Source organism: Argopecten irradians, chromosome 8 (assembly GCF_041381155.1).
Source record: "Argopecten irradians isolate NY chromosome 8, Ai_NY, whole genome shotgun sequence".
Classification (NCBI taxonomy): Eukaryota; Metazoa; Mollusca; class Bivalvia; order Pectinida; family Pectinidae; genus Argopecten; species Argopecten irradians.
In genome coordinates, this window is record NC_091141.1 from 4627512 (window position 1) to 4688459 (window position 60948).

The 60948-nt window shown below is 35.5% G+C and overlaps 1 protein-coding gene across 2 annotated transcripts; it reads left to right on the forward strand.

Annotated features, from left to right (window-relative positions):
• Positions 1–17381: 17381 nt before the first annotated feature.
• LOC138329152 (uncharacterized) lies at positions 17382–60661 on the forward strand. Of its 2 annotated transcripts, none has more exons than XR_011209417.1 (4): positions 17382–17681; positions 36744–36899; positions 53737–53871; positions 55228–60661. XR_011209417.1 is itself a non-coding variant. In XM_069275916.1 (4 exons), the coding sequence occupies exons 1-4, from the start codon at positions 27069–27071 to the stop codon at positions 55290–55292; spliced, it is 423 nt and encodes a 140-aa protein (XP_069132017.1). In that variant the 5' UTR covers positions 26810–27068; the 3' UTR covers positions 55293–60661. The 2 variants fall into 2 exon arrangements, 1 of the variants encoding a protein (XP_069132017.1); XM_069275916.1 differs by lacking the exon at positions 17382–17681 and adding an exon at positions 26810–27135.
• The last annotated feature ends 287 nt before the right edge of the window (positions 60662–60948 follow it).

The following is a 60948-nucleotide window of genomic DNA, read 5'->3' on the forward strand; positions in this document are numbered from 1 at the left end:
AATTACCTCTTTCTTCTCTCGATAAATACATTAAATTTATTTTTGATTTTTATTGCCTTTTTTCAATAAGTCTCTCATCACGACCTAAGCCTTAAAATACAATATTGAATCTTTATCCTTGAAGATTTAAATTTTATATTAAAATTGATGATTATTTGATTCAATTGTAAAATGAAAGGGGAATTGATAGCATCTGTGATAACTTGATACCTGCCAAGCCCACGACTTCAATTTCTTGAAGAATCAAGAATACTATTTCGAATTCCCAGAACACTGAAGCTAAAATGACAAGCCACTGTTCCACTCTAACGTTAACGATTTTTTTTCGTTATGCAGAGCGCTCCATCTAACATGCGCCTAGTTCATATATATCATGGCATATATTATCATCATAAAACTGATATCAACAAGCCATCGTGTCTTCTTAATAACAAAACTATTGTGGCATTTCCAGACGGCGGATTTGGCTAAATTTAGGTTTTTATTTGGTGTTCCGTTAAAGGTTGTCACTTTTAGATAAGTATTGCGGCTTTATATTGTGGTAAGTCAGCAACAACCAGTCCAGACAACTATCTATATATACTATTTTATATTTATACTTTACCTAATTGACCTTTCATTTCTTCTGTTATTTCTATAGGTCTAATCAATTCTTTTGGTAACGGGGACAAATGCGGAAGGATTACACAGACACGCCTCCACATTTAACAATCGCATAGTTTGCATGAGCAATGGTATGAGGCAATAAAAACGATAATAACTTATATGAATCCGATCATGAAGTATGTCTTAAAAGGGCAAATGTGCCAATAATTACAAGGCGACACAGCACTAATATACCACAGGCACTCACAACATACAGACATACACACACCGCAACACGTTGCACCCATGTGAAACCGACCTTAAATGAACCTGACTGTTAATTGCATAATTTTTTATAAAGCGGAATAAACCTCACAAAGTATGTAAGTTGTGTCATATACAAAATATTCAATAAACGATGATTTAATGGCCCTTGGTGAACATTAGATTTCGCAGGTAGGGCGTTAGAATTGTACCTGATGTGTGATTGGTATCTTCGGCTGCATGCTTCAGTGATATATGACTATAAAAAAGGGCAAGAGTTTATGAGGTTTTCAAGTCTACAATGTATGTAAACAGCTACATTGTGATTTGTAGTATATAAAGGAGTTGCATTATATATTCACAGACATTCGAATATATTGTATTATAATACTTTTGATATTGCAATGTTGCGAATAAATCACACTGGATACGCATTCTTGGTGGAGAAAATGTCAATCATATACTAAGTAATGTTTCTTACGAATATCTACTAGTAAAAGGGGATGACTAACAGAAAGCTTATCAGTTCGTTAAGTAAGCTAATAAATAAACTAGCCCTGCAGGTAGGGCGTTAGAATTGTACCTGCTGCCCCTATTGCATGATCGTAAAAGACGACTAAATTTAGGATCTTATCTTTTCTATTCTTCCTAACTGACTTTATCTTTCCTAATGCCTCCCTTGGCACCGCCTCACTTTTGGCCTTGAGTTGAGCGTTCGCCCTTGTGAGGAAGGCTCTGGGTTCTGTCCCCTGGCCGAGACACACCAAAGTCTGTAAAAGTGGTAGTTTCTGCTCCTGCTTAGCGCTCAGCAAAACGGGAGTGGGACGACTGGTTCGCCCGTTGTCAGTATAATGTGACCGGGTGGGGTGTGTTGCTTGGTGTCTTCGGCGGCATGCTTCAGTGATATAGCACTATAAAAAGGGCAAAAGTTCCACTATACAAGAAGACACAACATGAATATACCGCAGTCTCCCGAAACACGCACCTCGTACAACATACACGCAACACACTGCATACATGGGAGGCCGTCCTTACATGACCATAGCTGTTAATAGGAGTTAATTAATCAAACAAACAAAAAAATGATAAATAAACGTGGCTTTCCATGGTAATCGCCGTTCAAGATACTACGAAAAGATTAACAAATGTGCAGTTATGAAGGTAAGACATGAACAGATTGCATACAACAGTTTTGTATTCAGTAATTTCTCATTGACATTACCTCATAGTCCAATACTTTTGACAAGTTTGATGTATTAAAATAAATAAAAACCCAGATGTACTAGCTGAGAGAGTATGTGTTAGAAAATCAATGGTTAAGATACAGAAAACAATCAGAAAATTTTCTCTACTGAAAACGTTGAACATTACGAGTACATCGAGTGAATAAGTAGTCACTTATCTTTACTCTCGAATGGAATCACTACTTGTGTTTCTTTAATATAATTTTAATATTAAAAAACTCAAGAAGAATCGAAACTAACAATACAAATAAAGAAAGGAAGAATATTTTGTTTTCATTAGTCTAACGTGTAATAGACTCTCTATACAGAAAGAGAATTTTGGGATGACATGAAAGCCTTTAGTGAAAACAATTCTTGGCATTGAATTGCTCCATTGTCTGTTTTGTATGTGTATGTCATAGATACAGGGAAGTCTTATATGACCACTTCTGGTTAGAATATGTATATGACTCGACTGATTTTAAATTCAACATTTTTTTTTACCTTTGATAGAAATTACGCATTATGTATATTGTGTCATATTTGCTATGATCGTTTTATATATTATATAACTGTTTTATTTTTTTTCTTTAGTAATAAGCTATAGATAACTTAAGTACGTAGAAGTTCATAAATCGCTGGTCTGAAATTGATACAAATATTCAAGTATCCACAATCTGATTAAAATACAGATCCTTATTATCACTACGTTAGATGAGATGATCTGACAACATCCTATTAGGGGTCATGTCCAGGTGATCTTTGAAAATGGCCAATCATATTGCTGCCTGCAAAACCTTGAATGTGAATGAATTTTAGCGGACGAAATTCTTTGAAAATTCTGTCAGAATTAGTTTCGTGTACGTAGTCATCTCGTCCAAAGAGCACAACAAAGCTTATTTTATATGTATATTTGGGCGAAATGGCGTTGTCAATTGATGTAGCAATGTGTAGAAAATGAGTTTGATCTAAAGTACACGTGTATAAAGGTCATTCGAACATTGCCCTTATGCTGTATTTTAGAGATTGCCATATCCACATCCAATGTATGCGGTGTGGTGCGAGGTTCCTTGTCTGTTCCGTTCGGCTTAAGTATCGTTGTATTAACTGGATCAGGTGGGGTGTACAGTTTGGTTAGATATCGCTATAAAATGAACAAATGATTTAACTATTTCAAGGCACCATCACTCTTACCTACGGCTATCACATAATCTCAAATCACAATTAGCACATCGTATACAGGACGGGGTAGTCTTGAAAAATGTCATAAATCCGAATAATCAAAATGACAAAACTTGAAAATGAGTCAAAAGACACAAATCGTTAAGAAGTAAGTTATTATTTCAGAATATTCACTTTTGTGTTAATATGTTTTCAGTGATACACCGAAATTCATCATAGAGAGTTTTTATCGTTAATGAGAGCAATAAAATCTATATGTATTTAACGGTTGTTCATATCTGTGTAGTGCATAAACATTGGTCATCATGCTTCACCGGTCAAGGGTGAGAAATGATACTCTTTGTGTTCAGATAAGGAAGATAGTGCATTTGACGTTTTATTGTTCAATATTATAAACTCAATTTACTGTTGCTATTTTGGGTACGATAACGTGTAAAAAGACATAAGATTAATTCATCAAGTGTTAGGTACCGCGACACGTAGTCTGTGCCACACGGAAGACTGATGGAATACAGGACTAGTTCACTATGTCAGTAATAACATGGGATTGAGGTTACCATGTCGATGATCCTATTAATCAGTCTGAACATGCGTCATAAATGCCTATTTCAAATCCATATGCAACGTACATAATTGTGAATAGAAACAGCAACGTTAGTTCCAATAGACCATTTTATCTGTTGGTATACATGTATATATCTGACCTTATATTTGTATATTGTGGCATATTTTTGTAATAGTAATTACCCATGCTGTTAATAAAACAACTACTTAACTACTGTAACAAAAGTAATAGAAACGTATGTAATAGTTTTTCTTACAACTAAAGTGATGTCATTTTGCCATTTCCCATTATAAATTTAATTATATGTATAATATTTAAAACGTATTATAATTGCATATAACAGAATGGTTCAAGGCAGTTAGACACAAATTCCTGTTGCCCATGTAAGCAAGGATTTGGGCTTTGTGACCTTCCTGAGACCTGCCCGATTCTATGAAAATGGCATAGTTAACAAAATAACCCATAGGAATTTTTCGCCTACCTAAGAATGATTTGTCTCACAATGGAAAGAGAGATCTTTACCCTACTTTTCTAACTTTTTTAGATATACTACAAATAAAATGTGAGACAGATCGCTACAGTACTTTCTGAGAAACAGCGGTAATAAACTTCAACAATGAAATCCAAGATGGCGGCCGGTTGGCCATATTGTTGACCAATCAGTTCCAAAATGTACTATGCACAACTAGGGAAAAAGGAGAACAAACGTTTGGAATTGCAGAGAGATCTCTTCAGTCATTTCTGAGAAATAGCGGTAACTATCAAAATTCAATATGGCGGCCGGTCGGCCATCTTGTTGACCGACCATTTACAAATGCAATGTGCACAACTAGGACAATAGGGGAACATGCATGAAATTTGAGAGATTTCCCTTCATAATTTTCTGAGAAATAGCAGTAACAAACTCCAACTATCAAAATCCAAGATTGCTGCAAGATGGCCAATTTGTTGACCGATTTGTCAAAAAATGAAATATGCACAACTAGGGCCCTAGGGGCACCTACATGTGAAATTTAAGAAGAATCCCCTCAGTACTTTCTGAGAAATAGCGGTAACAAATTTTAACTATCAAAATCCAAGACGGACCGATAAGTCCCAAAATGATGCACAACTAAGGGTCGTAGGGTAACCTACATATAAAATCTGAGCAAGATCCCTTCAGTACTTTCTGAGAAACAGCGATAAAAAAATTAACTATCAAAATCCAAGATGGCTGCCGGTCGGCCATCTTGTTGGCCGAACAGTTTCAAAATGCATTGTACACAACAAGTGTCCTAGGGGAACCTACATATTAAATTTGAGAAAGAACTCTTCAGTACTTTCTGAGAAATAGCGGTAATAAATTTCAACTATTAAAATCCAAGATGACGGCCGGTCGGCCATGTTGTTGACCGATCAGTCCCAAAATGCAGTATTCACAACTAGGACCATAGGGGAACATACATATGAAATTTGAAAAAGATCCCTTAAGTACTTCCTGAGAAATAGCGGTAACAAGAATTGTGAACGGGCGAACGGAGGACGGACCATGGGCGAAAGGTGATTTGAATAGCCCACCATCTGATGATAGTGGGCTATCAATTCGGGGGAAAATCAAGCTATGTTTGCAGAATAGTTTTTTTCTGTACCCACATTCAATGCTTTATGGTCGACTTGATTTTAGACTGTATTCGTCATACATTTTCCTTCTTCTACTGGATATACAGTACGTTTGAGACCGAAGCATACATACTACATAAAAGGTGTGTCGGAATATAAATTAAATTAAATACTTAGTGAAGGCCTCACGAAAGTTATTGTCAAATTTTACTCTAGAGACGAGGATTTCCATAACATATAATGCTGGTAACCGTTGTCTTCACCACTTAGCTATAGACTCCCACGCATTTCAACACGGAGACTACACAAATATTACAGAGTAGACAGGAAACAATGCGGAATTGAATAATGCCGCTGAAAACCGCATCGTTCATGCCCTAAAATGTACGAAAATAAATCTTTAAAATGTGATTGGTTCCTTCTAAAACAGAATTATACCGACAACGTTTACGTCATATTTCAGTGTGTCCGTAATCGGTTGCACAAAATAGCAATTGCTTTGTTAGTGGATATAACCATTGTAAACAGAAGAGAATAATGTTGTAGACTATCATATAACTGGTTATTTTGCGAGTCGCGATTTGGACATAAAACATATTAAATAAATTGTAGCCAATCAAATTTTCATAATTTGGCTTTACTGGTAGTATGTACATTGTAGTTCATATAGTTCTGCCTTAGTTTCCTGTTTTTACCCGCCGGCTCTACAGGTAGGGCGTTAGAATTGTACCTGCTGCCCCTATTGCATGATCGTAAAAGGCGATTAAATATAGGATCTTATCTTTTCTTCTTCCCAAATTACTCAATTCTGCCAAACGTCCACCTTGACACCACCTTACCCTTGTGTGGTATAAACTCTGTACGCATTCTGATTGGCTGAAACGGTGAACTTTGACCGAACTACTTATTTCTCAATGCAACGTAGTCATTTGTCAACGTCATCAATAATTGAATGACGTCACGCTACAATATTTCCATTCTACTTTCAGTTTCCTGTTTAATCTATGTTAACCAGATGGGCAATATATGGCTATGAACTCCAATCTGGTCAAGCGTATGAATATTTAACGTTTCCGCTGCGTCACTGACAATGTATTCAATGTATACTTACGCCTATACATAACTAATAATTTAAATCAAATAATTTCAAAAGTGGTTTAAAAGTTGTGCAGTCTATGAAATCTAATAGTATTATCGTGTTGACAAAATCACTTGTATTAAAAAACGTCATGGCATAATTTCATTTGTTCGCTTGTTTCAAACTTGCTTCATATTAACGTTCTATTAACAGCTATGGTCATGTAAAGACGGCCTCCCATGTATGCGGTGTGTTGCGTGTATGTTGTGTGAGGTCCGTGTTTTTGGGAGACTGCGGTATATTCATGTTGTGTCTTCTTGTATAGTGGAACTGTTGCCCTTTTTATAGTGCTATATCACTGAAGCATGCCGCCGAAGACACCAAGCAACAAACCCCACCCGGTCACATTATACTGTCAACGGGCGAACCAGTCGTCCCACTCCCTGTATGCTGAGCGCTAAGCAGGAGCAGAATCTACCACTTTTATGTTGGAAAGCGCACAGTATGCGTCGATGTCGTTGCATGTGTTTTAAAAATCTTAATACTGGTGAGTTTTGTTGAGTAAATTAGTCTGAAACGGACTTGAACTTTATTACAATGGCTTGATGAGTATTTAGCCGGAAGTAAACGGCACGTCTCTCCCGTGCGCATGCTTTTTTATAGTCCAACAAAGGGTGTTATGTTTTAAGTAACATTGATTTGTTCGTTTAATTATTTCAACGTCCTATTTACATCAAGGGTCATGTAAGGCCGACCTCCCATGTATGCAGTGTGTTGCGTGTGTGAAGTACGAGGTGCGTGTCTTCTTGTATAGTGGAACTGTTGCCCTTTTTATAGTGCTATATCACTGAAGCATACCACCGAAGACACCAAGCAACACATCCCGCCCGGTCACATTATACTGACAACGGGCGAAACGCCCTATCTGCAGGGCAAGTTACCTTGAAAAACAACCATTGTATTAATACGTTAAATGAGAAATATTTCATCATAAAGTTGTTTCCAATTCGAAAACTTTTGTATGAATGTATTCTTTATCAAAATATGACTTTTGAATATCAATTAAAGCTTTTTTGCTGATGAAAATATAACTATATTTTTTGTATATCTTTGTAAACACATGTTACCTTAAACTCGTCGTATTTCTATCGGCTAAAAGCAGATATAATTGTGGTAGAAACAGGTCACACGACTCGTGGTTATTGGATATGGAATTTGTTCCACACTCAAAGTTATTTTTAAAAGATACAACTTTTAAAGCGTTGTAACTTTTTAAAAATAACTCACTCGTGTGGAACAATGATTAAAATGCAAATCCTTATACCACTCCGTGAAATAGAGGATCTGACAATATCCCATAAGGGATCACGTGCAGATGACCTTTATACCAAGTGTACCACAAATCAAATCCATTTTCTACCCATTACTGTATCAATTGACAACGCCATTTTCCCCCCGATATACATCTTTGTGCTCTTGTGGCGAGATGACTACTTACTCGGAAATGATTCTGACAAATTTTCAAACTATTTCGTCCCTTGAAATTCAATGTCAAAACTTTACCAGCAGCAAATTGATTAGCCATTTCCAAAGGTCGCGTGGACAAGACCCCTAATGGGATTTTCTCAGATCCCCTTATCCAACGTAGTGATAATAAGAGTATGTATTTTAATCAGATTGTCGTGTGAAAAAAATCACACAATCAAACAGCTCGATGTGTAACGTCTCTGTACATTTACACTCAATATAAACAAGTTTATTTCTATTTTGTTACAGTCTTCATTCCAAATCACTTCCAACCAATCATTACTCCATTTGAAGGACAACATATCAATAGCACAAATGTAATATTTAAAGACTTTAACATCAACACATTCGCCATTGGCTTTGTATGTGTAATATGTTACATATACCACAAGGTGTTTTAGTACACGGAACCATTTGCATTGACTGGACTGAGCAGGAAATCCATTATGATTTCATGACAGAAACATGATGTGACGCCAGGATTCAAGTAGTGTGGGAAAATATGTCCCCTGTCACTGGAAGTTTTCAGTTGAAATGTTTTTGTAGTTATTTAATAAAAACCTTTATAATCAAATACCTAATTCGTATTCATTTCATATGAGATTTCATGAAACTCGTTTCGATCTTTTTAAGACTCCTTAAACAATTCCATTTGTAATGGACGTTCATATATGTATCTTATCCATATAGCTGTACACTTCCCAACGTTTAAATTCAGTTATTAGCTGTTGTTTTACGCAAAGTAAACTACGGGAGCAGGACGGTATATCCATCCGTTGCTAAGGTGACGAATGTTGTGGTGATATCCTTGGTATCGCTCGGTAGTATGTTTCAGTGAAGTATCAATTAACTTTATTATAAGTGTCATATATAAATGTAGTAGATCTCTTTTATAACAAAACCCACAATATGGCAGCTTTTCAAAGTACACTCATCTTACACTTTTCCATTGCTCCTCAATGGCAATGACATGGAAATTAGAAAGAATACATCGACAGTGGTTATCGCCAGTTCCTTTTAAAGAAAGAGAATATATAAAAAGAATAATATCAATAAATTTCACATATTATATAATAATCCACATAATTTTACTCTTTGAAGGTAATATTATATTACATAAACCATACGTTTCAATCGGACGAAAATTAATCGAAATTAAACCTACAAAGTAATATGGATTTTCATATACTTTAATAATATAAAAATGACACCCGTTTGATATTCAGTGGTGCGACAGTCATAGGCAAATACTTAAAAACCTTACGATTGGTATACATAACGGCCTAAGTAATCACTAGATATTATTTTATATCATACATGGAACAAGGCTGTCTGCGGTGAAATGGAGGCGGATTACTAAGTAAGGAATCATGAGTACCATCAAGGATAATTACACCAGGTGACGGTCTGAACATTTCAGCACAATATCACTAAACCATTAAGCATGGTGTATCGGTGGCGGGGTAAGAGAGTGCTGTGATTTGATAACACGTTGTATGATCGGACTGTCAAACAAGTCTATTGAATAAAGAGCTGCATTGACAACATAATTACATGAGATAGAAGACTGGAGTGGCATCCGCATAGCGGCATGATCCTTTAACGTCGCTTCGGGGACTGAGTGAAATTTTAAAACTTCAAACATCGGCATGTTGTGGGTACTAATTCATCATATCAAAACAATATAGGGTGTTACTTAACATATGCGGCGACGGTTTTAACGTCATTGCCGACAAATAAGTCAGCTACAAAAACATGCTAATGATTCATGTTGATGCTTTACGAAGTCTTTCCTTTTACTTGTCTTGTCATACCAATTGCTGCATTGTGCTAAATAATCTTTGTTAAGCCTTTGTCCTGTCTTTAATTAAACTTTCAAATTGTTTGTTATTGTCAACACTGCATGGCATACGTATTCTCCTGACAATAGCGTCAGAGAATTTAAATCTTCAGTATGCTCTTCTGTCGCTTTGTTGTCTGGATCTATTCAAATTACGTGGCCACATGTAACGTTCTTAATGATGATATAATTATTTATATATATATATCAGTAACTAAACGCTGTGTTTAATACTAGAATAACGCAATGTTCAATGTGTGAATGTTTGTATGTGTTTCAGGATGCTGCGGTATATTCGCTATACGTTTCATTACGATAGTTATATTATCTTTTATTAATTTCATTTCAGAAATATTTTATTAAAGATGCACCACCGCTGACAAATGGTATTTTTTCACTATTAAAAACAGGAGCAGACGATTTAGTACTTTTCTTCAGTTACAAAAGTTACTTACTTTACACCATTACCACCTATGAAAAGTTTGAGCCTTCAATTTAACTTCCAAGTTAAAAATATGAAAAATAATTAATTGCATCCCGAAAAAAATCCGTATCACTATATCCTATAAGGAATGAACTACTGAATGCGTATGCACCAAAGGCAAAATAAATTATTTTATATTATTTTTTGTGTTTATTAGACTATTATATACACGATTAAAGACCAATTATTATTCAAATGATGAATATCTTTTTTGCTCTGTCAGCGGTGGAGCATCTTTAACAATGCCAACATAAAAAATACTAAATAGTGTAAAAGAATAAGACAACAGGCACAATGCATATATCAGTCTTCTTTAACTTTCGGTTTATTTTCTTCCTAACTGACTGCTCTTCCTAACGTCTCCCTTGACACCGCATCAGTTTTGGCCTTCTGTTGAGCGCTCGCACCTGCGCGGTAGGCTCTGGAATCTGTCCCCAGGCCGAGACACAATTGAGTCTATTAAAGTAGTAGTTTCTGCTTCTGCTTCGTGCTCAACATACCGGGAATAGGACGACGCCTGGTTTGCCTGTTGTCAGTATAATATGACCGGGTGACGTGTGTTGCTTGGTGTCTTCGGCGGAATGCTTCGTTGATATAGCACAATGAAAAGGGCAAGAAGACGCACCTGCATACATCGGAGGCCGTCTTTGCATGACCCTGGCTGTTTATAGAACGTTAATTAATCAAACAAACAAACAAAAGCGACAATGGACCTATACAGCACACAACACCCAGTCATATTTCTTCTATAATGCAATATACGCAAATATATTTATGAACTAATTCTTGTACAGAATCGTGATACCAATATTAAATTCCCAGTAAAATAAACTTTATTTATTTTACATCGATTGCGAGACAAGTTGTACAACTTATGGAAATGCCCGGAGAAAACCCACGTGATCAGGCAAGTGACCCCTAACATTTTCACGTCCGTGCCGGGACCGAACCCAAGTCAGGTAGGTGAAAGGCGAGCGGTTTAACCACTACACCACCAAATTCTTATTGAGTTTTATTGTTAATTAAAGACTGACCGTACTTCAAAACTTGCGAACGAAGATTGTAACAATGACAATTTTTAAAAGTGAATACTTTCCTGGCGTACCTTAAATATTGTAATTTTCATAGTGAATTTAAATCTTATTATTTCATATAACGTGAAATTGTCATAATCACATAATCGTATAGGTCTTTCAAAATTAGCATTCTACCATTTTACTACTTTCATGTACATTAAATGTCTCCTATTACATCATTATCTCTTTGTCTCTTGAGTGTTTTGTGGATTATTCTTGGTATTTGGTGTTAATTTGTTGTTTCAGTCTCCATGTCAGCATATTTATTGGGGTGGAACGACTGTTTTTTTTTTTCATTGGGGGTTTAGCGCGACTGTATGATTGGGTTTCTAAACAGGTGGATGCTGTTTATCAAGTCAGAAACACGAGTGAGGGATGTATTCCTGAGGTTGCAGTCCTCATGAAGTCTCGTTTCGACATAGATCAAAGAAGGGATTTTAAAATACAATTAAACAAAATATGTAGCAAGGTGCCAGTTACAAATTTTGTCAAAAATACACTTTTTTTATTCTAAATCATTTTTTATACAAGGATTTTAAAAAATAGCCCAGTTGGCGGCCATTTTGAAAATGTGGCTTTTTCGCTTTGAGTAGAGCCTGTTTTTCCTCTCTTTCCTTTACCTGTTTTTCCTTAAAGATGCTCCACCGCCGACAGAGCATAAATGATATTCATCACTTGAACAATAATTGGTGTTTTATCGTGTATATGCATGTCTGATTAACACAAAAAAATATAATTTATTTTGCCTTTGGTGCATGCGCAATCAGTACTTCATTCCATATAGGATATAGTGATACGGATTTTTTTCGGGATGCAATTAATTATTTTTCGTTATTTTAACTTGAAGTAAAATTAGAAGCTCAAACTTTCCAATGGTGGTAATGGTGTTAATTAAGTAACTTTTGTAACTAAATAAAAATACTTAATCATCTGCTCCTGTTTTTGATAGTGAAAATATACTATTTGTCAGCGGTGGAGCATCTTTAAATCATCGCTGTGCCAGAATTTTTAGCTGTATAAAGCTAATTTTTGCTGTAAATCTTTACTAGGTTCGAGGTCATTAAAATATTGAGCAATAATGCGTGAAATGATATACTTTTGTCACTTATTTTTGCATTTAATAGTAATTTGATTACTTTTTATCCCCCGCCAACTTCGTTGGGCGGGGGATATACAAATGGGTTCCGTCCATCCGTCTGTCCGTCCGTACGAATGGTTTTCGGAGCATAACTCTAAAACCAGCAGAGATATTTCCATAAAACTTCATAGACACATTTTTCTTATTGTCTAGTAGTGCCTTTTGCTATTTTTAGGTTTTCATTGTTTGCACTTTTTCCGTAAGCATGGAAACATTGCTGAAAATATCATATTTTTGTACCAGGTTCATTTCCGCAGCATAACTGGAAAACCGGTTGAGATATATGCACGGAACTCCATAGGCACATTAGTCTTATGGTCTAGTAGTGCCTTTTGCTATTTTAAGGTTTTCACTTTTAGTACTTTTTTCTGTAATCATGGAAACATTGCTGAAAATGGCAGATTTTTGTGTAAGAATCGTTTCCGGAGCACAATTCTAAAACCAGCAGAGATATTTCCACGAAACTTCATAGACACATTCTTTTTAGGCCCTTTATGACACTGTCATTGTACTAGTTATAAACAGGTAATAGTTTTTCATCTATATGCTTCAAATTCATAAAACTATTCACCTTGCTGTATCTGCCCTTACCAGAAAAGAAAGAAAAAACATTTGGATTATATTCGTGGCAGTGTTATTTGGTGGATGAAAGAAAATACGAATTTAAAACTGCGGTCAAATTTGAATATATGTATCTTAAGACATTAAACAACACAGACCTTGAATTTAATACTGCGTGGAGTAAAATATTTAAAAAAAAAACAAACGGGAAAATTATCGCCAACAAATGTCAAGGCTGTATACCTGATTCAACAATTGCAGCTCTGCTCTACTTGAATTATACTCCATCTTTCTTTAGCTCAACTTCCTTTTTCCTGTTTTTTCTTCATACACATAAGTCTCCACAATCAAACTTACTTCAGCTTTGATATCTCCATTGGCGGGGGATCTGAATGACTATGTCCTTGTATTATTTAAATTGGGCAAAACAGTAAGCAAACAGACCCCTATTTTTCTGCCTAATTTAGAATGAACAACCTGTTTCCTATTGATATGCAAAATATTTACAAACGTTTAATACCAGAACGTTTTCTATAAAGGGTCAAAGTTTGAAAAATTACGGGAAATGGTGCATTTTTGTAGCTTAAATTACGTGGTAGAGGTAGCCTATGTCGTTATTCTGAGAAAAAAAAGATGAGTCTTATGAATCATATCTGATAAATTTTTAAAGAAGACCACTGAAAAACACATTCTGCAAACATCCATACATATCAAACACCTCATTAGGAAATTATGGCTTTAATATCTCGTATAACTAGTCAAAACGTCAAAATTCCAGTAAAATTCTGTATTTTGTCAACTAGGTATCTCTGAGTGGCAATAGCTCAAAAACGAACACTCGAATATATGTTTTTTCTTCAATTTTATTCTATGGTATGAACTTTTTTCCATATATGAGAAAAATATTTAATACAAGAAAATTTTGACTTCATCCTTAAGACGGACATGATAAATTACGGTAACTTGTGTATTCCATATTTTTATCTTTATACTTTGATGATCAGTTGATTTTGTCAACATTGCATACATATCTTTCTGTCACAAAATATAGTGTTTAATATAGAGAAAAAATATGTGTTGAAATAAGTAGTGTTTTACCACAAGACAAAGGAATCAACACTCCTAATCTATTACTATATATCAATATCCGGTTGCCAGTGTGTCCATAGCTTATTATCACCGTGCCAATATAGACTGTTGTGAAGCATATGTTGCCAATACTTAACAATTTCCCACTAATCGACATTATTCATTTCCCCATGTACTCCGCAATTTCTGTTTCGTGACCAGCCAACTTCGAATCACAATGTCCAAAACTCGCTTTATGTTACAGAAGCACGGATTTTTAGTAAAAAAGAGATCACGTCTGCGTCTATTTCAGTGATACTATCAGTGTAAAATGTTAGGTCTCCAAAAAAATGATTGATCCTTCGGTGACATTATGATGTCTTGTAATATTATATGGAGAGACTAGAACAAATAGTGTTAAATCCTAGTCCAGGCTCTCGGTAGAGCCGTGTTAGTCAGTTCCGGCGGATAATTAATTACGTCTAATCTCCGTATGACTTTACAGGCTGAGGTGAGCAGTCATCACCCACTCGCTGTCCATGTCTCTTAAGTGCTGTTTTGGGGTATTCGCCCTTTATAGTAACACATAAAGAACGATCATGCAATAGGTTTCTATGCTCAGCAGATGTTACCTGCGGCATGGGAGTGTGCAGTCGTGATAGCAGGTTTTGTAACGTAGAAACGAGCGGCAAAATTTAAAAAAGACAAAGGTCTCTGTCTTCGGAATCAATAACATAAATGATCAAATACCAGCTGTGTTGTCCTTCTCTCACGAATTACTCATCAACATAAAAATAAAGTTGTTCTGTGCACATCATCAAAATACAATGTGGATTCAATAAGAAAGTTGGTATCAGAATTGAGCTTTGAACCTGCGGTCAGTTATGTAATGTGTTTTGTTAACAGTTTTAATACATGTTGCCATGATCGTAAACACACTAAGCATAAGATAACCTAAGTAGTGGGCTAATCAAAAATAGCGCGTAGTATTTAAATGAACAGAAAAGACTGGTTAGCACACTGTCTGATTTTCAGTGTTCCAACAGCTGTTCACGGGGGAGTGCTGTAGTGAGAGTACCAACAGTTGTTCACGGGGAAGTGCTGTAGTGAGAGTACCAACAGTTGTTCACGGGGAGTGCTGTAGTGAGAGTACCAACAGTTGTTCACGAGGGAATGCTGTAGTGAGAGTACCAACAGTTGTTCACGGGGAAGTGCTGTAGTGAGAGTACCAACAGTTGTTCACGGGGGAGTGCTGTAGTGAGAGTACCAACAGTTGTTCACGGGGGAGTGCTGTAGTGAGAGTACCAACAGTTGTTCACGGGGGAGTGCTGTAGTGAGAGTACCAACAGTTGTTCACGGGGGAGTGCTGTAGTGAGAGTACGCTGACGCTTGACTCCACTTTAACCTAATGCCATTACTCAAATGTACTACTCACACACAGTAACACATTGCACCCATCGTCATGTGTGTGTTTAATGGCACTAACATTGAAAACTGATAATGTCACACAATCTTTCCATTAAAGAGAACACTACGTTTATCTGTAACAAAAAGGTGCATGTTAAACCAATAGACTCTTTACACGATACACCTTCAGAATAATTTAATATAAAGTGAGAGGTACATGGAGTATAAGCTTATAGAAGGAGCAACGATAAAGCAAGAAAGGGAACAAGGATACTTTATTTACAAAATCAATATGTCACCGTAATATGGGAACAGACGACCACCCGTCCGGAGAAAAAAATGAATGATTTTTATAGTGTCTGATTGATAGCAGTGATTTGACTCCTTTTATGCTAAGCATGAGCAGAAACTACTTATGATTTGTCTCGGCAAGGGACAGAACCCAAAGCTTTAATGTGAGGAAGGCTCTGGGTTCTGTCCCATGATCGAGACACACCAAAGTCTATAAAAGTGGTAGTTTCTACTCCTGCTTAGCGCTCAGCATACAGGGAGTAGGACGACTGGTTCGCCCATTCTCAGTATAAAGTGACCGGTGGGGTGTGTTGCGTTGCCTGAGGTCTTCTTCAGCATGCTTCAGTGATATAGCACTCAATATTTGCACTATACAAGAAGACACAACACGAACATACCGCATTTTCCCAAAAATTCATCAACCGTCATAAATATGATATGAATATAGAGGCAAACTATGCCAGTGTTCATTACCTTAGTAAATGTCTCGTTTGAGGGTTCCAAGTTGAAATTAACAAATTTCAGAATGCAAATGGTTTTGTAGGGTTTGAGACAGGCATCATACATTGTGTAATATTCGGACAAACGCAATACGACTCTGACGTTATAATGTCGATTTTCGCCATGTTGAATAATGTACGCTTAGAACGTGGTTGGGCTGTCATGTTTTGATCCATTTAGAGAACCCGTTTTAACTTCCCAATAAAGTTATGCTGTACGTCTAGTGTATCTATGTTCTGAGTGAAGAACGGGTAAGGACTAAATTATAAAGTCATTGTGATGTATAAACTTTTGGTAAAAGGTTCATGATAGATACAGTGTGAGAGCTCATGGTTTGTGAAAACTGAATATTCAGGTTGTGACAGTGATAAACTTGTCGAAAATGTCCTTTTGTCGCCGATGTATGTTTGAGTATGACGTACGGTTTGTAAAACTTAACATTCAGGTTGCGATAGTGATGTACTTGTCAAAAATGTCCTTTTGTCACCGAAGTATGTTTGATTTTAATTTTAAGTTAAGTATCCTACCGTCTGATAAGTTTTTGATAGGAATCTAGAAGAGGGCGATATGGCTGATACGCTCGTTACCTTTGATACTTTGTAATGTTATGTATCACTTTTTGCCTTTTATTTACCTACATGGCGAACAAAGAAAAAAACTAATCAGTAATGTGTTTATTTTTTTACTTTACTATCTACATCATATTATATCAATGTAACCAGAGGCTATGCATAAACCAGCCCGTTTCTGTGTATATCCATATCATTCCCGATCATAAAGTGCCAATCGATCGGAGCAGTATATCGATGCTTTGTCCGCACGGCGGTCACACACGAGCGAAGCGCGAGCTTAGCCTAGCGTCGCACGTGTGTTATGTATAGGCAGTCACTGTAGCCACCCCCGCTTACACCGACACCGCCACAACGTTGTCACGCATGCCCAATCCGGCTCACAAACTCCGATATGGCACCGTTACAATATCCAAGTTCTGAAATCATTTTACGGTTCTGCGATATAGCTGACAGGTACGCTTACATATTGTAGAAACATTCCACGCACAGTTTTACTAACACAATTATATCAGTGCACTTAATCAATTACTTTATGAATGAGCAGAACATCGGAAACCTTGCTTTCATTATGTTGAATCCAGTTGTGATGCCAGAGTGAGATTTTGTACTGATCAGCGCCTTTCAGATCTATATTGTTCTTTTGCCATTGTCCACTTGGCCTCGACTGAGCAGGTTTATAACTAAGCTAGTCCGAAGAGATGATACATCACAGTAATTGAGGTGAGTTATATTTCTAGCATAAAAAATCTCCATCTGATTATATTGTTAATATTGCAACATGTTTTCCTCTAATCTCTATACAAATTTCTATTGTCGTTTCCAGTGAATTTGAAACGTTGGGTAATTTATTTTCTTTGTTATTATTGATTTCTAGTGTATTCTTATTAACTAAATGAAATTAGATTGTCTACAAGGAATACAATTTGCGTATCCCTGGTTCTCACCTGTCGTCTGATCTCGCCGTTAACCATGTTCAGGGTATATGATGTAACAGCATTGGCTTTTGTGCTTCTTTTCTAATTTTGTTTCAGCCGAGGCAAATCGTTCATCAAAAGCTAAACTTTTAGTGTTTTATTTGTTTTAGCATATAATCTCTCTCTCTGATACTATTTCGAGTTTCCGATAAAACCAGCTTTCGAAGACACATGTGTTTGAACATCTCAAGCAATTCAGTTGCAGCGCAATTTGATCTCTATCTGGTGTACAGGCTTAGTCAGATTGAGTAACATGGATAATATTTTATTATCTGGCAGTCGAGCTAAATTTATTTACATTCCCACATATTGAAGTCCGTGAAATGAATTGCTTGTAAATAGGATTCACGACTGATTCACACACAGAATGTCCAGTAGCAATATTTACAGACGATATTGCTACATTAGATATATATCTTCTAACAGCCCCCTTTTGCATTACGCCCACGCATTCGATATATAAATCAATGTTTATGGTATCCAAGCGTCCCATGTAAAGCATCAAGAGTTTCAAGTTTTAGAAACCCAACAATACTTTACCTGGGACGCGCTACTGTCAAATCTCTCCCGTCGTTGTCGTATTTCGCCACAATTGGTTAGCGATAACGAGTATTATACATATAGCTCCCGAGGGCTTCATACGGTCTACGTCAGAAATAAATACGGTTGATAATAGTGTGTAATCAGCAAACATGTCCGCACCAGCTACTATAAATAATGCTTTTCAGGTTTACTCTGTCAAAATCATCCAACTACATATTACATTAAATATGAATGCAATATAATTCAATATTAATTTCTTTCTGCTTAAATGATTTGGAACTGTGTTGGGATGTTTATTGAAATTGGAGTGAGTGCCCAATGCTGAAATATGTAACCGGTTTATGGTTGCCATAGAGTATTATTGGAACTGAAATACTGGATACTAAGCTTCTACTTACCAAATGTCGGTATTAAATAAATGAGTTGTTTGAGGATGATCGTAATGAAGCTTCCTGGTTAAATTTTAATTGTTAATAAGTCAATGTATATTTTTGTAGATTAGGGAAATAAAAAAAACATATATAAGTAATTTAACGTGGACCTTTTAGACTAATACAGTCTTATATAATGATACCAATGCTCACACTTTTGGCAGTAAAATGGATCTAGGACATACAAAAAAAAATTACTATTTATTAATAAATTTCACGTAATGGAAATATGTACTTAAACCATTATGAATAAGATGTCTTAAAACCATTCTAAAGGAGTTTCTTTTTCTTTTAGCATATTCGAGCATATGCTTATAGGCTCTAGATAAAATGGCCCTCATAAAAGGCAACTAAATTTAGCATCTTATCTTTTCTCATCTTCCTAACTGACTTTATGTTTCGCCTCACTTTCGGCCTTGAGTTGAGCGTTCGCCCCTGTGAGGAAGGCTCTGGGTTCTGTCCCAGTTCCGAGACACACCAAAGTCTATAATGATGGTAGCTTCTGCTCATGCTTAGCGCTCAGCATACAGGGAGTGTGACGACTGGTTCGCCCGTTGTCAGTATAATGTGACCGGGCGAGGTGTGTTTCTTGGTGTCATTTGCGGCATACATCAGTGATATAGCACTATAAAAAGGGCAATAGTTCCAATATACAAGAAGACAAAACACGAACATACCGCAGTCTCACAAAACACGCACCTCGCACTTCATACACGCTATACTCTGCATACATGGGAGGCCGTCTTAGCATGACTCTGGCTGTTAATAGAACATTGAAATTATCTAACAAACTCTATATAAAAATGTAGTCAGTTTCTTAAAATATAAGCTGCATTTTGGCTAGGATAAAGACAGACAAAGGTGGCGAGCTATGGGCTATCTCAGATGCCAACAGTGTTACAAATATGTCCAACTTAGTAGGTCGGTTGAATCGGCGCATGTGCTGCAATTCTAAAATACAACTGTTTTCCGTCTGAGCCGAATACAGCGATATATATGATAGGTGTATTCCAACACTACCGATGCTACTTGCAGGATAATATACCATAACACGAGACACTGCAGTTGAATTTCTTCGAATTGCAGCCACAATCGCCTTTCACAGTAAAAACGGAAACGTCAGATGACTATAATTGAATTGTTAAATAACCTTGCGGCAGACAGTCTGTCGTTGACCTAGTTGAAGTCTATTAATTACATCAAAGTCTATAAAAACGAATCCGTGCAACAATAGGCATAATAGCGTTCCCATTTAGTTAGGCTTACAGAAAAAAAGATGGTGCAAACAGACTTGGTAATCTACAAGTCGTAGGCTACATCAGCAAGCAGTTGTATTTTAATATGGCCTCCTTTGCCGTTAGCAGTACATCCATTTTATAAACAAAATTAACCTAGCGAACTTAATTTGAACGGACCTAGGTTTTAGGACATAAACTGCTTTTATTAGTATTACTATTGATCCAAATCGTTAGAAGATATATTTGCACGTACCATTTCCTGTGTTATACTGATGAATTTTGTGTATAGAAGTTAAATTACTATATGCCATTTTTATAAAGGGGTTAGGGTTAGGGCTTTGTTTTTGTTTACTTTATATAAGTATTTTATTACACTAGCAAAGTACTCGATATCGATTGGATCACATTTTCCATTTTTTACCAAACGTATTGAATATGAAATGACGTCATCATCTCCGATTAAAACATTGTGTGATATATACCGTATATACATATATATACGTTGACGTCACTCTAGAAAAATTGATACATATACACTCTTTACTTACAGATTTTCAATAACACACATTACTAGTGTCATTTCACTAAATATACATGTATATTTAGTGAGGTTAACTTTTCCTTCTCTTGGGATGTGGCTTCTGATTACTTGTGTCGATCAATTTCAATATCTCCATAAAAAGTCTAACTGAGAGAGTTCATGAGAGTGCACATTGTTCCTTTAATACAAAAGTGTTGTCGTCTATTTGTAATATTGCAGATGATGCAAGATAAGCAGACATCACTAAAGACGTAAGACAAGTTTATGTAGATTGCCACTGTTCATTTTTTAAGCTGTAAAAAGATAACAATATTTTTTGATGTTGTGAGTTATGAAGTTCTACATAATTACGCAATCATACTTACAATAATAGCATATACATGTGACATGTAAAAATCGCAGATCAGAACCACAAATATCACGAGCGTCCATCTTTGTCCAATTTCGCTGCTATTGGATATTACGCTGCGACAGGGTAATACCTACTCTATCACTATATAGATGGCAAAAGACATCTCAATGTACGCAAATTAAGATAAAGGTTTGAAATTATTAAAATGGTCTGGATTAATGGACACTTTTTATGAGATTATATACAACAAATGATGCAATAGTTTTAAATATTGAAAAGCAATTGAATTATGAAATAAAGAAAACGAAAAACAAAAAGAAAATACATCAAGCTAATGAAAAATATAATAATCACTAAACTACTTGAACATACTACAACAACTCAATAAGAAAAGCGATATTAGGTTTCATGGGCATTGTACAAACCCCCTGTTTATAGAGAATAACATGCTATATTCTCTTTTCTTACATCAATTGCGCAAGTAGGTCATGTACGGGTAATCAGTGAGTAAATCTATAACTGCTAACAACACAAACACAGCGAGTCTGATTCCAACCATGATTAACCTTTTCAACAGACGATGTTAGTTTTTGATGACGCGTGGTACTGACTGTAACCGGCCAACAGTTGTATCGGACGGCCCGTATTGTAACTCTCTAACGCTTGAACGGGATTAATGATATTTAGTTACCAATTAATCCATCATACACATTTACAAAAAAAAACTATGCGAATCGATCATAAATTCACATTAAAGACTGGCGACTGGAAAAGTTGATTAATATTCTAAAAATATCATAATCCTTTTAGTAATGAGTAACATCGACCAAGTGTCTGAACATGGAGTTCATGAAGCGAAACATCTTTTGAGTAGCGAATAATACTATAAATCGGTGTTCGGTATTCAGTGTAACGGTCTGTTGTCTAATACGTTGCCCGAGTTGACCGTCCGTAAAGAGCGTTTGATGAGATCGATAACTAGATTTTATATATAGTGTATTCGATCTCGTCATAGCGATTGGTGAGGGATGGTGTGCACCTTATATTTATTTGGTCTATATTGAAGTAAAATGCATCAAACCAATGTAATGGCTAGGATGTAACCGCTCTGTTTACTTTTTACTCTTAAAATAGAGAATGAAGCCTTACCTCAACCAGATATATATATATGGAACTGCATCAATGGTTTTTATAGCATATAATTGCATGTTTTGGTGCATATTAGGATCTGCATTATTATCAGTGGAGATCTGATTAAAACGTAAGACACGTAATTTCTTATGCAACCAATTGGACTAAAGCGTAACGTCAGAAAGTAGACTGTTATTCGTTGGAATAAAGCGTAACGTCAGAAAGTAGACTGTAATTTATTGATCTAAAGCGTAACGTCAAAATGGAGACTTATTCATTGGTCTAAAGCGTAACGTCAGAAAGTAGACTGTAATTTATTGATCTAAAGCGTAACGTCAAAATGGAGACTTATTCATTGGTCTAAAGCGTAACGTCAGAAAGTAGACTGTAATTTATTGATCTAAAGCGTAACGTCAAAATGGAGACTTATTCATTGGTCTAAAGCGTAACGTCAGAAAGTAGACTGTAATTTATTGATCTAAAGCGTAACGTCAAAATGGAGACTTATTCATTGGTCTAAAGCGTAACGTCAGAAAGTAGACTGTAATTTATTGATCTAAAGCGTAACGTCAAAATGGAGACTTATTCATTGGACTAAAGTGTAACGTCAGAAAGGAGACTGTTATTCATTGGACTAAAGTGTAACGTCAGAAAGGAGACTATTATTTATTGGTCTAAAGCGTAACGTCAGAAATGGGATTGTTATTCATTGGACTAAAGCGTAACGTCAGAAATGGGATTGTTATTCATTGGACTAAAGCGTAACGTCAGAAATGGGATTGTTATTCATTGGTCTAAAGCGTAACGTCAGAAAGTAGATTGTAATTCATTGGACTAAAGCGTAACGTCAGAAAGTAGACTGTATTCATTGGTCTAAAGCGTAACGTCAGAAAGGAGACTTATTCATTGGACTAAAGCGTAACGTCAGAAAGGAGACTTATTCATTGGTCTAAAGCGTAACGTCAGAAAGGAGACTTATTCATTGGACTAAAGCGTAACGTCAGAAAGGAGACTTATTCATTGGACTAAAGCGTAACGTCAGAAAGTAGACTCTTATTTATTGGTCTAAAGCGTAACGTCAGAAAGGAGACTATTCATTGAAAATGGTTCTTCAGAGAAGTGTCCAAACGCGCACAACACCAATTAGAAAGTTTATTTCAAGACGTTTGGTTGATTATAATTCACTTCATTTTATAATTCACTTCATTTAAACCCTTTAACTACCAACTACTGTACGCCATACTAACGTGATGAATGAAGTGCCATAACTCTATATTCGACACTGACACTTTATCAACTAACTCCCTTACGTTATGAGAGATTGAAATACTGATTATACATTTAAGGATGGTCTTCTCTACATGAAGTGCGTTGTTTGTCTGAATTTCTGGTTTTGGAAACTGACTTATATTAATGTCATTTACTTTGAAATATTGTGAACTCCATTGCCCAGGTTATACTGTTAGATTACTGAAGCATACCTTATCTCATTATACTAACAACGACCGAACCAGTCGACATTTAACAACATCCCATACGCTTCTAAGATAAAAGGACTGCTACAGTTAAATTCAACTGATTGAGGATGAGGAGCCGAGAGGTCCCCTGGGTCCTCAGTGTAATCCGAGGAAAACCATTAAAATGTGAATAAAATTTGATTTATTCATTAAAATGTGAAAACAAAACACAACATCGACAGGATTGTACACACGAGTTCTAACGACTGCAGAAGTTTATGATTTGATAGAATCTATATTTTTATGAAGCTTCTCCTCTGATTAATATACCGATACAGGTTGTTTTGTCAAATCAATTTTTCTGACTGTTTCGTTGTTGTTGCTATTTTGTTGTTTCTGTGTTGACTGTTATGTGAGCTACATTTTGTTGTCGATTATGTTCTGTGTTGTTTATGACGTGTATGTATTTTGTTGTTGTCGTTTATGTTCTATGTTGTTGTTGTCGTTTATGTTCTGTGTTGTTGTCGTTTATGTTCTATGTTGTTGATAACGTTTATGTTGTGTGTCGTTTCGATTATGGTCTGTGTTGTTGATAACGTGTATGTATTGTGTTGTTGTTGTTCTTGTTGTTCTGTTGTTTCGTTTTGTTCTGTGTTTCTGTTGTTGTGCTGTTGTTCTGTGTTGTTGTCGTTATTATGTTCTGTGTTGTTGTGTTTATGTTCTGTGTGTTGTCCGTTTTATGTTCTATGTTGTTGTTTCGTTTGTTTTGTGTCGTTTTTGTGTTGTCGTTTTCTTGTTGTGTGTCTATGTTCGTGTTTTGTCGTTTATGTTCTTGTTTGTCGTTTAGTTTTTGTTGTCGTTTATGTTTGTTTTTTGTGTTGTTTTTTGTTTGTGTTGTCGTTTATGTTTTTGTGTTGTCGTTTGTTGTTGTTGTCGTTTGTTTTTGTTCTTTTGTTGTTGTCGTTTATGTTCTTGTTGTTGTTGTCGTTTATGTTCTTTGTTGTTGTTGTTGTTTATGTTTGTGTATGTTGTTGTCGTTTATGTTCTGTTGTTTTGTTGTTGTTGTGTTTATGTTGTTGTGTATGTTGTTGTCGTTTATGTGTTTATGTTCTTGTTGTTGTCGTTTATGTTCTGTGTGTTGTTGTGTGTTTATGTTTGTGTTTGTGTTGTTGTTTATGTTCTTGTGTTGTCGTTTATGTTCTATGTTGTTGTTTATGTTTGTTGTTGTGTTTTTGTTTTATGTTGTGTTGTCGTTTATGTTCTGTGTTGTCGTTTATGTTTTCGTATGTTCTTGTTGTTGTGTCGTTTTCTATGTTCTATGTGTTCGTTATGTCGTTTATGTTCTATGTTGTTGTGTTCTATGTTGTTTATGTTCTATGTTGTTGTTGTGTTTATGTTCTGTTGTTGTTGTTGTTTGTGTTTGTCGTTATGTTCTATGTGTGTTGTCGTTTGTTTGTGTTTGTGTTGTTGTTTGTGTCTTTATGTTCTATGTTTGTTGTTGTGTCGTTTATGTTCTATGTTTTTGTTGTCGTTTATGTTCTATGTTGTTTGTTGTTCGTTTATGTTCTGTGTTGTTGTGTTGTCGTTTATGTTCTGTGTTGTTTTGTTTGTTCGTTATGCTTTGTGTTTATGTTTGTTGTTGTTGTCGTTTATGTTCTTGTTGTTGTCGTCGTTTATGTTCTGTGTTGTTGTTGTCGTTTATATGTTGTACGTGTATGTTGTAGTGTTTGTTAGAAAGGCGCTAGCCTTCCCTTTGAATAGTTTATAACAAGCCTGATAAAGGAGGATAACTCTTATATAGAGATATCAAAAATATTTTTTTATAAATACATAAAACGTATGAAACAAATTATCATTCAGTAAATAAATACTTAATATAGTATTTAATTGATTGACTTATTAACCCAGTGATTCATTTATCATACCAATACATTGGTTGGTTTGACATTAACGGGCCCATCAAAACCCGTCCTGATTTGTTTTGGTTAGATGAACATCTTACTTATAGCCAGGGTCATACATTAGGGACGTGCCATGTTAAGATGGTGATGCAAAGCCAAATTACCCTACAAGGATCACACACGTGTTACATATTGCTTATCGTCCTATCGATAATTGATTTCTCTAAGACAGCTTTCGTTCTAGTATTTTGTTGGGACATGACTCTAACTTCTGTGCGAAGTCATTAAATCATACTTGCCGAAGACACTAAACAGACTGGTCAGTCACCTTGCCGTCGTTTTATATTTCAGAGATATCTTCTGGATCTTATGGATGCAAAATTCTTAAAACAGGCACCCTAGTTAAACAGTGTGATAAAAACTGTCATTGTTATCGACGTATGGTATGAGACCTAACCCCAGGTGGAGTCGAACATGCCCATGCCTTTTGAAAGGAGACCGTGCTACAAGCAATTCATTATTTGAAGTATATAATCCATCGCTTTAAGAGTATCTAAATGTTTTCGGGTCTTTTACATTGATGTTAACGTACTACGTCTCGTTTGGCGTTGTAACAGAAAAACCGTTCAGTTATTGACAGATCACTCAGATATTCTCACGCCTGGATGGACAAAGTATGGTGTCTATGTAACCGCTTCATCAGTGAATCGTTTGGCTGAAGAGAGTATCAGCCTAATCAAGGGTTAGCCTTCATACAACTACTAAGTACAGTAACGATGGCTACATTAGGCCTTCGCAACAGAGCATTCCAGTCGAATGGAGTTCATGGAGTGATTTCAATGTATTAGGGGAAGGTGTCTCTCACTACTATTCCGTTGTAATGTAGCGGAATTAGACTAGGTCGATCATCGGTGACCAGGTAGTTCAATCCAGCTGATGTTTGGAGGTTTCGGGTTCGAACCCCGGTTTGACCGCTACATTTCCTCCTTACCTGTCACAGTTAGAACAAAACTCGAATGTAGGTTTGCATCGAATTCCTCTGAAAATGAACGTTTTAAATGTAAATTATGTTACATTGTTGTTATTGCTTGATACATGAAATATGATAGCAAATTCAACGCCACCATGACTGTCAAAATGTACGTTTCAAACAGCATTGTGGTGTAATATGATTTGTTAGTATGCTAAGAATTCTGTCGTTACATTCTTTTGATATTGTTTATTATATTGAAGTAAACAAGTACATTTTCCCTCCTGTTCACATACCCGGATGATTTATGAGATGGTGTCTTTGCAACCTGTTGTTCTTGGATATAGACAGATACAAATGTAGTACAATTTAAAGATGGTGTCGTCCTGCGAATCGGGCGGACATATCTTACGTTTTGTAAAAGGTGTTGGCGTTATAACAAAATAGAACAATGCCGGAAATAGCAAACTCGGGCAATTCAATTCAGTCTGTACAGGAAACGTGTTTCGTCGTACCCGTGAGAGTTCACAATCCTATTTAATGAACCTATGACTTCAACTTACAACTGAATGTTCGTAGCTAGGAGATGCACGTGCGATAGGAACGCAAGACAAGCAGCCGAATTTCCAAATTTCAGTGAGTTTGTTCATCTAAAGTATTGTTTATTCTTTGAACTTATTTTAATCTAAATAATTCATGATTTAGAAACGACCTTAACTACGTAATTCGCCTATTAAATTACTTTAAATTTAAATACGCCTGTTTCATAATATATGTACAAAACAGTCGTTGATAAAGTACAAATTAACGTCGATTAGTCCCTCATACAAACGATTGTGACGTCATCTATAGACGTGATTCATGACGTCACAATCGCCAGTCGATAGTTTGGTTATCGGAAAACTTATCGACTCACTTCAAAACTTATCGTTGCTACAATATTGAAACTTGAATTGCTTCCTTTTCCTACTTTCTGCTGTATTTTGGATTTTCTGAAAACTTCTCTATGCATTTCTTTGGTTGTTGCTTTCTTCTTACATTGTAATGTTGTTGTTTTTGTCTTATCTGCGTACCATTTTCTTTTGTTTTCGCATGGGTTCTGAATCGTGTTTTTTTAAGTCATACAATTTTTGTTCTGTGATGCTCTTAAATATTCTAAAGAAAGTAAGGTGCGTCATACTAACATGTTGCCTGAAATTTAGTAGGAAGTCGATAGGATATTTTATGTGACATTAAAACATTGAATTACACAATTTCATGTCAACATTAGAAAAATAAGTTGACAAAAGATGCATAATTAGTCTTTGTACAAGATATCACATCATTTACTTCAATGAACGAGGTAGCCATTAATAGCTTACGCAATAGTAGATATCATAGCTATATAACGTTACAGCAATCATAAGAAGGAAAATACAGGTTATTGTATTTCAAATACCGTAAAGTGGTTTATTTTCGCGGGCCAAAATTTACGCGGTTATCTGACTTCCATGTGTCAAGGTTGTTTTCTTTGATTACATCTTTAAGCATGGTACCCATACGTAATAATTGGTTTGCCTATCATGTAGTGGAACATGTGTGATCGTTTGCAAACAAGCACAAATACAAAATCAGAATAATGATTGCTAAAAAGTGAATAGTCCATTTAAGTTGTTCCGCCACAGCGTCCAATAGCTCGTGCTAGTTTTTTTATTGTTGATTGGTGAGAATAACACTTTCCATACTTGGTTAATATGCTTGCATGATAACACATGACACAGACTCCCGTAGTTGTTGTCTAGAACGGAATGTGTCAATAATACCTAGATAGCATTTAACGACATTGAGTCCGACGTCACATGGTCACACGTATCATAGGAATGTCAAGGTGACACCATGAGCTTATGATGGATCACACTTGTCAACTTCGATAGTATCTGTCTTTAAAGTTAAAATAATATACCCGCTGGATTATCACGTGTCGACGACCTTGATACACATGGGCATTCTCCCAACAGTGGGTTTACACAATAAATCATTATAGAGGTATACTCATACAAGTAGTCGTGGGACTTTACACTGAATCGGATATGTAGTCCAAATTATTCATGTCACGCAGCTACAAGTGTAATTGGAATTCGCGATAGAATCAAACATTATGGAAGTAAGAGGTCTCTGTTGTCTTATATATCGTCTGTCTATTCTTTCAATGTCTTTTCTCCGAATTTTGTATATCGGATACTTTTTCATTGTTAAACTAACAGTCTGTCTTCGCGCTGTGGTGTATCCGTAGAAGAGTTTCGGTAGCTCTCTCTTATTAAGCTGAAAGTTTATAAACGTTGTAGTTTTTTATACTACTCATATTTTTTGAAATAGGATATTAATTTTCGCGCTGCTTTTATAATTAATGCGACCGGAGTGCAAACAAATAAATAACAAGCAAATTCGTGGAATTTATATCCCCCGCTTTCAGGACATATTGTAGGTAAACATTATTGAGGTTAGGTTTAACTTTGGTTAAAACATGAAAAAATAAACTGAAGTCTTATTCGGAAGTAAGACATTTAACTTTGTTACCATGTTTGAAGAAAATCGGTTGATATTTATTACAGTAATTGCACGGAAGTGGCAGAAAATGACTTTTTTATTAAATCAAGGTGCCATAACTCTGCTAATTAAGATCTGTCAAGAGTGGCGATCGAACTTGGCTAAGCCCTTAAGTCATTTAACTTTGTTTCCAAGTTTTAACAATGTTAGTTTTAACATTTGATAGTTATTAAACAGAAACTGCAGAAAAAATGATATTTGTAGTAAATTAAAGGGCCATAACTCTGATAAAAAAACATCTGCTGAAAAAGTTGATCGAACCTGGCCAGGCACTTTAGGCATTCAACCTTGTTACCTTTTGTTTGTTTGATTTATTAACGTCCTATTAACAGCTATGGTCATGTAAGGACGGCCTCCCATGTATGCGGTGTGTTGCGTGTATGTTGTGCGAGATGAGTGTACTCGGAGACTGCGGTATGTTCGTGTTGTGTCTTCTTGTATAGTGGAACTGTTGCCCTTTTTATAGTGCTATATCACTGAAGCATGCCGCCGAAGACACCAAGCAACACACCCCACCCGGTCACATTATACTGACAACGGGCGAACCAGTCGTCCCACTCCCTGTATGCTGAACGCTAAGCAGGAGCGGAAACTACCACTTTTATAGACTTTGGTGTGTCTCGGCCAGGGGACAGAACCCAGAGCCTTCCTCACAGGGGCGAACGCTCAACTCAAGGCCAAAAGTGAGGCGGTACCAAGGGAGGCATTAGGGAAGATAAAGTCAGTTAGGAAGAAGAGAAAAGATAAGATCCTAAATTTAGTCGCCTTTTACGATCATGCAATAGGGGCAGCAGGTACAATTCTAACGCCCTACCTGCAGGGCCAACCTTGTTACCGAGTTTGAAGAAAATCGGTTAATATTTATTAGAGTTATTGTGCGGAAGTGGCAGAAACTGACTTTTCTATTTAAGCAAAGGACCATAACTCCTCTAAATAAGGTCCATCGATAGTGGCGATCAAACTTGGTCGAGCTCTTAAGGCATTTAACCTTGTCACCAAGTTTGAAGAAAATCAGTTTACATTTGTTACAGTTATTGCACGGAAATGGCAGAAAATGACGTTTTTAGTAATTCAAAGGGCCATAACTCCGCTAAATAAGGTCCATCGACAGTCGCGATCGAACTTGGCCGACCACTCAAGGCATTTAACCTTGTCACTAAGTTTGAAGAAATGAATCGGTTTACATTTGCTACAGTTATTGCACGGAAACGAAGTGTTACAGACAGACGGACAGACCCAAATTAATATCCCCCGTTTCGGAGAAAGCGGGGGATACAAATAAACACAATTACTACACCTTTTGTTTACTTATGTGATCACAGCTTGATTGGCTGTATCCACCGATGTATATCACACATGAGGAAAATAGCCTCAACATCAATCAATAAGAAAACATAGCTTCGTCTAGTACATTAAAATTGATAACTGTTCTAGATATAACACATCGTATTTTCAATTGCACATTAATATAGCTATATCTATCAGACCACGTAAATATGCCCATCCTGGTATAATCGGGTATGATAAGATCGGCAGCCTTATATATCGTCCACTCACAGCTAAATTACGGACGGGATTGACCGGTTGTATGGTGAGAATGCATACGTATAATGTGTTAGGCAAGATTCTGTGTTAGCTTTACATACAATAAAACATCGGTTGGTGCTTCGTTCGGTGTCGTTTCCGTACCACATGCCATTAAGTATACATCAATCAAACTCTTGAAGGACTGGTCAATGATACGTTGTTGGTTTGATATACCGCCATATCGTGAGAATGGTTGGTGAAATAACGTGTTGATATGTGATGTTGAAAAGCTTTATAAAAGTTCACTTGGTAATTATCTTCAGCATTGACTTTACAATGTTGTTAAAGCTACAATATGGAAAATAGCAATAATTGCCCCTTTGCACCCGATATTTGATTGTCCGATACGTTTTTGTTTTCATATATGGCATTCACTTAATGTTTAATACATAACTTTCCCGTCGGATCTTTGCCTTTTTTTACCGACCAATATTGCAATGATCTTGAAATCTAATTCGCAAACGATTGATATTTTTTTTTAATACAAACAGCTTATTTTCGTTGAAATCGCGATAGTTCGACCGTGTAAAGAACGGGCCATACGGTTATATTCTTTTCGAGAAAAGGGCTTAATATACGCATATAATTGTATCTATTTTTATGTATGGCCAAAGCATGTTAAGCAGATTTCAACACTGGTTAAAGCTGATAAATGCTTTTATTACGACGTGTTTGCTGTATTGAATATAAATATGATTTAATACAAAAGAATGACAAGACAATTAGTGATGTATTTTACAGCATTTGCCAAAAACATGTTTATAATGTACATGTATTAATTTAATTAGAAATTGCGCAACTTTGTCTCTGTCGTCGACAAAGATATCGACCGAATATCATCACTGACATTTGGTTCGACATCGATGTAGGCCTACAGTATATGTATAGTATAGCATTTGCACTTGTATAACAGTTTCTACTAGTACTTAGTCTTGAGTAATTAGCAATAAGTATAAATACATTTTGATCATGTTAAACAATTTTCACTCATTATATATCTATATAATGATATGAGAAGGAAATTGATTTTCTTATGCCGGTGTCCTTTCTCTCCCTCTCTACCATTGTTTCCCCACTTTAATATAAACGAATAATTGCAGATTCCTTTCGACAGAGGACATTCAGAACATGCAGATGTAGAAATATTCTTAAAATAGAATTCCAATACCGTTCAATCCATATGAACCATTGACACTATCGTTACGTTTTTATAAGTGCAGTTTTGTTGTTAATGTTTAAATCGATATATTTTGTAAGAAAAAAACCATTCAGTCCCTGGATGATTTGATACAATGGGAAATGGGTTTTGCTCTTGTGAATTGTTACGGAAATGGCTTTTGTTCGTGATGACAGTATTTTCCTGGGCAATAATAAGTTAACTTGTTTATATTAAGGATTCCTGATTTAGAATTGTCATGTCAATATTTAATTTGTAGTTAAAGCACAATTCTGTATACGTTGCGGAGAAGGCTCCCACACAATTTAAGAGAGGTAGGGTTTGTTATTATGACGTAGAAAGTTAACGGGATAAAAAAACTATAGTGTTGTTTTTCTCACTACACGTATTAGATTCACGTATGTATTAAATATTTTCATATTAATAGCAAACATAAACAGTGTAAATCAAATTGTTCTATAACTGGACCTGAGTTAAAGTCGTATATGGCGGTCTAGTTAACACTTTTCTATCGTTATTGAAATGAATAATTAAGTTATATAAATTGCGTTCCTAAATGTTTTTATCCCCCTTTCTTCTCCTCCACCCCTAGCCACCACACATAACATGACTACTCCTCCATAGAGAAGACGGTATAATTTGATTTAATTCATTACAATGTACGTATTATTGAACAACACAGACCGACCAGGCTTCTGATAAACCAAATGATTGTTTCGCGTGTTACAGGAGAAATGGTAGTATCAACGCCGACATTCATTTATTTTTCAGTTAGACAAAGAATGTACTTGTGCAGCGCTAGCGCTCTTCAAATGACACAGCCATATCAAATTAACGGACCAATCAGAAACTCCAAGTGTTGTCAGTGGTCATAGATCTATATACTCTATTGTTACCAATACTTCACAGAGAAAGTGTAGGCGATTTTGGGTGGCGAGGGGATACATTTTTGTACACGGTTAGGGCACAGGACATGTCATTGTGACGTTGGCATGTGATAGCGGTGTCGGCGGGACAACAGTAATGGAGTTTATGGTTTTGACATCGTAAAGTTGATTACCATAGGCGCAATCTTATTTTTCAATAATAATTTTTTGTGATTTTTTCAATGAATGCGTGTAGTTTGATTGGATTTTATTACTTAAATGTGATTGGGATAAATGGTAAAACATTGACCCTTTTGTGATCAGGTATATCTCCAAATGTTTAACCTAATGCATTTTACGCATCTCATGTATTCGTATGCATTGCATATTTGTTTTACAGGTAATATTCTATTCGCTGTCTAATCAGACAATGACATGCCATAGACATGTTCGTGAATATTTACCTAGAAAATTAAGTATTATATCACAAATTATTAATGTATTTGTTTTGTGATGAGTCACCGAATTGAGAACAAAATTTCAGAAAGATATAGTTTTTGATTCATGTTTATAAAAGAATATAATGTCCGTTTAAAGTGTTTATGAGGGCTTTAAAATAAGTGTTCATCGAGGTAAAAAGCGACTAAATGGGATATTTCTCCTCTATTCATGCTAAACCACCTTTTTTCTTAACAGATATGACTATACAACTGACTAACCCCCGGAGGAGATAAGGGAGATGAAGTTTTATTAACACTTAGCATACTTGAATGGAGGACGACTGATTTGAATGTTGTCAGTATAATTTGACCGAATATTAGTTTTAATACATTTGTTAGTTTTCGCTATAAACGGACAGGTCTATTACAGGGTGGCTTATGTTACTCTTTTTATTCTAATATTCAGTTGAATTCAGAACATGTTTTGCATGCAAAATGTTTGCAGCCTGCATTTGCAATTTCTATATCTATAACTTTGTAAGAATACTTGATCAAGGCAACGTTAGCAACGATAGCGTCGACGTTTAAGTACTTAAAAGTGTCTTTTTTTTCCAAATCACACACGAACCTTAAACATACCACACATGGCACACCAGACGAATAACGTGAAATGACCTTAACAGTTTACTCATATTTTTGAAAATAAGATACAATAATAGGAGGATAATGTTGACCTTTTGTTTAATAATCAACGAAATGTAACTAAATGTCAATCTATCATCAGATACCATCGGCACCGAATGTCATTTTCAAACTTTAGTTTGGTTAGCATCCTTTCAAACTCCGAGAAAGTTTACATATCGTGTACCCTTTGTGGGATATTAGCAGAATATGCGTATTGCGATTTCAATCTAAAACTTTAGTATTGACTTTTTTATCTATTTCAGATATTAAAAACTATGGTTTAAACTCAACTGCTTTCAAAAGCAATTCATTTCGCACAAGTTTGAAACTAAACATTCCCATATCTATATAAAGTGATGATAGCGTCAAACTCATAACTATAAGCCTTTATGTGTTGTAAACTCCGTTCCTCGCCAGTTTACGTTGCTATCTAAGACTGAATCATGTTCAAATTCCGTTCGCCTTATAACTTGTTGTGACAAAGAGTAAGCGCCATACGGTATCCAGACAATCGATGGGACCAGACATGTTCTAATCACATCACACGGTATTTGCAACATTTTGAAAACATATTTCCATCTCCTGTCATCATTTGCTTTTGTCTATTAGCTACCGTAACGGGACTGATGACTCACAGCTGTTCCAACAAAAACATCACTTATTTAATAACTGGGAGGTTACGAGAACACGTCCGTATCGGGCCTGCCTTTGGTCTTCCTATTACTATATTGAGATCTTCTCTCGTGTCTATCACTACGCTTTTGGCAAGGCGTTCTTCCATTTTTAGGGACTCCGTTGCTACGAGGAACAAAATTACGCTACTATTGACACCAAAAGGAAATAGCCGTAGTGTCAAATACCTTAACATAGAGTATTATCGCCTCGGTGGACGAATATAGACATGACGTAGGAAGGTGCCGCTGGCAGAGCCCCAGCTGTATTCCTAAAATATAAATCTCTAACACTTGGGACCGTACACGTTATCTTAAATATATCCTTATTTTCTCACCATTTCTCTTTTGTAACTGAAACACAAATTCAATTTTAATTATTCACATGTAAAGCAATATGTTGTTTTTCTCATATAAATTTCAACATAAATCTAATTTGAAAGTTTCTCGCGCGTACCGTGGTCTCCGGAGAGTAGTAAGTTACAAAACGCTGCACTACTATCAATATACCACACCGTACTACACCCACGCAAAATCCCCACTCTTACCCGTTATGTTAAAGTTACCTTTGGAATGAGTTTTGATCATTTGAGAAGAATAGTACGCACAAATGCTTTTAATGTAAAAAGGGGGCCTTATAACTAATTTCAACATTAAAACGCGAAAACAAAAGTAACTGGCTTGTATGTGAAAGTTCTTACACGCTTGGTCAACCAATTAACACATTGTACTGTTTGTGAGATCACGGTTGCGGCTTGCTCTTTGTCTAAGTCGCTGTGGTAAAATGATGTTAGTTAAATCGACCGAGAGCGCATGCCGCGTCCCGCTTATGAACCAATTACTGTTCCAATACCATCGCGTGGCGTTTCTGCCTGTTCAACAATCGGTATCAGCTAGGTGCTTTGCTCATGGTTGATTCCATTAACCGGACCGGAAGATCATCCTGTTCCGGACTGTTCATTTTACTCGGTTTTCGTATTATCATTTCGAAAGCCTGGGAACAATGTGCTTAAATAGCAACATCCTGTGGTAATAATATAAACCGGAAAGTGAGGGCGGATTGGGAAGACCTGTTCCAATGTACGAAACACTCAAAGTGATCGAGGATGCTGTGTGTTGAGCAAGCCAACTGAAAGGGGTTGGTATCACCCCCAGGGGAACTGCACAATGGCTGGAAGTGTCCGCCAGTATTTATATTGCAGACGCTCTAAATGTAATTAACACACAGAGGCACAGAAAATGAATAAACTGCAAATTGGAAATCCTCGGGTTATATATTGGATTGAAATAGATGTTTCACATGTATCGGTTTATTGACTGATATCGTCCTGACCATCGCTCGTTAACCATCCCATGTGAAATCCTTTATATTTGTGTAGGAAATCCTCAACATAAATGTCAAAGAACATCAGCCTAATTGAATTACTCATTGTTTTACAGGCGAGAGTTGTTAATAAGATTTGTCTCATATTTCCATTCAATTACTATTCTCTCCGCATTTAGAGGATAATTCAATTCTATCCCATATCTCTATAAATAACTCAACGTGACCCGTCGACACCTTAAAGTTGTGGTCATATGAAGTGACGTCACGGGTACCTTGTTCTTCACTGAGGGGGTAGTAGTTACAATTGCACGTGATACGTTAATGACGTATCCCGTTAGCCAACCTACTAGTGTAGGCTAATTACGGACCTAGCACCAAAGTATGCCGTGTCTACAAGGGTGCCGCAATGTACACTACGTATGGACGAGTTAGGTGTGCTGCTTTACATTCCCTTTTACAGTTTAGGTTTGTGAAAGTTAGTACGCGGGTGTTGGTGATTGATAGGAACCCGGGTGGATGACACACTCTAATAGCGAAATGAGACCACGAAATTAACATTAACGTGTGAACATCTACAAGGTATAAATGCTATGTTATATCTGCAGATACAATTAAAACCTTTCAACGCTGAGTGTGAATACCACGCGCGTTCACTCCATATCGTTTATGATTTTGACTTACGTTACACATTCAACTATAACATTAGGTGTGATCAGGATGAAACGAATATTCTAAATCGCTTGCATTGCGTTTGCTGCAGTGCCAAAGAGTTTGGCGGTCTTCTATCTCATCCCGTTGGAGAACAAAAAGGGATGCTCAGCGATATAAAGGACGTGATTCCCGTAGATTATTGGACGTTTAAGGTATTGGATTGTATGTGATATTTCTACTTTCATTTTCTTGTAGATATGCAACAGTGTGGACTACTTTATTGGTGTTGTCTGCTTTTAACACTAATTGTCGGCCAATTCGGAATTACCTCGGGGTTTTACATTCCTCGGTTGAAAACATCTGGACCTCGAAGGGAACTTGACATAGCGTCACTTCGCTCTCGGTTACATGGTGAGTACTTTTTCTACAACAACTTCTATATATTCACTATTCAGATATAATTGGTAAGAGCAATAAACACCGTCAGTCTTTTTTTGTGTAAATGCACATATACGACAGTGATAGGATTATTAACGAAACAATTCTTGAGTAATAGGGTTACAATATTCAATTATCATAACAATTCAGTTAATAGATTTATATACGTTTGAAATCCTACCGAAATGAAATCCCATTTAAACGTGAACATTCCATACAATTCCGAAATGTCTGTTTCAGTAATTTGCTAGATAGACGTTAAGACGTCTACTCTGCCTGCCGATAGAAATACCCATATGGAAACACTTAAATTGATATCATATAATATACAATAATTGTGCAACCTCGCGAATTCGTTTGGGTACCGGTGATAAAATGTCTGTACAAGCCACACAGTACTCCGTTCAATAGAAGGTAGAATAGTAGTTAGAATGTCCTGTTGGATAAAACAATCAATGCCTGTGCCATAGGAGCAGATTTCTTACCACTAAAGTAAATATTTAGACTTAAAATCATTTATGGGCACATTTTCATCAATGTAGACTACCAGGCTAAATCTTCATTCACGGCATTTTTCTTGAAGTATTTTCATAACGTCACACAAAAAGCTAAGTGTTATCTTATTTTGTATTTTGATGTATCATTCGTCATCAAACGATTTCATATTTTCTTAATTTCAACAAAACGAATGTAAACAAAATGTGGAAATTATAGGAAGCAAAAATCAGCTTGTCAGGATACTATTCATATCGGTGTGTATATGTTCTTTTTGACATCGAACAAGTTGAAAAGTTTATTTCTTTACAAACCTTCTCTAAATTCTCTTTTATTTCATTTTTACATACTTACAAATGATGAACAGAATACAAGCAATGTTGAGAATATATTTCTAAACGACACATGCTTTTAAAACGTCGGTCGTTTGTAAACTAACAGCTTAGTTACATCATACAATACCATGCAATGATCAAATCATGAAATTATTACATAAATGCATAGCTCGTTCGCATTCCGTACGTTAATGCCTACAATACCAAAGTTCATTTCGAGGGTTCGTAAACAATTTCCCCGGCTTTATTATGCATCAAAGGAATCACAATTACATACGGCTATATATCAATTTACGTTTCCTTCATTAGTGTGTGGTTAAACTTCCTGCCACGATCCTGCCATATTTCCTCCCACAACTGATTGTAATTCAAAATGATAATTTCATATTACATTCTAAGTATAAATCAATAATTGGGTGATGTTACTGCGACAGTTTGTGATTTTCAAAGCATCACTCGCGAAAAAAATACGTTTGATCGCGACAGAAAATGTTTATCTTTTTAGATTTTTTGCTGTTTTTTTTTTTTTTTTTTACACAACCGATTGTCTCAAGTCCTTAATATAAATCATAAAAGTCTCATATATATATACATGGTAAGTGCCAATGAACCAATTATGACATTTAATATGTCATTCATCATCAAAAGTCTCCAAAATGTGGAGAATTACAATACTTACAACGCATAGGTATTATTTTGTCACGGTCTAATGAGTTGAAAATTAATTTTGACGGTATTGTCAAATTCATGATATGAACATCTACATTGAAGTGAATTGAATACACACAGTCAACCAAATACACTTAAGTGATGTTTCCAATTTCAGTTCACATTTTAACAGTGATATTGTTTTCAGCTAAACACATCTAAAGCATAACCATTACACTGGATATATTCTGTCTTGTTTCATATACTTCATTATAACACCATACAATGCTATGTTGTTCCATGCCTTTGAATAATGATCACAGCTTAATTCTTCAAAACACGTTGTCCTAAATATATTAGTGAGGAAAAATATAACGTTGAAATTTTCGCCCAGTAACGGAATATTTTACTTTAAGGGGTGTTTAGGTCCACAATTATAACTGCGATCCAAGCTATGGCGATATCCTTGTCAATTTGAAACTTAACATGACCATTTGTCACTCTTAATGATACATATACAAACACGCTTTTGTCGAATATTTTATATTCACTTCTTAACGTAAGTATTTAAGAGGATCAGGTTAACGTTGTTTACGAGCATTTTACAGAAATAATGACAAAAATCATTGTAAATGTTTATTTGGCATCCACATATTTCACTTATCAAATTCATTCATATATATGAAAACAGAATGTGTTACCGATTACTGCACATGCCACATTTTATGTCCAATTTTCTGGTACTACAAAAGGAAATATGTTGATCAGACGCCAAAAACACGCCCCTTCCCATCGGTCAAACGGTTTAAACGCTTAGGCACTTAGTGACGTCATTGAGTAGCTATGTTCTTTACTACATACGAAGAGAAATAATCACTGATTACATACCACACAAATTGCACTTATGTGTGGAATTAATTGTTAACAAATACCTTGTGTATGTATATACCATGTACAACTGAGGTGAATAATCTTTCCGGAAAATGGTTCACAATGATTTATTCTGCAAACATAGTTTGTTAATTTTATTTTCATGTAAAAGTTGTAAGAACGGGAACAAGTCGAATATTTACGTGGTCTATTCAGAGTTGTTGGTGATCTTCCTTTCTACAAAGTGTTTTATTTGTGTCTTATTTTATTTTTTATTTACACCCATCTCCATTGTCTGAATAAGTTCTATTGTACGTGAGAATATCAACAATATGTTAATTTGGTGTTGCATGGGGTAAGTGATATACATCAATATGTTATGTGGTTGAAAGTTGTGATGGAAGGTTGTTTATAAGAAAACTTCAACGCATGTTATAGTACAATAGTGAAATATACACGGACCATTATTACATTAAACCAAGGAACGTTTACACCCACGAATCAACAAAATCTAAGTTGTTTTCATATACATTAATTTAGAAATTCCTAATGAAACAATTACATTGTATTACCGCGCACTTAAGTCTATCTTGATTGTGTTTAATGCTTGATGTTATGTAAACATGTCTAAAAAGGTTACGTGCCAAAGGTTTGTAAATTATTAACTTTACATAGGCTAGTGAATGTCATATGTTCAACCTTTGTACACGTCTGTATAGTTAAAGGTATTCGTTTTACCACGGGGGTAAGTTAGGTATCGATAATTACCATCCAGGGGGCTTCTATAATGTTAGTTTTATTATATTAAATATATAACTCCATTCCGCTGATACCAGTGAGCGACTAATTGTGTTTTTTTTAAATAAGCTTTACACTTAGTCATAAACATTAGCGACCACGATTCATGTTGTACGTTTTCCATTTGACTATGCATTGAGTGGGACGACTGGTTTCTGGTTGAGATGCGTTAATGTAGTGATTTGGTGACATAGAATAATTGACAATAGTGTCTCAAACACCATTTTTATGCATAAATGTTAGCAAAACCGCCGTTACATTATATACCTGTGCATGTCGTCATATGGTAGCAAGTAGGCTGCTTTTCATAGAAGTGGATGGCTGCTTTGATATTAACAATATTCCAAGCGTCTAAAGGAGAGGGACAAAGACCTCCCAAGTGTTTTTGTAGGTGCGAATTGCTGTGCCTCATGTATTATCCATAGAGCCACGGCGTTGAAGTGTCTGAGAAAGTGGTTACATGACTCCACTGGGCCATGCCGCCGCCTCCCACGCCAGAGATAGAATTGTAATTGACATGAAGATATGTTTGTATAACCGTGTTATCTCCCACGCAATACTGAGATGTATGGAAATGTTAGTTTTTACCATGTTAAGGTTTCGTGACTTGACTACACTGGCCGAAACGAATGCTGCCCGTTCACATTGTCATTTGGATTTCTCCTATTTATGCACTTGAAAGACAAAAGTATCAAATAAAATAAAAACTTTCATTAAGGCTTCAAATTACCACATCAGTCAGGCGATACAGTAAACCTTTTTATCAAATATTGATAATATTTTAAACACTAACGGATTAACATTAGAAAAGTTCTACCGTCTGAAAAGCCATTAAAAATTGATATTGTATTAAAGCTTTACAAATATGATGGTTTGGTGTGATTGACGTACAATTCATATGTTTTACCACGATAGATGGGTTATATACAACTCTCAAATCATCAATGTATCATTACAGCTGTTGATTACATTTGAAAACTGTGCGCATTCTCGTGGTGGCCATTGACCGATCTACGTTCCTTAGTGTCGCCATCAATGCGTGTTACCATGAGTAGTATATCGTTCAAGCAATGACTGAAATTGAAATAAAAAGAACTAAAAAAGTAATATTAATCCTACAAATATTTCTTGTTAGAATGATATCAATTGATTCTTTCATGAAATGATTTTGATTATTAATCAGTGCCATTTTACGGATGAATAAATCGCAACGTATATATATTGTCGGCATATACTTGGCAAACTATTGGCCTTGTTCTGAATGTTTTTTATTTCGCTATAGTTGCGGTCATGTTCCGAACATTAATACCCACAAATGAAATGGATGAATGACGATTAAAAATAACATGTATAGCTTATCACTATTCGTTAATAAATCCACAAATGTTTCCCCGCGAATAAGTATAGAGGATAGAGCAAACTTAAACTTAAACTATACATTATCGATCACTAAAAGCAGATATTATTTTGGTAAAAACAGGTCACACGACAAAAGACCCTCTTTAAAGCTCAAACGTTTGAAATAGATTTCACATCCATCAAACATTCGTTGTAAAACCTCTATTTTACCAGTTGCCAATTACAGTTGCATTATAAATATTTAGCATGTCAAAACGCAGAATTCAATTTAGATTTTTTCATGTTTAATTTGATATCAAATCGAAATTTCACAGTAGCATTAAACTAGTACAGGGTTGTCGTGATTTCATAAATGAAAGTATAAAACTTAATTTTCTCTTATGAAATGTTTATTTTCGATTCCGATTGCGGTAGGTGTCCTATAAGCGTAAAGTATAACTATTTTCAGATCATTTGATTAAGTGCAGGTGTCACAATGCCTCAAAATAATGCGAAATCATTCTTAGAAGTTTAAAAGGGAATAAGAAATGATTCATCGTGCAGAAATGCAGAGTTTAATCCATTCTATTATACATTTACAATTCTAATCATAGTGACATCAAGATAACTATTCAAATAAGAACAACGGACTTTTTAATCTTAATTTATGATTCGCAGTTGCTTATGGTATTGACAACAAAAACAATGAATCTGGAAAAAAAATTCGTCGGTTCTCGTAAACGAGATGGAACAAAGGGAAGTAACTCTGATAGATCCGAATGCTCGCCTTCATCTTGCCTAGGAGTATTCATTAAATACTTAGACTTAACTTTTTTTTTGTTGTTATCATCTATGTCCACATTTATATTAAAGCCTTTTTGACAATCTGTTTAACTACTGCCTGAAATCGTTAGTAACCATTTCTGTTTTGATCATCCAACTTTTTTTGTTGATATCTTCTATGTCCACATTTATATTATAGCATTATAATTAATTTTCTCTTTGTTTCTGGCTTTCTGATTGGCCTATTCATTTTGTTCATTCCACGAGGGAAAAAAACCCGACAATGGCGCGGAAACCCGACGTTATCGTGACGTCACAATAGAAACATTGACGTTGCGTATTGATTTGGAAAAAATAATCCCTTGAAAAAAAATCAATGGAATCGTACGTGTAAACGTATTTCATTTGATAAAGAAGCATGGAAAATTAATTATAAGCATTGAAGTCACTAATTTTTGATTTCATCGGGTTATGAAATAAATTTTGTTAGTACACTTTTGTGAGAATCCGCTACGCGGATTCACACAGTTTGCAAACGAAATTTCTTTCATACCCCGATGAAATTAAAAAATAGTGACTTCAATGCTTAATTTGACAATCTGTTTAACTACTGCCGGAAATCGTTAGTAACCATTTCTGTTTTGATCATTCATTGGTTACGGTCACATTTAACCGATAATCAATTTGGTCGTTATTCCGGAAGAAGGCATTTCCTGCTATGGGTATCCCCGGTTCAGTGCTACATCCGGATCGAGATATTGCTGTGTCAACTAACCAATGCAAGATCGACATGGGAAATCATTGTCTTGTATCGGAAACTGACTTTAAAACATCATGAAAAGGTTTTTTTCAAACTAATTCATTCAGAATGCACTTCTGATTGGATAACCTGACTCTATGGGGATTTGGATGATACCGAATGATGTAAGAGACAGGTGTTCAGGGGTTTGTGTAGGCCTTCGGCGAATGGTTCTTTTTATGTTCAAATATCATTTTGCATTTAGTAATGAAAAAATAACACCAGCACCGTTTTTTACTCAATAACATGAAATAAAAACATGACATACCAGTTGCGCACATCATACCATGCATATGGAATTACATTTTCCCTTACCTTCCATCCATAATAAATATTAACTACATCTATAATCGTCTAAGTTATTGAGCTGATAAAGAGTATGAACAAACTCATTTGATGGTGCATTTCTATTTGTTAGTCAAAATTGTGCAGTAGCGCTGATATTGTTTATGTGATTTTATACATGTATATCCCCAGTGACAGGGGGAGGTAAAATTGTAATAAATCCCGACGTGTCCACAAGAAATATATTACATCGAAATTCACGAATGTACATTGCACGCGAAGTTAGTTCATGGTCATCCGTGTCATTAAATATATCAAAACAAAGATTACATTATTTTAAATATAACTCACACTTGTAAAGAATATAATCAATCTGCAATTTGAGATAAGATGTATCTCTAAAAGCATAGTTTTATTGAATCGATGGAGGAAAATTTAACTTCATCATTCCTTCGTTCTTGAATTCAGTGATCGAGTGATTCAGGTGATTCAGGCGTTATGACATATTATCAACTTCGGATCTCAATACTGAAGTTCGGTTGGTTTTTTTCTGACTAACATCCTCAACCTTACTGGTCGTTAAATCGCCTGGCGGTAAATATCAAACCCAAACATATATTTAAAAACAATCTCGCGAACACCATTGTAACGGGGAATGGTTGCATACAAACATAACAGTAGTTTTGCCGCCGTCCGACTTAATGGATAAAGTAGATCCTTGTGTATGAGTATGAATCTGGCAAAAACAAATTCAGAAAATACCATAATATAGTGGAAAAGATAAAAAAAATATGCGAAATATCTAATTGCTGTGGTTGATTTTAGCATAGTTTAAGCAACATCCGATGATTTCATTAACCTGTTTACTTCGAAGTGCCCCGAATTCCTACGCCGGTAAATCAGACAGGTAACTAGAAAATACTTTTCCTATCCCAATAGCAATTTCAGCTTATATGAAGACGGTATTCGTAAAATGTATAAACTGAGGATGATGCCAAATATTTGAATTTGATAGATGTGAATTAGGTCTTGAATCGTAAATAATTCTGCATGACTTAAAAGCGTAGAAAATGTCAAGGTTTCTTATTAGCATCCCCGACTATTACTGGGTAGGCCAATGGTAATTGTTCTATGATGGCGAACACACGGTTATATCGCCGTACCAACCGTGGGGATGTATTTCCCATCTAACGCCTCACATGTGGTCGATTATGCATTTCTACATATGATATATGAATACAATTAATTGCGGGTTACCCTTCCGTTTGTAGTTATTCTAATCGTCCCAAGCATTCGTTACAAGTGCGCGTTTTTGATGTCTTTTAACCGGTTCTGTACGCAATGCATTTATGAAAAATTAATAACCTGCTTTGCAGTGGGTTTCACCATCTTATACTAAAGCTTCGAGATTCCCAGCAAGCTTAATGAAGTTACATGAACTAGCCGTGTAATACAATTTCGCTTCATAACGGCTCCGACCATAAACACACAAGATCTTTGGTGTAATGTATTTTCGTTTAACTTTCAATATTCAAGAGAAATACATTTCTATTAAATACTTAAATACCAGGCTGTGTCAAGTTGTTATGACATAACAGTGTGTTTAATTCGCGCGCCGATCTGCTATTTGTGCTAACAGCTATTCGTGAGGTAAATGTTCAATTAAGGGTAATCGCATCATTATCGCTAAAATACACAATAGTCTCCGACTATTGTCCGGGCAGGTATCAGCTAAAGGATTAGCTTGTGACAACATAACAACGCATTGGGTCTTCTCCTATTTGCACTGGGATCGATAACGATTATTTTTCTGCTTATATACAATGCATAAATATGTCGTAAAGTCTTAAAGCAACAAATGTACTTACACATGCTTAACCACACAGAACACTGTTTATAAAGGCAGCTGAAGAAAAAAAGTCAGAAACGAGGAAGTTATCCAACGTAATATAATTTCCATAACCTTTTATTTTGTAAAAATCCATACAATTATATGAAAATTGGAATCTTTATTATTTGAGTGCAATCTGAATATTCCCCATTTTCATAAACTAAGATATTTTACAAAATAATTACTTTCTTTATTCAATTATTCAATTTTGCGGATTAAAGATGAAAATAGACATCAGATGCTAAAGGTAGAAAATAGAGAAGACAATATATAAATCGTCCTCTTGAATGTCTCTTACGTGGAATAATAAAAGAAATATAACTACAACCGTGAAAAAGATAGGAAAATTACAACTAATGATTAAGTACTATTACACAGAACAGGATTTTGTCTTCTGTTAGAACTGTGGAAGTATTGGTCATATAGCTGGTATTTAGAAGATGGCTTTATAATTGTATATCTGTTGAGATTCATCCAGCACTTGTATTTTACGACAGAAGATACGTTCGACTTTAGCATTCTTGAAACTTTAAACGGTAATATGCGAAACATTAAGTACAATTTGTGATGGGTTAGATAAACGTTTCTTTTGTGCACTAAACAATCCACAGTAATGTGGAGCAAGTACTATGATCACACGCACCTTCGTAAAATATAAAACATTTATCGCACTAAAGCATACAATAAATTCTAAGAAATTAAGACTTAAGGCGGTTTTAAATATGCAGTTAGAACAATAAGCGCATGTGCTTGACAGACGAAGCTATAAAGCATATCGGTTAAGTTCCGACAATGGTGATGATATAAGTCGTTACCTGCAGCCTCAGTAGCTGTCTGATGCTACAAATATTCAATGTCATTGCTATTGCAGGGAGCAGCAATGAACAATACGATATATTTTATAGTAGCCATACGTCGGCACGCATAACAACGATGCTCTTAATGAGAAGAGGCGTCTTAATCACCCCAGCAAATTAGCCACCAGGACATTTCTTAAGAGCCGGGCATATCTTTTGTATTCTCTGTAAAGGATCTGGCAATGTTTACAATGTATCCAATGACATCTTTGATTAACAGCAAAACAAGCGTCATTCTTTGATATTATCACAAATTAAATAATGAATATATTTGGATTGATGGCGTCTGTAATGATATCACAAGTCCATTAACCTTGAAATGAGTTCATTAGAACCGTTAAGCTGTCTGGGCATTGTGATGTTACCATCACCTATTTATTGTTTGATGTCAGGTTCACTGCTCTTTACAAACCGTTATAAAGATAGTAGATATTGTTTTATTAAAAAAAACTTTTAAAATTTATATTCACCTTTAGAAATTGCAAGATTCATTATTTCTCTAATATATCACCAACCATGACTTGCAAGCATGATAATTGTTCGCTGCGGAAATTAATTAAAATTATTTCTTTTTAATATTCATATCAAAAGTTTATGTAATAAAGGATCTAAACGTAAACCACGTAGGCGTCACATTAAGGAATCGAGCCTAGAACACAGAAACTACAACCTTTCCATCTTTTCGTTTTTTTACTGATCATCGTCATTTCCTTATCACTGCTTCTGTGATCACGACATGTTACCTGAATGGTGGACGTTACATTGTGATGCCTACAGCGATGGCTTTCGGACGACGCGGCCATGTTTCTGTAACTCTGTTGTCGTTGATTCCAGCGGTAATTGAGATACATAGTGAACCTTTATGGTACGATTACGCTCCCCTCAGCGTTATCAAGGAACTATAGCTACGACAAACTAACAACAAGCAGAAAGCTTAAGAAACATTAGTGTAACAAAGTTAAATGTGTATATTTAGATCTCCAGAACAAATCTTGCAATGCATTTCGGACATGATGTCGCTGTAGCCACGAGCGTCTTATTGGCTCTAATATCGAAAGTCAGCAAGATGAATGACTGGAAGAAACGGTTACTTACACACACAAGCACCAGAAAACAACTTCGACCTTTTCACAGCGTATGTCATGAATACATTTTACCGTACATAAAAGTTGAGTGTTGAACGTTCCGATCTATATGTATTGCAGTATTATAACATTGGCTTTGATTGAATTGTGTAAGTTGGCGTTAGAATTGTACCTGCTGCCCCTATTGCATGATCGTAAAAGGCGACTAAATTTAGGATCTTATCTTTTCTCTTCTTCCTAACTGACTTTATCTTTCCTAATGCCTCCCTTGCCACCGCCTCACTTTTGGCCTTGAGTTGAGCGTTCGCCCCTGTGAGGAAGGCTCTGGGTTCTGTCCCCTGGCCGAGACACACCAAAGTCTATAAAAGTGGTAGTTTCTGCTCCTGCTTAGCGTTCAGCATACAGGGAGTGGGACGACTGGTTCGCCCGTTGTCAGTATAATGTGACCGGGTGGGGTGTGTTGCTTGGTGTCTTCGGCGGCATGCTTCAGTGATATAGCACTATAAAAAGGGCAACAGTTCCACTATACAAGAAGACACAACACGAACATACCGCAGTCTCCCAGTACACTCACCTCGCACAACATACACGCAACACACCGCATACATAGGAGGCCGTCCTTACATGACCATAGCTGTTAATAGGACGTTAATAAATCAAACAAACAAACAAACAAAGTGTAAGTTCAAACCGAAATATACGCAGTCATGTCAGTTATATTAATTAACTACTTTCAATGAAAAAGAAATCTTACATTTCTGAAAAATATAAATTTCAGTTTTTAGATTTGCAGCAGGGCTTGAACTATTTCATTATGCTGATTTTTTATATACTATGTATTATAATACGTACTGGGATGTCTTGGCAAATACATATCTGTGTCTGAAAAAATTGTGTAGTTTTCTCTGTTGATCGAGCCTTCGGAAAGTTACCAGTAAAATAATGGATGTACTACTGGGTTGGTCAGGTGTAACGTAACATCAACAGCCAGGGTCACTTAAGGACGCCTTCATCAATGTTTTTACATCTTATTCCCTCCATCTCCTGGAGCATGGTCCAGCTGGGTGTTTGATTGCTTATGGTGCCAATGTCTTTGGTTTGGGCTGTTGTGGTATATTATTTTGTATCTTAGTAAATGGAAAACAAAGTACTATCACCCCCACCTGTAAATTGTTTGCATGCTACCGCAAATATGTTTCTTTGTTTCATTGATTAACGGCATATTAACAGCTAAGGTCATGCAAGGACGACATCCTACGTATGCGGTGTGTAGCTTGTATGCATTGCACATCGGGTATTTTGGGAGACTGTGGTACATGTATATTCGTGCTTTCGTGTATAGTGGAAATATTGCCTTTTTTATAGAGCTATATCACTGAAGCATGTTGCCAAAGACACCAAGAAGCTCATCCTACCCGGTCACAGTATACTGACCGCGGGCGAACCAGTCGCACTACTCCCTGTATGCTGAACATGCAGCAGGATAAGAAACTACCACTTTTATAGACTTTGTTGTGCCTCTGCCAGGGGACAGAACCCACCTCACAGGGGCGATCACTTAACGACACTAACAAAGCTGACACATACTGACAACGGCAAACAGCAAACTAATTTTTCCCACATTCCTTTTCTTTATGTGGAGCGCTAATCAGGAGTAAAAAAAAACTTTTAAAAATTTAAAGACTATGTGTGTCATAGCCTCACAAGCGCTAGTGCTCATTGACTCTTGTTAATGTAGGCAGTATTCTACTGTGAGGAATCATTATAAAATACCAACCTTTAGTAAAAAAAAAAAAATGAAAAGAATGATTAATGTCTGCATAGAAAATTAGGTAATTTTATTATGTCATTTATTTTTCCCTGCATGCCAATTATGTGATGACGTATTTCTAGACCCGATAGGTGTTTTGTCATAGTCAGTATTGTGTGTTTAATGTCAGAAAGTTCTTAGGACTCTAATGTCATAATCTGGCCAGAAATCGCTAATTTCCTGTAGATATACATAAAGAGAACAGAGAGCAAAATGATCATAAAGCTTGATTTTGAGACCGTCTGACATTTTAAAGACCCTAATGTTCTCATTACATTGGTATAGGAAAGTGTGGGGGTGTCCTTTGTATATTCCTGATGGTATTCCTTATCAAACTAAATGTGCTATGTAGAAACCACTGGACACAATTCGCCAGAAAATGTTATTACTGAGCTCCGTGATCAGAGATCCATTAGTCATAAATTAAATGAAGGCCAGTGTCTACCTCCTCATACCGGGAGAGGTTCCGATATCAGGCAGGATTATTCCTGCTCCGAATGGGACACGGTACACAACAATAGACGATAATGCTACTACACCTGGTGCCGTCTCATTCTACAGAGAATGATGAATTAATGACCACTTTTCATACAACATGACCAAAATCATCTTATTACTTCGTTAATTGAGAAGCGCTAACCAAAACGGTTTAAATTAGTATTTTGCAGCAGCTTATCTAATTAATCGGGATAATGCTTCACAATAGTTGCTAAATGATTCGTTTAAAATAAAAATATATATATATTTATTATATTTCATTATGGCCCCCTTTATCTTCACACATCACGGACAATTACCTTTAATTGTCAATTTCGTAAAATGTAATACATCCATGGACGCCATAACGCATATATAGATTCGTTCAGTACTTCAGTACTCAAATCGTTTAAAAGCAAGTGAAATTCCACGGAATAAGTCATATATAAATTTCAAACAGTTTCACATCAATGGAAGTTGTATTACCGTTCTACATGAAAATATTCGCCATAACATATATTTAATATGAGCTCCAGATATTGATATGATAAGTCCTTAGTTTAATGATAATCCATTATAATACAACTTGTGACGGTCGTTAAGAATTTGGTTTGTAATTAAAAATATCATACCTCAGAGACTTTCATTCATGTCTATATAACTTTATTTTAAAATCGAAATGTTGTAAACAGATAGTTTTCATTAACATTTTTTGATATAAGTCCTAACGACAGCCTGGGCCACTTAAGGACGTTTCATATTTATGAGGTGGAGAAAAATACCAATAGTCATGAAAACTATCTTCCCCACGAACGATAGGTGGGCAACTTGTGGTAAAATGTGGCGACACCTTTACTGTTTGGCCACCGCAGCCCCAAAATCAACATCAACCTTTATTGGCTTGTTTTGAAAACACTAGTGATCGGTTAGAGCGTTTTGCTGGTACATGCCCTATACAAAAGCATTAGTAATACCATTGTCAGTATAATACCTGTTTAGATAAAATGGTCATTGAATCTGGTGATTTATATTTCCCTCTGTATCAGGCACACGGTTATCTGGGAACCATCTAGAATTTACATCCCGGAGGCGGAAGAGACACATATCACACAGTGTTTTAGTTATATGTGTCTCTACTTTGCGCCTTATCACAGACACTCAGTTATCTGTTTGGATTCTTTATATAGCTTTACAGGGTTTACATCGCCCAATATCGGAATATCACCCTGTGTCAGAAACATAACCTACAGGTCTATGACTTTCCTAGAATATTCTATTTACAGACAACACAGTCTAGTATTTCACAGCGATGATCATTCTAATCTGATTGAGTCGGGTAGCGGGATCACCATCCTCAATAAATTAGATGCTTTAATGTCGTTTATTAATGAAATGACAAACAATGTAACACTCCCGCGGTCCCGTTTACTTAAATGTATCGTGGTAACTTGCAATGCGCGTGTGTCTACGTGACACTGGTGTTGCAATAACGTCACAATAGGTGTGAAGTCACGATACCGCAATGAACAATTTCTAGCATAAATATAGACTTATAAATCATAAAAAAATTGTTTTAAAGTGTTTTGCTGTCAATACATTAAAATCAATTCGATTTGTTTGTAACTTTACCAGATACCGACCGCATTGAGGTACTTTTAGGAGCTAAATGAATGAACCTCAACACGAAATATTGTATTCATTTCATTCCTATCATATTTTATTATATTCACAATATGTTTCAAAATAATAAAAGATTTGAAGAAAAATTATTTATGATATATTCTGTGCTGTTTTGGTATAAGTATAACTTAACATGGCCCTGCAGGTAGAGCGTTAGAATTGTACATACTGCCCCTATTGCATGATCGGAAAAGGCGACTAAATTAAGGATATTTTTTTTTTCTTTTTCCTAACCGACATAATTCTTTCTAATGCTCCCTTGACGCCGCCTCACTTTTGGTCTTCAGTTGAGCGCTTGCCCCTGTGAGGTAGGCTCTGGGTTCTGTCCCCTGGCCGAGACGCACCTAAGTCTATAAAAGTGGTAGTTTCTGCTCCTGCCTAGCGCTCAGCAGACATAGAGTAGGACGACTGGTTCGCCCGTAGTCAGTATAATGTGACCGGGTTGGGTGTGTTGCTTGGTGTCTTCGATAGCATGCTTTAGCGATATAGCACTATAAAATGGGTTAGAGTCCCATAATACAAGAAGACAAAACAAGAACATACCGCAGTCTCCCAAAAACACGCCGCTTGCACCTCATACACACTACATACCGCATACAAGGGAGGTCGTCCTTACATGACCCGAACTGTTCATAGGACGTTAATTACACAAACAAAAAGCAACAGAAAACGAGAAAAACTAAAACACTTTTTGCAGTTAACTTCGATCAATACTTTAATATTTATCTGCCCAAGATACGTAATTGAGTTTCGACCATGTACTCGGTAACTAAGTTCGTTAGTTAATATACAAAGGTTCCGTAATGATATTGACTTTACCAATATTCAGTAGTGGATAAACAGAATCAGCAGAAATATTTAACCTCAATAAAACTAAGTTCGTTGTTGAAAAGTTTACATAAAACATTAGCTGGTGACCTTTGATATTTTTATTTGGAGCTTCAGGGTTGTGACATTTAGCTTGTAGTATTCAAGGCGTCGACATTTAATTGTCCTGTATTTGATTTATTGAAGTTGCCTAATAATGGTCAATATTAAAGGGCGGAAATTAACTGCGAAAATCACCAAGTTATCCACGCATATGTAACATTTCGTAGGAGGAATTAACGTTATAGATCGCTTGTGGAAAGTAAAGTTCATATCATAATACCATTAGCATGGTTACGGAAAGGCGGTTTTAGTTAGGGAACATGTCACGGTTGTTTTATAATTATATGAGCCATGTTTTAGTTAATTCTTGAGGTCACAGAGGAATATTTATAAACATATGGGCAACGAATGACAGGCGATTACCAATGCGTAGTACTCACTGGAACCGAAGGCTCATATGACCTGTTGCTGATGTGGTCGAGATTGCATCGGTCATCCGCGATGTGTTGTCCAACATTCAAACAGCAGAGATGAATGAAGGCTCTTTCAAAATACATGTACTTATACCTACATTTTGAGACCCCTTTATTTATCAATAATTTTGCCTATAGCATCACATACAAGTCTACGGAAAAACAGCTAAACACCAATGGTATACTTTAAAAGTATCGATACCTTGCGTATCTTTCGTTTCCTGGCTGACATGCATTTGTTTCTTCTTCAGAATCAAGTTTTGACCATTGTTTTTTACATGGACGTTTGTATGTCTACCTTTTCAAAACGTGAATAACAAGTACATGTAGTACTGGCATCGTTAGAAATAGCTACTATTCATGGAGACTATATTCATCACACATCCCCCGCGGTGATTTGTTACAAAACCAAACCAGCCTTTCATCTTGATATCAAAGAGTAACCAAGTTAACCTTTGGAACCCTGTTAGTGTATTCGATGAAACGTTGAATGAGATTGCTTACGTCGTTGCAAAACACAAACTAATTTGATCCTTATTAACAAATTATCATAGAAAGAAATACCACCATATCGCTATTTGATACGAGTTGTATTCTGTTCTATATTTACATTTTACATTGGGAATTGTATTCGTAGTAGCGGGGCCATTTCAAAGCTGTTGTGATCATTTGTTTTATTTATTATTATGACAATTACGATCTCAATGAAGAATAAAGAGTGTTTGAATAGCTCTAAATCATTACAAGCATTGTTAGTTTTTATACTCTAAAGTTGGTTGAATAACAGTTATTAAAAGTACAGCATGATTGGAAGTTAATAAGACATGGTTTCTTTGGTATTGTCGTCAGTCCGTTAGAAAATGTAACTAGTACTACGAGCACTCCACCTTTGTTATTTTGAATTCGAATCCTACGCATGTCACTGCTATATCGGTAATTCTCTGGTTTCCTGACATCTATCCACCTTCTAGACTTGCCACGTCCTTTAATGTTAATAGGATACTGACTTTCTTACTAAACATAGCCTACCCACCTTTATCGTATCTCCCTGAAACAAGTTCATTTTATAATGTTTGGTATCAGAACGTTCTGATGGTGTATTATCTCCGCTGGTAGACTCTCCTCGGTACTTTGTATACCGTTGATACCATCTGATGTCTTCACATAATGATAAGTTGTATCTATTGACAAGGTCCGACGGTACCGTGATTATCAGGTGGTCGGCTCTATTGATACAATATGTTTTCTTTTCTAATCGACATCTAATAATTTGCATTCATATTGACATATCCTCTAATACCGCTTTCTGTTGACAGGCTCCCCTGATATGCGGTGGAATAAGCGAAATGGATTTTACGGAACATTTATGGATTCTGTTAGCAGACACGCGTCGTCTTATGAAAGTAAAGAAGCATTTTTTGAACGACTGTTTGATTTGTTTGACATTAATGGTAAGTAACATTGCGTCGTAAGAAATGTATGTTAATGTATCTATTAACCCTGTTGCAGTGTGAGATGAAGATTTATTTACCCGAAAGAGTAAATAGTTTTTTTAACTATAACTTTTTCCCGAGAAAATTAATATATCTCATCTTGAAAATGGTAGATACAGAAGGAAAAGTTTCCGATTGCCGTTAAGTACAGCAACGCCGACTCTGTTAGTCTTACATAGTTGTTAAACACATTTCTTTCTATAATGAGGTATATTTAGAACAATGTAATTAGGTAAAAGTCGGGACTACACATCACGTCCAACTCCCAACTATTATATCTTATATTTGTTAAACGAACAAACAAGTTTCCGTTCATTAATTAGCGAAACATGTACCCAGCGACTTAGGCCATTGTACAGACTGGCGTACGGCACACTTATTTGTTTTCCAGATCAAGGTTTTATGTACAATTGTTAGGTTGTTATACCTCATGCATACGATGTGTAGTAACGTATCTACCTACAAACATGATGAAACAGCGACACACATGAAAACAGATTTTACAGACCTAGGCTGGTAGTTGCTGCTGGTTGTTATTATTCCCGTGAAAATTATTATCAATTAAGTTGAATCAAATTATATTGTCAGTAATGTAAATATTGGAGCTGCGGTTAAAACCTAATTTAGTAGAAAGGTATAACGATTCTATTTTATATAACGGGGACATTATGATCTAATATATCATTTCGTATTCGAAATTTAACTTGTCCTTACTGTTAGTTACAATATCAATTCTAAAGATCGGATTTTATAACCTGCTTTTATAATTGATAACAGAGCTTATTAATCATTCGCCAATTGTATTAATAAAATATCAAAATATAAAAAAAATAGGAAAGAAATCATGACAAAAGTGTTCAAATCAGTTTCTCCTAGCCAAATAGGATTTTTAACAAAATAAAGGCTAAATAATATTTTAAAAATCGATTTTTCAATTTTAAAATCAATGTTTTAGTATAATATGTAGCTAAAGTGCAAAATACCATATCTATCCTTATAAAATTTATATCTTTAGTAGAAATTTCCTATAAAAATAATGATGAAAAGGACGCATTACCTATATTACCACTGGTTGTAATATAGCAAGACAAATACAATTTATATGGTATTGTAGGTATCTCACTACGAAGGATCACAAGACCGGAATGGGTATAACAGAAATCGTTCTTGTAAGATATTGATTATGCTTATTGCATTAGATGTTTGTGAGACTCGGGTCACGTGGTTATTTATTATCTCCGTATGAAATGCAGCAAAAGATCAAAGTCGTTATCTCATTAAAATTAATGCATATTTGCAATTTCATTTTTTCAGAAAATGGATGCATCGACAGATTGGAATTTGAAGTAATTTTGGATATTTTAGTTATATTTCAATAACACATGGTTACAAGAAGGAAAACAATCTTAATTTAAAAATGTTCACCTCCCAGGAAACAGAAACCTTTGACCTCCAAGCTTGCATCCGTTTACTGTACTTAAGGAGATGCACGTACCGAGATCAGTGACGTCCCTGCAAAATTGTACTACTTCCCGATAGGCTGTACGCACGGGGAAGGCACTGGCGATGCTATTCCTGATTCTGCGTACCTGGAATGGATACCGACACCATACAGTGTTCCATCGGGAAATAATTTTGACACATACATGGTAACCAAAACCCAAACTAGAAAGGCTGAAAAAGATCTGGCTACTTGAGAGTCATAATGGATATTCGGTTCCTATGTGTTTAGATGTGTTACCTATATCTAAATCGAACAGTACACGGTCTGAATGTTCAGAAGAAAACAAATGATTGTGATAAAACGGGATGGGTAATCGACGATTCCTTGGGAAAACGCATCGTTATAGGTGCATAAGAAAGCAGTATCAGTGCTAAAGGAAGCACATACTGTAGAGTACGTGGCTGAATGAGACATGTCGTCGGGTGTGTTCAGATGAGTGATGTGTATGTGCTCTGAATTTACACATTTATCATCTCTAGTAATCTTTATCAAACAATTGTTTACGTCTTTCTTCTCTTTATTATATGTTTAGCTGAAGACAACTACATCATTAGAAACATGTTTCATTGCTAAAAAAATTACCTCATACGTTAACCTCTTACTCTAATTCGATTAAACAATATTTTATTTATTTTATCGGTATGTATTTTTATTTTTCTTGATTCAATTTTACCTCATAATTCCCGCGTGATGATACATTCTGACCATAAGAATAAAAATCAAAGTATTTTTACCCACCCCAATCAGGATGTTGTCCCCTAAAATCAAGTATTCTACCATTTTGTCATCTCTTTCCTAGTAGCTTATTGATCAGAAATGCACGTCTCAATTATAAGTTTCACTTTTGACTAGTTGATACAATATTATTAGTTAAACAGTTGGTAGGGACCTTATACGGAAATAATATTTGGCCTAAAAGACACTTGTATCGGAAGAGGCGAAATCCTTATAAAAAATTCTTTTAAACCATTTACTTGACCATACAAGGTCACTAACAAAATGCGCAACGTAAATATCCCGTCGTAGGCACTTTTAAAATAAAAATAAAAAATATATTGCAAAATTATCATCCAAATGTACTAAGATATTTTACCGTATCAAATAACTCGAATATGCTGCCACTGTCCATTTCTGTTACATAATTTTAAATAATCCTTGAATACGTTGTTACTGCTTTTGAAAGTGTCATAAGCATAAATACCTAGGAGTTGTTTTCTCAAAGTGCATCTTCGCGAAACGTTTCTAGGCGCCATCTTGTTGTGAATGATGTAAACAGCAAAGAACGATAACTCTACAATATACGAGATTCTGCTAACCTCTTCCGGGATCGTTTTTAGTCAAAAAGTATACAGGAAGACAAGATACAAGAATACAATTTGCCTTAAGCGGAATAAAATAACATAATACTATCTTACAATTTGTATCACTTCCTTTGAATTTCCAAGTTATTCAACAGGGTTTTATAGCTCTCGTATTTCAGTTAAAGCCAAAATTTACAAATCTACGGTATAATATATTGCCATTGAGTGTAATGTTTTTACTCTCGCTAGAATTAAAGTACACAGTTTGTCTTAGGTTAACATCTTTCAGTGGATAACGATTTACCGGAAGTTCTGTCAGCGTGCTCTGTACATACTTTAAGCATATCTTAATCGAACTGATAAGGTTGATTCACACTGTCGATAAATCCATATAATTTCATTATCAGTCTAGTTTTTGTTTCCAAATATCGAGTCCTTTTCACTTTTCTCTTTTTTTCAATCTTTATCAGTGTGTGTTTGAAGTCCTAGGTATGCTTGGTATATCACAATGTTGCGAGCCTTCGACATTTGCTCAATCTCTGCGAGGTATTTGTTTTACCATGTGTGCTTTTACTATCTGGGGTGAAGAGGGGACATTTATTTTTATTGTTTATCTATCCTTTCTGGCATGCTATTCCTATATGATGTCACGTCCATTTTTGAAGAATGATTTACGTCACATTAAGGGATAGGAGTTAAAGTTTAAGGTAATAGAAAACGTACAGAGACAATATCTTGATACTTGAAACATATAATTAAGTATGGTTTGACAGCCTTTCTTACCAAGCACGTCGTGGTAAGTTCTTATCATTGTTGTTTCCTGTTTAGAAGATAAAACATAATATTGGTAAAAGAATCTTCAAAACAACAGAAACTTGTATTAAAGATGAAACATATTATTTCATTTGAAGTTAATGTTGCGGCGATGAAAATAAAATATTCGTTTCCCCGGTCTGCTCTTTTGATCTATCTATCTTCAATGCCAATAGGGATATAAGGCTGCTATTTCATTTGACAGTTACACATATGAAATATATATATTGATATACCGTTGATGAGAGTGTAAATATATACGAGGAATATATAACTAAATGTCTATGTAGTGGACACTATAACAAGGTCACTGTCCGAAAGTTCGTGGCTATACCAGCAAGGTGGCGCTTCCGCAGCTGTATTGGTAGACAATGAACATATTCGTATTCTTAATGTGATGGTGCGAATGACACATGCATTTCTCTTATAAGAAATTACTTTTTATCTGATAATATTACTAATATTTTAAACCAATCTTATTGATGCTAAAAATTGCAAAGAGATAAATAAGTTAATTTTTGCGCAATTCATTTTAATAGTGCAATATTTTATATTTGGAGTTTCGCCAATGTACGATACATCATCAATTGCATTTACTGAGAATTGACAAAATGGCATTGTACATATCGTCATTCGATGGCATTTTTGCAGTTAAATAACACGGCAGTCTTTCTGAAACAGTTATCATTGTTCTTGCTTTTGTTATGTTTTTCGCTGAATTTATTGTTGATAGAGACGACTTTGTTATCCTTTCCTTGCTCTTGCGACTAAACATTTACAGAAATAGGGTTCGTCATTGCCAAAATGTCTTGCTACTTGCATCAATGATATTGTTACCTTGTTGTTATGGAGAAGGCAATGATAATGTTAAGGTAATATTTTGTTAATTTTATTATTAAATTATTCGGTATATGGCGTAAGTCGATACACTTATATCTTTCTTCCTTCAATGTTACACTTGACAATTGTCATGTTAATTATTCAAAATCTGTCAAACATTTAAATTTCGATACTTTTTACATCACGATACACGTAGGAATCACTTTTGACGATAAATAGTCTATATAAATCTATCTGTTTACCACGTATCACATGCTCCATTATTTTGTTTACAAAGGAACAACTAATTTTCAGATATTATCTTATCTAGTAAAGAATATCATAGCGGAAGTAAGTAAGTACATGCCATCACCACCACATGCATTAGCAGTAATGAATGTATTATGTCGACCTGCAGAGTATTTTCAAGAAAAGGCATATATAAAAATTGTCTAATGTCCTCGCCCTTTAAAAAGAGTCAACGCCCTCTACCGGCACTAGAAATAACCATTTATGTCATTGCAAAATATTCATCTGTGGCCAATCTTCACGCATACCTGTGGCGTCCGTTTGTAAGTAGTTATAGAACTTTCTCGCTTTGTCTGACGAAAGGGTGATACGAATGTCATAGCCGATTAATATTTAACCGACACTGACAAATACATGATCGTGTATGCATAGTACATTTCATCCTTCGACATGTTTCTGTCAACCACTATAAATTAAACATTTTCGTGGTTAAGATTGGCTAGGTATCAACTTTCTGAAGAAAGGTATTCCTATCAATTAAGGTAAAAATATTATTTTAATTCTAAATATTCAAAAGATTAAAAATCTCAACGAGATTAAAACTTATAGATCTTGTAATGCTTGAGAAGGATAAAAGCGAGATTAAAAAGTGTTTTCTTAATGGTACAGTGTAAAGTGGGATACCTTGCTTTGAAAGTGAGATTTCAACAATGTTAACGCGAACGATGCGATTATTTGTTATATAAAAAAGTTGACAGTAATCATAGATTAAAAAGAACATTCCAGGTAGTCACATGTATATTTGTAATCTTAGTATGTTTATATTTCATCAATGGAAATAGCTTTTCTTCAAATCTGAATGCAGAAACAAGGAAATATTTAACTTTTAAACAAACTACAAAGGGATGGAATATCAATAATTATATATATTAATGTAATTGGTTGATCAGTTGAAAGTCTTTTGCAATTGGTGACATATTTATTTATTTAAACTTTTTTGCAATAAAATGGGGAAAGGCTATAAGACGATATTGAGTTGTGAGTATTGAAGGTCAGAGTCCAAACAGACATATCATAATTTGTAGATTGCATACGAAAGGTAAATTGGTGAAGAATGCCTGTTATCAGAGCAGAAATACTGTAATATCGTACATGATAGCATGATGAGTAGAGTTCAATCAACTGTTTATGAATTTGTAAGGAATACACAGCATATGATACTTAATCCCTCACAACTAATGAATGAGGTAATGTGTCTGCTCTGTTTATACATTATAACTTTTTTTTCTGCTTATACACTTGATGACTTAATTTCTACTGTAAAGCTGTTATGTAATTTTACGAATTGTATAGCGTAATCAGATTCAGGCTATGATTTCCACATCAGTGAGGTTATCTTTATAGTTCAAAACAACATCAGGAACATTTCACTTAACTTCGTTCAGATCACTGTCAGGTAATGCCAACAAATTTACTAAATGATATATTTATTTGATCAAATAAGTGATGATGGCTTTCTTAGCTAGTTAAAAATATTTCTATGGCTATGTTTTATATTTATCCAGCAATCATAAACGATATCGGTTGTGTATATATTAATCTTTACGAATTATTGCAATGACCACAACTTGATTACTCTAAAACAGTCGTAAGGCAATATTGTACGATATTCTATTATTAGTTATCTTTCTAAATTCCAATTTTGGACGAATTACAACATATTGCTAATTCTACAAATCTAAATGCAGATCACTGTATCGTTTGCCAAAAAGAGAAACAATATTCTCTGAGCATTGCATTTAATAGAAAGAACTTCAGTCAAGTTTCTTCATGATCAGCGTACCTCATCCGCTACTTTGATCTAGTTGTATGTACTTATGTCGTTTTAAACTTATTCTTCCGCTACGTTTTCAGCTGTGATTGTTCAGTACGACTGCTTATAAAGTTATATATTCTTACTTCCACTATATATAGCAGTTGAAGCCTACTCTCTGTGTGACCTGCTCTGTAAGGGGAAATGACACAAAGTTTATTATCAGATAAATAACTATTTTGATGCTTATTTGTGTTTGTGTTGTTTGTTTCCTATTGTTAACATCACAGTGTGCTATATATAGAACAAGATAATTTCATATAAACTCTCTTGAATAAAGCATGGGTCATCCTAATAGATGGACAAAAAGGTTAATCCGATAACACCGAGATTTGTCACGATGACACCTAGGTTTGTCAAGATAAAACAAATTCGCCCTCTTAATACTGCTCCAACAATTGACAATGTGGTTACACGTCCTAGTGATAAAAACATTATACAATGATTGAAATGTTCATGTTAGGTTTTTGATTTAA

Excerpts from the sequence above, each read along its gene's own strand:
- LOC138329152 (XM_069275916.1), top strand. The coding sequence starts at position 27,069 with ATGTTCGTAGCTAGGAGATGCACGTGCGATAGGAACGCAAGACAAGCA. Across the intron at positions 36,900-53,736 it reads ACTTCGCTCTCGGTTACATG|GCTCCCCTGATATGCGGTGG; the intron begins GTGAGTACTTTT and ends TTCTGTTGACAG. Across the intron at positions 53,872-55,227 it reads TGATTTGTTTGACATTAATG|AAAATGGATGCATCGACAGA; the intron begins GTAAGTAACATT and ends TCATTTTTTCAG.